This window comes from Pan paniscus, chromosome 1 (genome assembly GCF_029289425.2).
Source record: "Pan paniscus chromosome 1, NHGRI_mPanPan1-v2.0_pri, whole genome shotgun sequence".
Taxonomy (NCBI): domain Eukaryota; kingdom Metazoa; phylum Chordata; class Mammalia; order Primates; family Hominidae; genus Pan; species Pan paniscus.
Window position 1 is genome coordinate 210,344,019 of NC_073249.2, and position 70,545 is coordinate 210,414,563.

The window sequence follows — 70,545 nt, forward strand, 5'->3', positions numbered from 1 at the left end:
GGACAAAGAGATAAAGGCGGTTTTCACAGAAAGCCTCTCGATGGATTTTCACGTTCACCTGGCAGCAGATGGACAACAGGCAGAAAGAGTCTCTTTTTGCTTGAAGACATTAAAATCAATCTCTCTCTCCCCCCCTTCCCTCTCTCTCTCTCTATGCCAAAAATTAGCTTCTTGGGAGGCCGAGGCAGGAGAATCGCTTGAACCCGGGAGGCAGAGGTCGCAGTGAGCCGAGATCGCGCCACTGCACTCCAGCCTGGACGACAGAGCAAGAGTGTCTCAAAAGTTTGGAGAAGAAGGTGCCATTTTCCCTAGTTGCTTTTCTTATTGCAGTGGTGACCGCATTGCCTTCAAACCTGAAGTCCGAGTGCTTCCACCCTGGGGAATATGCAGACCGCTGGGTCACTGGACGCCAGGCCGCAGTGCTGGCCTAGTTCTGCTTTTGGCTTTCAATGCAGTCGGCGGAGGCGACTGGACCTCACCAGAGACTGGTGGGATGTTACCCTCACCAGCGACTGGAGGGCCGAGCTCCCAAAGAGGCCTACTTCATGATAGCCTCGAATCAGGAAATTTCATGAAATCCCACCCCTCTACTGCCCCATTCCCATATTCTATCTCCTCCCCATATTCTATCTCCTCCCCTGCCCACTCTGAGAGGATTCGCCGCCTTTCTGTCGCGTCTGGACCCTTTGGAGTCCCACATGGACAAGACAAAAGGGGCACTGCCTTTTCCTACAGGAGCGGGAGGAGCCCTCACGGCGGAGGAAACACAGGCTCACAGAGCGCATCCCCACACATCTGAGCCCTGCCGGGTTCCAGAAAACCCAACAAAGCATTCTCTGAAGCTTCTCTTGGATATGTACCCAGAAATAGGGTTCCTGGATCATAGGGTAGATTCTATTTTTAGTTTTTTTAGGAAACTCCATACTGTTTTCCACACCAGCTGTACTAATTTACATACCTATTCACAATGTGTGTGTTCCCTTTTCTCTGCATTATGTCTAACACATCATTCACCTTTTTGATAAATGCCACTCTAACAGGTGTGAGATGATATTCATTATGGTTTTAATTTGCATTTCCCTAATGATTAATGATGCTGAGCATTTGAGAAAAGCTAATTTTTAATGCCTTAATGTTGAGAACTGACAACATTGTTGTGAAAGATAGGAAGCAATAAGGTAAAAACAAAACAATGTCATTCAAACAGAATATCAGATTTGCACATAGGCCTTTGTGGGGCAAATGGGAACCCAGCGCACAAAAAGTTGAATTATATGGAAGCAATATCACAAATGAGTTAGGAAATGTGAAAAAAATAACCAATAAGAGAGATATAATTAAAAATAGACCTAATGGATTCACACTATCACTACAAATACTGGAAGCCCGGGGGTTTCATTTGGGGGAAAGAAATATTTGCTTTCATACATGATCAAAACTAATGAAAAAGCTAGATCCTGAGTTACTTTTCAGGCCTTTACGTTTAAAACTTAAAGTTAGCCAAAGAAAGTCCACTTTGAGATGGAAATATGAAAACCCGAATTAGCCTGGGGAAAAATCAGACCCCTAGGCACTGTTTGATTTTCTCACTTTAAAGTGGGAAATTAGATGAGATGTACCTTAAGGTTTTTCTGGTGTTAACACTCATGGTTCATAATTTTTTCTTTTTAAAGAAAATAGGTATATTGAAACCAATAGAACAAGATAATATATATTCAGAAGGCACCTTAATAATGGGTAAACTTCATGAAAGTTAGACATTATTTTTAAGCAGAAGGAACCCTTAAGGCCTAGAAAAGAATAATGCTGTGCCCACGCTCAAGACTAATGGCAAAGTGTGTTTTAGTTAAGTTACTTGGAAAGAGTTTATATAGAATGACAACATCACATAGTTTAAATGAGGGGTGGGATCATAAGCTTTCAGAAGTAGCTTTATTGGGTCCCCTTCCTTTATTTTGTCACAAATGCTGGGGGGGCACATATGGAGATGGCCACCAGCCTGATTAAGCCTGCCAACAGAGTCTTAGAGACAGACATTCCCAAGAGCCTGTCAAATCTCAGGTTCACAAAGCCCAAGGAAGATTGGGTGCCTGGGAATTGAGCAGCTTTGTCTAAGGATCTTTCTTCTTTGACCTGGGTGCACATGTCTTCACAACCTCAACTGCTATGCTACTGAACGCCATTGCACATGTATACTGTGAATCAACCCTACCACAAACCTGTGACCTAGATTTGAACATACTTTGTTATGGGGAATAGCAAAAGTCAGTGGCTTTGCAGCAACCCCATCAGCTCTGTCAGTCGTTGATCCATATAAGCTGTTCAGGGCCCTGCTCTGTTTAATGTATTGGTGACCTGAATGGAGATCTAAAGCACATAATTAATTCTACAAATCATCCCCTATCAGGGGGCCACTACATGATTTGTGGAAATGCGCATCGAATATTTGGATGACTTGGATAATTGGGGAATGATTCAGTATAGCCAGAATGAATTTATAAGTGGCAATTACAAGTCACAATATTTATAGAGATAAAAGAAAACAGCATGACCCAGCAACAGCTGTGGGGGAGGGGTGGAAAATTCAGAGGTCGAAATTGACCCTAAGTTAAGTAAAAGCTCCAAATGCTGCCACTGAGAAGGAAAAGAAGCCAATGGGACATTGGGACGTAGTAAGATTAATATTGGACAGACAGGCAGGAACTCCTTGTACTGAAGTAATTAGTCATATGATAAGTGGGTTATCATACTCAGATTTTTATTTGCACCCTTTTAAGAGCACAGGAAAAGACCAAAGATAAGCCCAAAATGAACAATAACAAAGTCTAAAAGTGAACAAGTTCCCATTTAAGGAAAAGCGATAAGATCTGCTTTAATTAAAACATTGATGAATAACTTCAAGAGTGTCCTCGAGAAATAGAAAGGTGCTGGGCAATTGTTCCTGCCTCTGTTTCTTCCACATGCTGAGATTTGTAGAGAGAGTTTGTCTGGCAGCATCGGCACAAGGATAATAACCAAAAAGTGAGGTTGGCTGCTCGGCAGGGTGGCTTCACCTCCACCTCTCAGTAGCTGCAGAGTGTGATTCTTCTACTGCCAATGAAATAGTTGGTGTTGGCAGGGTGCGGTGGCTCACGCCTGTGATCTCAGCACTTTGGGAGGCTGAGGCGGGCAGATCATGAGGTCAGGAGATCGAGACCATCCTGGCTAACATGGTGAAACCCCGTCTCTACTAAAAATACAAAAAAAAAAAAAAAATTATCCGGGCGCGGTGGCAGGTGCCTGTAGTCCCAGCTACTCGGGAGGCTGAGGCAGGAGAAAGGCGTGAACCCAGGAGGTGGAGCTTGCAGTGAGCCGAGATCGCACCACTTCACTCCAGCCTGGGTGACAGAGCGAGACTCCGTCTCAAAATAAATAAATAAATAAAATAAAATAAAATAAAATAAAATAAGAAAAAGGAAATAGTTGGTGTTGTCTTCCCTGCGTAGCTCCACCTTATTCTAATTCTGTGACTGGGTCTGCTGACTTTCCCCAGTGCCCTGAGTCCTCCCTCTCAGCTGCCCTTGAGGGAGTTGGAGTGACAGGCAGGGCCTCAGGCTTTGCGCCCAGCTATCTTAAGCCATCATCTCCCGCCATCCAGGGCTCAGGTGTTGCAGAGCTGATGAAGCTTCCTGACTTGTGATAAAACTCGCAGGACCCTGTCTCCTCAGGAAGAGAAGAATCACCACATTCACACCCTCCAGCCCTGTTTCAACCTCATTTGTTTGCATTTGTTTTTAATTTCTTATGTGCTTTTCTCCCTCACCATCTCTGGATTCTCTTCGCCTCTATGGGGAAATTCCTCCTGCTCATTTGGTGTGTCCTTCCCACCCAAACCAGTCCCCAGGGCCCTTATTGCCTGACTAAGGCACTGAGGTTGGGTTGCTGGAGGCGCACCAAGGTGGAGGTCTCTGTTCCCACGTGACACCTAGGAAGGGTGGAGAGAGAGGGGGCAAGTGTTGGATGCAGGGGCTGCCCCCCAATCCTGATGCTAGCTTGGTACAGCCCCACAGCCCCCCTTCCTGGCCCTGCTCAGCCCAGTAACCCTGTGTCACTCCTTCAGGCATTCCCTGAGCCCCTGGGAGTCAGGGCTGTGGCCCTGGGCCTGGAGCCAGTCTCCTGCCATGACAACCAGGTGCCTGTCGTGTAGGCAGCTCGCAGTCAGGACCTGCAGCCTCTGAAAACCCTGCATGGTGCTGCCTATTGGCTACGTACGGTTCAGAGAGGGCCAATTAGTTGCCCAAGGACAGAAGCAGGACTCAAACCCAGGATCCGCTTGACCCAAAAAACCATTGCTGAGTGAGGCCTGGCCAATTCTTCCAGGGAAGACAGAGAGCACAGAGCTACCTTCCAGGCCTGTGGGAGTCTGGGAGCGGCCCAAGCCAGGGGCGGGGCAGCAACAGGCTTTAGGACTTGAACCCGCTCTCCTCCCACAGGACAAAGACAATTCTGGTCCCACAGTCTTGCATCTGACTGCCCGCTTCGGCCACCTCGAGGTGGTGAACTGGCTCTTGCATCATGGCAGTGGGGATCCCACTGCGGCCACAGACATGGGCGCCCTGCCTATCCACTATGCTGCAGCCAAAGGAGACTTCCCCTCCCTGAGGCTTCTCGTCGGGCACTATACTGAGTAAGATCACTCCTCTTAAGGGGTCCTCTGGGTGGGCCGGGCCAGGGCTTTGGGGGATGCCTGGGATTTTCCACACTTCTCTGGCACTCCAGGGCAATGATCCCTCCAGTAGCCATCCTGGGGCCAGAGGGCCAGGCCAGAGAAATGGCTCCCACTCAACATGAAATTTTCCCCTCCTGGAAAACCCCTTCTGGGGCTGCCCCCAGAGCCCTGCAAGCAGGTGCTCCCAACATCCTCAGCTGCCCGGCCGCACACAGCTGGACCTGGGAGGCTGGGCACACAGGCCAAGGTCACCTGTTCCCCTTGGGCTGCTTCCACCGCAGGGGCTCTCTCTGGCGTAGGCTGTGCTCATTTGCAAGACTGTTCAGAATGGAGTTGGGGGCAGCAAGGGCAGGAGCCCCTCCTAGGCCCTAGTCAAACAGGCAGAAAGGGAACCCCATTAGTTACCAAGCAGTTAAGGGAGAAAGGCCCCTCCCCAACCCCCACCCCACCTCCTGACCCCAGAGCCCCTGGCTGGAGGCCATCCAGAAAGCAACTTGTTATCTCCTGTGGACCCTCAGCCCATTCCCACAATCAAGGGAAGCATGGGGATCCCAAACCTCCTGGGGAGTGGTCTGGGAGCTCCCCCGGGTGGGGTGGGGGGTCGTACAGAGCAGGTGGCATGTGTGAGTCTTGGGGAGGGAGGAAGAGACTCAGGTCTTAGGAGCGCCTGGGGAGGCAGGGATCCTGGGAAAAGCCGCCCAGGCCCTGTCTGAGAGGGTAGGGTGCCAGATGCCACAGGGGTCTGAGCGGGGAGTGGGTTACTCTGATGGGTGACCCTCGTTAGTCTAAGTGGGAGCCTGAGATGGAAATGTGAATGTGGACCCAGCCTCAGGACGAGAGCAGCTATGAGGTGAGAGGGTCTGGCCTGTCACCACCACTGGTCAGTTTCTGGGTGTGCCTGCAGGGCCCCTGGCCACCAGGGAGCAAGCTGGAGGCCAGTTCTGGCCATATGGCCATATGGCAAGGTAGCCACAGCTGCAGCCTCTTGGGCCCAGGCACACTGGCGTGGATGTAGGGTGGCCCTAGGACCCACCAGGCCGGGCTCCAGTGGTCCTCTCGGCCCAGGACAAGGGAGCTGGGCCTGGTTCCATCCTTGCTAAGAAGGGGCTCCCTGGTTTGGTTAGTGGGAGACCCAACAGGCAGCACCCAGGGGAAGGGGTGCTTCACAACCAGCCCTGCCAGGCCTTCTTGGTGGCTGCTTTGGTATGAATTCACTGCTTCCAAACAAACTAGGGTTTGGATCATGTCAAAGTCAGTGGGATTTAGACTAGGAGGGACCCAGGGACCCTTGAGTAGAGGGTTCCAACTGGCTCCTGTCAACACCTCTTGGAGGCTGTCCCAGATTCCTGAGTTAGACTCTCCAGGTTGGGGCCTGGGAGCCACACCTGGGACATGTCCCCATCCTCATGGTGATGATTCTGATGCACCTGTCTCACCCCCTCACTTCAAGCAGAGGAGAAGGACAGGTCTTGAGAGGGGCAGGTGCCCCTGATGGCGGGACCAATATGGCCCAAGTGTGAATTGGAAGACACTGAGCCCACCTTATGCAAGTGCTGGTGGGGACCGCCAGCCCCTAAGCCTTCCTCACTGAGAAGCCACGATCCCTCCGTGGGCTGGATCCCAGGTGTTAGGAAGACTGGCTGTGCTGTGGAACGCCCTCCAGGGCTCCGGGGCTGGGGGACCCTGACCCCCTCCCAGGCCATGCCAGGTGCTGTGTGTGATTGGGCGCTGGTGCCGACTCAGTGGCCAAATGGCCTGGACTGATGAGCTGCCAGCCCCCCAGGAGTCACCATGAATCTCAGGGAGGTGGACAGAGGGCTTGGGCTCCGTTCCCCACAGCAGCATGTGACTCGACTGATAAGAAGGCGTCTTTCTGTGGTTGCCAGGCTGGGCTCATGCAGGAAGGGCAGCTGGGAATTGGGGTTGGGGGCTGGGGTACCCACTTAACCTCCTATCTTGGGGGTAGGGATTCCTGCTCACCGAGGCTGTGGATATGAAGGCTGGGAGCTGGGTAGGGCAGAGGCTTGAGCTGCCCCAGGCCACAGGGCTCAATCAGGGCACCCAGGTGGCCCAGCTTCATGCTCTTGCGAGCCTCTGGGGCCTGCTGTGAATTATTCACAAGGCTCAGCTCTCTCGCTGGCGTGTGGGTGAGTGCTGAGGGAGGAAGGGCTCCCGGACCTGCGGGTGGGAAACTCGATCCTGCCCAGGGAGGCTGTGGGTGGCCACGGGACATGGAAGTGACACGCCGCAGAGGAGCTGGGAGGCTGTGGGTGGCCACGGGACATGGAAGTGACACGCCGCAGAGGAGCTGGGAGGCTGTGGGTGGCCACGGGACATGGAAGTGACACGCCGCAGAGGAGCTGGGAGGCTGTGGGTGGCCACGGGACAAGGAAGTGACATGCCGCAGAGGAGCTGGGAGGCTGTGGGTGGCCACGGGACATGGAAGTGACACGCCGCAGAGGAGCTGGGAGGCTGTGGGTGGCCACGGGACAAGGAAGTGACACGCCGCAGAGGAGCTGGGAGGCTGTGGGTGGCCACGGGACATGGAAGTGACACGCCGCAGAGGAGCTGGGAGGCTGTGGGTGGCCACGGGACATGGAAGTGACACGCCGCAGAGGAGCTGGGAGGCTGTGGGTGGCCACGGGACATGGAAGTGACACGCCGCAGAGGAGCTGGGAGGCTGTGGGTGGCCACGGGACATGGAAGTGACACGCCGCAGAGGAGCTGGGAGGCTGTGGGTGGCCACGGGACATGGAAGTGACACGCTGCAGAGGAGCTGGGAGGCTGTGGGTGGCCACGGGACATGGAAGTGACACGCTGCAGAGGAGCTGGAAGGCTGGACAGCCTCGGGGAGGCTCAGCTAATTCCAGGGCTACACCTTGGGGTGTTATAATAGAAAGTGCTTGAGATTGCAGGAATGTCCTGCACGTCCCCCACACCTCCCCGTCTATCCCGTTCATGGGGCCAAGTCTTCCCAGAAGCAGAGGACTTGTCACAGTGACCTCGGGGCTGCTGCCACGTGGGACCCTCCCCCTCTGAGCCCTTGTAGAAAAGGGATCTCTCATACAAAATTAGCCGGGCGTGGTGGCGCGTGCCTGTAATCCCAGCCACTCAAGAGGCTGAGGCAGGAGAATCGCTTGAACCCGGCAGACGGAGGTTGCAGTGAGCCAAGATCGCGCCATTGCACTCCAACCTGGGCAACAAGAGTGAAACTCCATCTCAAGATGGGGAAAAAAAGTAAAAAGAAAAAGGACCTCTCAGTTGGGAGGTACGGGGCTGGCAGGAGCTGGGCTGGGCAAGTCCCAGGCTCTGGGTCTCAGGGAGATTGAGTTGGGAGGGTTGGCCCTCCCAGCAGGAGCTCCAGTGGCTGATGGAGGGGAACAAGGGGTCCAGACCCCCATTCAGGGCAGAGTGAGGAGGGGCGAAGAGCAGGTGGCCCCAAGGCCAGTGGCCACCCTCCCAGGAGGGTCCTGGAGCCCAGGAGCTCACTCTGCCCCCCTCACACCTGCTTCTGGCTGCGTCAGGGCCTGAGCAGCTGGGCAGGGCTGTGGGGGTCGGGGAGCTGGGGATCAGCTGGGACCCTGAGGCTTGAGCTTCCAGGCTGGGGAGTGAGGAGGCTCCAGTCTCTTCCCCTGGGCTTGTGGGTGCTGCCAGTCACAGCAAGCTGGAAAACCAGTTAGCCCAGAGATGTTATCAACTTCAGCAGGTGCCTCCTTCCCCCAAAGCCTCCCCTACCCCTGACCAGACTAGACTGGAATGGGATTGGAAAGTACCTGGGGCTGGGTATGGTGGCTCACGCCTGTAATCCCAGCACTTTGGGAGGCTGAGGCAGAATGATCACCTGAGGTCAGGAGTTCGAGACCAGCCTGACCAACATGGTGAAACCCCGTCTCTACTAAAAATACAAAAATTAGCTGGGCATGGTGGCACGCTCCTATAATCCCAGCTACTCAGAAGGCTGAGGCAGGAAAATCACTTGAACCTGGGAGGCAGAGGTTGCAGTGAGCCGAGATTGTGCCACTGCACTCCAGCCTGGGTGACAGAGCGAGACTCCATCTCGATAAAAAAAAAAAAAAATTAGCTGGGTGTAGTGGCACACACCTGTGGTTCCAGCTACTTGGGAGGCTGAGGTGGGAGGATTACGTGAGCCCAGGAGGTTGTGGCTGCAGTGAGCCATGATCTCACCACTGCGCTCCACCCTGGCAACAGAGCGAGACCCTGTCTCAAATAATAATAATAATAATAATAAAACTTAGTCTTGAGATCTTATTGCTCTTATTGCCTGACTAAGGAGGTTCTGGGTAGGGAGTTCATTTTAGATCTGCTTTTTTTGTTTGTTTTTGTTCTCATCAAAAACTACCTTTGCAATCTCATGTTTCTCTTGGGCCCTCTTTAATGGCCTAACTTCTTCAAAGCATGATTTTCTTTTAGTTCCTCAAGGTGGCTTTGGAGAAAAGTCTGGCAACTGTGGAGACCCAGAACCCATCTTTGCCTTGAGAATGCAGAGCTGAAAGAGCAGATGGGAGAAGAAATGTCTGAGGGATGGGAGATTGAGGAAGACAAGGAGAAGGGCAAGGTGGTGGTTGAGACTGTGGTTGCCAAAGAGGGTCTGAGCTAGAGTAGTCTTCAGGCTGAGTTCAGAAAGCTCCAGGGAAAACTGAAGAATGCCCACAATATCATCAGCCTTCTCAAGAACAACTTGTGCTGAGTAGCAAAGAAGGGAATAGTAAACTTACTCCAGAGCTCCTTGTGCATCTGACCAGCACCATCAACAGAATAAACACAGAACTGGTTGGTTCTCCTGGGAAGCACCAACACCAAGAGGAGGGGAATGTGACTGTGAGGCCTTGCCCCAGACCCCAGAGCCTTGACCTTGGGGCTACCTTCACAGTGGATACCCACCAAGTCAATGTGGGCCTAGATGGAATGAAAAACCACTGGAGAAGGGCTCGAGATGACAGTGTTTACTTTAAAACGTTCTCCCATGTGAATCAGGAGGTACCAAGAGAAAGGTCTCTTTGTACCACAAACAACAGTAATAATATTCTGCCTACATTCAGCCTTTAGAAAGCCTTTTACAACATAAATATTTCTTGAGTACTTAATTTTTCAGATAACACACTAGGCATTGGCATGGGGCAATAAAACCAATGGCTGCCCTTGAGATACTTAATATGGTAAGGAAAGATGGCACACAAACAGGTAATTTTAATAGGAGGGGGTAACTGCTGTAACATAGGGATGCATCAGGTTATGAGGCAGCCCAGACAAGTAGTATGTAATGACATCCCTTCCTTATCAATGCCATTTTTTTTTTTTTTTTTGGTCACAGCTCATCACAGGTGTCTGTTCCTGGACCTCAGATGGGTTATTGGGATCCTGTTTAGGGGAGGAGCCATGCTGAAGATTCAGTAAAATGGGGAATACAGGGGATTCTGAGAGAATCAATGGCACAGAATGTGAGGGGAGATGAGTGGAGGGTTCCACCCCTTCTCTTTTTGACCACTGAGAAAACGTTTCCTAAGAGCTCCTCTGTAGACTTGATTGGCGCTGTGCTGTGTGCTGTGGATACAGATATGAAGAAAACATTATCCCAGCACTCCAGGAGCTCCATCTGGAAAGCAAGTCACTGCCAAATGGCATGAGAAGTGCTGTGACAGACTTGAGTAAAGTCCACAGGGTTCAGAACGGGCCATGGTCATCACTGCATGGGGGTGGCCTCGGACTGTCCTGATCCTTGTCTTGGCCCCTTTCACAGTTGGAGAACCAGTCCCAGCCTCGTGACACTGGGCCCAATCAGCGTTTAGCCCACCAGGGTCCACCCAGCACCTGCGCTCCCAGCTGTCACAATGCAAACAACGCTATCAAGATCTCCAGGAGAAGCTGCTGCTATCAGAAGCCACTGTCTTTGCTCAGGCGAACGAGCTGGAGAAATACAGAGTTATACTTAGTAGGTAACTATGACTTACTAGTAAAGAACTAGCCTGTACGTCTTATAAGTTCTGTATGTTCTATACAGACATAACGTGGTTATTGAGCACATGAAGCGTGGCTAGTGCAACTTGGACATTTGGTTTTATTTAATTTTAGTTAATTTAGTATAAAGTGGCCATATGTGGCTACTAACTACCTTATTGGACAGTACAGGTCTAGGTGTCTTGGGACTCTAAATTAGTTCAGCTCCATTCAACATTTATTGAACCCTTGCTGATAAAGCACTTGCCAGCTTCAATGGGGCTGCTAGAGATGAGAGTACACAATCCCTGACTTACAGATACCATGTCCCAACTAAGGCCTAGGTTATCTCAAGGGGAGATTATCAACGGCAAATGCAGGCTCCTCCTGTGGAAAGAAATTCTGCTTCCTGGAGCTGGTGGTCTCTTCTCCCACCAGTTCAAAGAAGCTTCTCTCGCACTGTGGATCTGCCCTCCCTGCCCCACAAGGTTAGGGCATGCGCCATTGAGGCTGAGGGCATATGTGGGAAATTCAGACATTCTGTAACACCTGCTGTCTCTTCCCACGCAGGTGAACCCTTGCTGAAGCAGGACAGTAAACAGGTCCAGGTGGACCTCCAGGACCTGGGCTATGAGACTTGTGGTCAAAGCAAGAATGAGGCTGAACAGGAGGAAACCACCAGTCCCGGTAAGAGCACAGGGTGTGGGGCTCACCTTCCCTCCCTGGAGTCAGCTGTCACATTTGGGTGCTGTTGGCCAATTCCACACCTGACAAGTAGTGGGGAAGAGGAGGACAGGAGGTTAATAGGAGAACTCTTACCCAAAATGAGGCTGAGTATAAGTTTGAATTTCTACAATTAGTTTGTGGCACACTGCTAATAATAATAATAATCATATAAAGTTCTAGCCAACTGATTATTATATAAATACTAAGGCCTACTTAGAGACCACATGAGGTTTTGGAAACATGCAAACCATAAGTTAAAAATAATTTTGGTTTGCATTATAAAAGGACTACAACTATAGGGCCACCCACCACATTGAAAACCAGAAGAGAAGAAAAACACAGTCTGTCTCATTCTTGAGGAAGTATAGTGTGGCAGTTAAGAGAAAAGATCCTGGGGCCAGACTTGTTGCTTCAAATCCCAATTTGTAAACTTTCCTATGCCCCAGTTTCTTCAAATGTTAAAATAGTAATAAAGGAACTACCTACCCCATCAGGTACTAATGTCAATTAAATGAGTAAATTCTTATAAAATGCTTTAGAACAGTGTCTGGCATCAGGTAAAATGCTGTGGATTAGTTCTCATTCTGACTACCACTGCCCCAATACACTGATGTTAACATGCTGATATATTTATTCGAAGTCTTATTTTCCTATGCCTATTTTTCACACAGTGGTAACCCAATAAACTTTTAAATTACAGTAAAATTTAGAGAGCATTAAACTTGCAGCATGCAGAAATAGCTTGTCCTACATTCTTGTGGCTATCCTAACTAGATAAGGGCATGTTAATGCCTTGAGAAACATCAGTGTGTGTGGAATGAACACAGGACATTGGAGGATTTGAATTCAGGCTCTGCCATGTGCTAGTTTGAGTGATCTAGAACAAGCTGGTTTACCACCTCTCTTTAAGTTTTGGTTTCCCCAGTCAGTAAAATAGAGAGTGGTGAAACCTAACTTATGGGTATAAGGAGGATATGAAATACTGTAATTGAATGCCTAGCACAGTGCCAGGGTTGAATAAAGTACGACTTCACCTTTTTCCCTAGTAATTATTGTCCTCATGACCAAACCTGCCTCCTCTCAAAGGCAGTGGCCACAACAGCACATCCAACTTTTATTTAGGAAGACATCTTTGTGTTTTTTCAGAGCGTGAGGAGCACAGCAGCCCCAAGGAAATGGTCCTGGTGGAGGGGCTGTGCTCTGAGCAGGGGCGCCGGGGCTGAACGCTGGCTAGTTCCTCTGAGAGGAAGCCCTTGGAGAATGAGCTCGGGAAGCAGGAAGAGTTCTGGGTATATGGAAAGTCAGAAAACATCTGGGTCCTATGAAAGGACATTAAAGATCTGAAGGCCCAGCTGCAGAATGCCAACAAGGTCATTCAAAACTTCAAGAGCCAGGTCCAGTCCCTCTCAGTTACAAGTGATTATTCATCTAGTCTGGAAAGACCCTGGAAGCTGAGAGCTCTTGACACCCTGGAGGGGTCTTCACCTCATAGTGTCACTGATGAGGATGAGGTGTGGCTATCTGATGGCACTGGGGCTTTCTACTCTCCAGGACTTCAGGCCAAAAAGGACCTGAAGAGTCTCCTCCAGAGAGTATCCCAGCTGGAGGCCCAGCTCCCAAAAAATGTATTTAGGGACATGTAATTAACATATATATAACAGTTGAAGAACAGTGGCATGGTAAATTTTTGTTTTGTTTTGTTTTGATACAGAGTCTCACTCTGTCACCCAGGCTGGAGTGCAGTGGTGCCATCTCGGCTCACTGCAACCTCTCCCTCCCAGGTTCAAGCAATTCTCCTGCCTCAGCCTCCCAAGTAGCTGGGATTACAGGCATGCACCACCATGCCCAGCTAATTTTTGTGTGTGTTTTTACTAGAGGAGGGGTTTCACCATATTGGCCAAGCTTGTCTCGAACTCTTGACCTTGTGATCTGCCTGCCTCAGCCTCCCAAAGTGCTGGGATTACAGGCATGAGCCACCACGCCCGGCCCATACTAAATTTTTTAGTGCAATACTTTATCAGGGTAGAATTTACTGTTAAATGCCTCCTATGGCTTATGTGCCAGAATTCAGTTTGGGGGAGTTCCTTAGAGATGTTCTCATAGAAATCTCTACAGAAGCCCCATAACTTATCATCCACCCTTTCCTCTTCTGTCCTGCATTAGGAAATAGGATTTCCTGATTCAGGATCAGGCCCGGGAACTGTCTTACCTACGGCAAAAAATACGAGAAGGGAGAGGTGTTTGTTATCTTCTCACCCAGCGTGCAAAAGATACAGTAAAATCTTTTGAGGATCTCCTAAGGAGCAATGACATTGACTACTACCTGGGACAGAGCTTCCGGGAGCAACTGGCCCAGGGAAGCCAGCTGACAGAGAGGCTCACCAGCACACTCAGCACCAGTAAGTTGGCCACAGGGCTTTGGAATACTCTCAGTCACCCCACAGTTCCAGCCCCTGGTGGCCACCACATCTCCACTGCAACTTTTTAACGTAGGGTCCTGTTTCTATTTCATTTCCTGGGGCTAATACAGGATCAAGACGGCTCAATGGGGAGCATGGAGAGGAACACACAGGGCTGGAGCTGCCATGGTTACAACTCTAGAAACTTCACCACTCATGGAATGTGACCTGTGGGGCAGGGGAGACATCTCTCTGGTGCTAAGAGGGAGTAGGGGACATGAGATGGAACGGCCTTGTTATAGGAGGAAGAGCCGTGCACTAAGAATTGCAAGACGTCAAGGCGCTGAGGCCAAAGGATCCCTGAGGAAACAGGCGCAGCTCAACGCCCCTCGGCCTACGGAAGGGAGGGCAAGGAGGGTTCTACGGTTCCTGGGAGGACGCGAAGAGCCAAGAGCCCCGACGGCCGGCGCCGGGGAAAAGGCCCCGAGGCGGGGTCCGCATCCCTGGAAGGGCGGCGTCCACACTCCTGAGAGGCACGGGGCGCCCAGGGCTCGGACGCTCAAAGCCCGCCGGCTCCTGCAGCTTCTGGCAGCCGAAGAGTGTCAGCCGGGAGGATCCCGCACACGGCGCTTAGTTCTGGAACTGCATACCCAGGGGAGGATGCGGGAGCCCGAAGCCCGGGTATGTGTCCCCGAAGCCCGTGTGTGGGTCCCCATGGTTTTCGTGTTGGGGGTAGGCGCGGAACGCTAAGCCTGGGCCTATTGGGAGCCATAGTCTTCTTGATGGCTGGTGCTTATTGGGCTTTTTTCAGTCGAATTTCGAAATGCAGTTGAATTTCTTACTTTGGAAACGATAATAGAAATGGCTGATCTAAGATTTTCATGATGATATTTTGCCTTTTTTGGTGCATGTGCAGTTTCTGTGGTGTAGTGGTTATCATGTTCGCCTCACACGAGAAAAGTTCCTGGTTCGAGACTGGGTGGGAACGTCGTGGTTTTTTTTTTTTTTTTTTTTTTGGTCCCTAAATTTAGTGAGTTTAATCGAGGTTGGGAAACAAACAGAAAAGTAGTTGAACCTGTGGCTACATTTTAGACCTCCTCAATCTAGACAGATTGTTGACCAGGCTACAGTTTTCCACTGGTCTGCCAGCAAGAGGCCTGCTTAATATTAGCTTTGGTTCCAGAAATTCCTTAAGATTCTCTTTATTCTCTTCTGTCGCCTGAATTTTCACAGGCTGACACTGAAAGTGGATGACATCTTAGCGCATTTCCTAAGGGTCCTGCTTGGCTTCGCTTTACTCTGGTAAGTTGCAGATCTGGCTGATTTGCAAGACAACAAAAACAAAATATTTTTTAAAAAGGTTCTAAATCTGCATCTGGAAGTCATAGAGTCAATATTCCTAAATCACATGAATTATGTATATACATTTGCATGCATACCCCTTCCTCAGATAATCCTCAGAAAACCTGTTAAGTTTTAGCATCTGTGACTCAGATGCATATGAGGCCTTGGTAGATTTAGAAGTTGAGAGTAGAAAGTACAGGTTTGTATTTTAGAAGGAGATTTGGGAATACTAAATGTAGCTTTGGTTGATATAGATCATATGTTAAGGTTTGTTGGCCAGAGCTGGTGTGTGTCTTGGGTGTTGGGCAAAGAACAGAGAACAGCCAAAGCTCTGCGAGGTCAACGTGAAGAATGATTTCCCTGGTGGGCTCAAGTTTATGACTCAGCCTGGACCTAGCTTGGCTTCTCAGCTAGAGAAGAAGCATGATTCCATGTCACAGCTCCTGTCTTTGAAAAAGTCATAATGACTCCCAGACCCAACATGTGGAGAAAACTCTGGATTTGTCTCTTCAGTTGAATGTCTCCATTGAAAATTGAGGGAAGAAATCTCTCTAATATTTGAACTTCATCAAAAGACTAATATGTTAATATTTGACCGTCAATATTTCCTTAAACTAGTCTACTCCTTACATAGCTAACACATCAAAGCATATTAACCTAGGAAATGGGATTCTCCCAAACAATGAAACATTGAAGGCAAGCGTTCTTCATCTTTTCACATCACATTTCCTTCAAATGCTTTATACATCTTCAAGCAGACAAATAATAGTATTATAATGATTACGAGACCGATCATTACTCTTTTGCCAAAAAAAACCAACGACAAAAGACTAACTTAGTGGACCAACCTTTGTTTCTTCATTATCTCTACCTTGGTTCTGTCCTTTTATTTCCTCTTTCTTCTAATTCTGCTTCTGCTTCTTATTTCCTCCCTGGATTTGAACTTTACTTACCTAAACTACCAGTTAAGTTGCCTTCTCAGAACCTCTAAGGCAGCAGTTTGAGGTTGACGATGGAAGATTTAGGATTAGAAAAAAGAAATATGAATGAATTTCTGATGTTTTATTATAGGGGTTTGTAATGCAGGTAGAAAGACCTTTTTCAGAGTTAAGAGTTTGATCCGACAAATGAGCTATTTTGATATTTATAACGTTGTCTAATAAAAGTTTCCTATAAAAACACATTTGGTTTGGATGTCTTTGTTAGCTTTTAGTCGACACTTGAAAAAACCGCTTGGAAGTTTCTAAATCTTTGTGGATACTCTTTTCTGTTATCCTCCAGGCGGTGGCTGCAGAGAGGTATTGGTGGTTCAGTGGTAGAATTCTCACCTCCCACACGGGAGACTTGGGTTCAATTCCCGGCTAATGCAACAGGGTCTTTTTCACTTCGCTATGGCTCTTTACTTGTCTTTTACGCTGAAAATTATACTGCATAACCCAAGAGTGCATTTAGAGGCTTGGCCACCACAAGGTAAAGTGACAACAACACTCACCAAAGTAGCGGCAGGAGACTAACCCAGGACCCCATGCAGTTGTTGGACTCAAACAGCTTAGCAAGCTGGCAAGCATGAAGTGTCTCTGGTGAGTCACTGCAGTTTTGATACTGGTACCTGTTACTTTCATCTATTCACTGGAAGGATCCCTGCAAACCCTAAGAACCATCAGTTTCCTGATTCGCGTGCTGGACCTTGGGCTTACCGTTGAGCCACTATGGAGAGGATCAAGAAATGATGCTCTTGGAAGGAGAGAAGCTGCGGGCAGGACAGTCACCTCAGAGGTCCAAGAGGCGTCATCGGCCCAAAGAAAGGGGTGGTGTGTGGGCAAGAATCTGCGTGGAGATGAGGGGAGCGGCGGAGACTGGTCCTTGCGCAGAGGTGGCCAGTGAACCCTCAGGGCTGTATCCCAGACACCGTGAACCGAATTTGCTCACATCAGCGACCGCGGCCTCCGCGTGTTTTGTGGGCCCATCGGTGTTCCGCGAGGGATTCCGTGTGTGTGGCAATGTGTGTCAACAGGTGTTGGCCTGAAATTTGGCCGGGCACGGTGGCTCACGCCTGTAATCCCAGCACTGTGTGAGGCCGAGGCGGATGGATCGCTTGAGGTCAAGAGTTCAAGACCAGCCTGGCTAACATGGAGAAATCCCGTCTCTACTAAAAATACAAAAATTAGCCAAATGTGGTGGCATGCACCTGCTATTCGGGCTACTTGGGAGGCTGAGGCAGGAGAATCGCTTGAACTCAGGAGGCGGAGGTTGCAGTGAGCCAAGATCGCGCTACTGCACTCCAGCCTGGGCGACAGAGCGAGACTCCGTCAAAAAAAAAAAAAAAGAAAAAGAAAAAGAAAAAAAAGAAGAAAAAAAAGGAGCGAAAGAAGGCAGAGATGTCAGTGTGACAAAGAGACCTCCCAGGAGGCTTGTTGTAGAGGCAGTGGCTGGATCCTGAGAGATGAGATTTTTTAAAAATTATGTAGCAGAATGGGGAGAGAAAGGGAGAAGCGCATGAAAGACAGAAAAGCACGAAAATCTGCGGACGTCCTAGAATAAACCAGATAAAATAGTGTGAGTGTTTTTACGTTAAAAAAAATAGAAGAAGTGCAATGGTTGTCAGCAGACTTTGTGGTCGTGTAGTGGTTAATACTTGCAGTTGTGGCTGCCACAACCTCTGTTCTAATCTGAGTCACAGTAGTGTTTTCTATCCTGCAACTGTGGCTAATAGACCTGTCGTTTGCTTTGCCTTTAATCCTAGCAGCCTACAGAGAGCACAGGAAACCTCTGGCCCTGAAAGGCGCCAGCTTCTGGAGTTTAGCCCATAGCGCAGAAACTAGGGGGCGGCCTGGCCGATAGGAAAACTTGGACATGCTCTTTGTCTCACAATTGAGCAGGAAACATTCCCGTAGGTGAAGATGCCGCCTCTCAAGGGCCCTTTGTCTGTAGCTTCCACTGATGAAATAATGCGGTTATAGTCTTTTTCGGTAGAGAAAACGGCTGTATCAGTGGAATTTTTTAAAAACACAAAATGAGAACGAGTTTTTAATGAGTTGACAATAAAATCTAAACTAGTTGTCATGGTTTGCACCGGCTTGCCTCCATTCCCCATCCGCTAATTTTTATGAGAACAGTAAATTATTACTATTATTATTTTTTTTGAGATGTAGTGTCGTTCTGTCATCCAGGCTGGAGTGCCATGGCTCAATCTCGGCTCACTGCAACCTGTGTCTCCCAGGTGCAAGCAATGAGAACAGGGATCCAGTTTCAGCTTTCAACATATGGCTAGCCAGTTTTCCCAGCACCATTTATTAAATAAGGAATCCTTTCCCCATTTCTTGTTTTTGTCAGGTTTGTCAAAGATCAGATAGTTGTAGATGTGTGGCATTATTTCTGAGGGCTCTGTTCTCCTCCATTGGTCTATATCTCTGTTTTGGTACCAGTACCATGCTGTTTTGGTTACTGTAGCCTTGTAGTATCATTTGAAGTCAGGTAGCGTGATGCCTCCAGCTTTGTTCTTTTGGCTTAGGATTGACATGGCGATGCAGGCTCTCTTTTGGTTCCATATGAACTTTAAAGTAGTTTTTTCCAATTCTGTGAAGAAAGTCATTGGTAGCTTGATGGGGATGGCATGGAATCTATAAATTACCTTGGGCAGTATGACCATTTTCACGATAGTGATTCTTCCTACCCATGAGCGTGGAATGTTCTTCCATTTGTTTGTATCCTCTTTTATTTTGTTGAGCAGTGTTTTGTAGTTCTCCTTGAAGAGGTCCTTCACATCCCTTGTAAGTTGGATTCCTAGGTATTTTATTCTCTTTGAAGCAATTGTGAATGGGAGTTCACTCATGATTTGGCTCTCTGTTTGTCTGTTATTGGTGTATAAGAATGCTTGTGATTTTTGCACAAGAATTTTGTATCCTGAGGAGTCATTTTTAAAATAAATATATTGCAAATGACTTTTCCCAGTCAGTGAAAAGTCTGACTGAAAGCTGTCAACTGAAAAATCACACAATTTATAAATTTAGAAGGGAGATTTTATTTTTTATAAAGGGTTACAGCCTGCAAGGTGGCCACTCCCACAGACTGGGAGGCATACCCTCCTGCTGAAACCGAAAAGTAGGTTTCCAGGGAGGGGAGGGGGGAACAGGGATTTATGTTGATCTGGTGGGCCACATATGCATATTCAACAGGGAATAGGAGGAGCTCTGAATATTCATGAAGGGATCCTGCTGCATGCATGCTGAGTAAACATGCCTGTTACATGCAACCCATGTTCACTTTGGGGTGGAGACAACATTTAAATACATTATAATTAGGCCCTATGCTTCAAAAGGGGAAGCAGGGACACAAAGGAAGTCAAATGCACAGCCTCGGTAAACTGTCTAGAACAAGTCCACAGCCAGTGCTCTCTTATCAAGGGAAAGTTACTGAAATCAGTCTCTTGTCCAATCAAAGCTGTAGTTATGGCTTGTATAGGGAGGGCTCAGTCCGTTTATGGTAATGGGTGAGCTGCAAGTGCTTCAGCATTGCTTATCTCAAGGCCAGTGCTTGTTTAGCTAGAGAAAAAAAGGAAGAAGAAAAAAACCTGTGGCAATTAGAACATAGTTTATTCTTTAAGTTGAGGGGCGCATGACTCCACCTTGCCTGGCGTGGCCTTAGGTCTCGTTTATCATACCGTATCTTACTACTGCAAGGAGTCTGTTCTGTCAGTCTTAGGATCTCTATTTTAACAATAATGCTGGTCAGTTGTGTCTAAACCACAAAGGGAGAGAGTATAAGGAGAGGTGTCTGAGATTCCAAATACGGGGCAGGAACTCAGCATTTAAGACTTCTCTGGGGTCTCCTTGGCCAAGAAGCAGTCTGTCCAGTTGGTTGGTGGCTTTGGATTTTAATTTTAGTTCTCAAAGCATTTAATTTGATGAAATTTTGCCCGATTTTTTCTTTATTTTTAAAGCCTGTTATGTTCTATAAGAAATCTTTCTACTCAGGATAGTTAATGTATTCTCTTAATTTTATCTCTCTATGAGTTCCAGCGTTTTAGTTTTAATTTTTAAATTGATGACATCTAAAATTCTACTCCTAACCAAAACATTCCTGGGGGTGACCAAGGACAACTCCAAAAATCTTCCATAAATGGAAGTAAGACTTACTCCTTAAAGAACTTACTGGGATCCGGGCCTGCAGAGCACAATGGCTTTAGTGCACCTCTGCTCTTAAGACTATTCAGAAATTGTCTTTGTGAACCCATCAGGCTGTTTCAAAATCAGCAATTTAGGGCTTGCTTGCAACATGCAGTTATGCAGCAGCTGTTTTGTGGATCTGGTGAGTGCCTGCATGCATAGTTCCCCGGGAATTTTCTAAATTTGAATTCTCATGGTATTTCAAGTGGCTCAGTTGTCTCTTTCTTTTCTTTTCTTTTCTTTTCTTTTTTTTTTTTTTTTCTTTTTTTTGAGTCAGAGTCTTGCTCTGTCACCCAGGCTGGAGTGCAGTGGCTGGAGTGCAGTGGCGCGATCTCAGATCACTGCAAGCTCCGCCTCCCGGGTTCACGCCATTCTCCTGCCTCTGCCTCCCCAGTAGCTGGGACTACAGGCACCCGCCATCACGCCCGGCTACTTTTTTGTATTTTTAGTAGAAACGGGGTTTTACCGTGGTCTTCATCTGACCTCGTGATCCGCCCGCCTCTGTCTCCCAAAGTGTTGGGATTACAGGCGTGAGCCACCGCGCCCGGCCAGTTGTCTCTTTCTTTTGCCTACTGCCACACACGTACCACCAAATCCTGCACTCCAAGCTGCTTCTACACCCTGGACTCCCAACCTCCAGTTAGACAATCCACATCTTCCCACACCTGCCTCAGGCTCCATCAGGCTACTGTGCCTCCTGCAGCAACCAGGCCAGGGGGAATCTGGATTCCTATTACACTTCTGAGGAAGGTGGTCAGGGAGTGTGGAGGATGTGGGTGGGAGGGGGTGAGGTTGAGGGCAGGAGTACACCGTGGTCTTCTGTCTTCTACCTCATTGGCCCAGGTGCTGCTCTCCCTCCGGTTGTCTGCTTTCAGCCCTGCCTGGGAAATCAGGCCTGCGCCCTGATCTTCCTGACTCTCATTTTGTGAGGAACCTGAACGGATGAGCCATCGCTCTTGTCCCACACGTTCTGTCCAAAAGGTGCCCTCCTCTCTGCTTGCTCGGGAGCCTGCCCTCTGAGCTCTGGCACTCAGGCTGGGATGCTGCCCAGTACAGAGGCTCTGCAGCCCTGCAGGGGTCTGACTGTTCCACACCAGCAGGATAAAGGCCACAGGGCATGCTGTGGTGGAAAAGCATTCAGAGGTGTGGGCTGAACGCCTCTCTTTCCACAGTCCCTTTGAAGACACCATGGAAGTAGGCACCCCCCTTGACAGACAAGGTGGCCCAAGGCCTGGCTTCGCATGCAGGCTCTTGGGTCCCAGCGGGTCCTCTCTGTGCCTGGTATAGCCAACTGCTTCACGCATCTTACCCGGTTTCCTCTCCTCCACAACCCAAGCTCCTCCTCGACCCCCATGCTCAGCTGTCCTCAGGACAGCCAAATCCCCAGCCCTTGGAAAAGCCCATCTCTAGTGCTTGGGGAGGGAGTTGGGTTCAGGTGGTCTAACCACAGAAGAACAGAGAACCTGGGGCAGGAGGAAATCCCTTCCCTTGCTGGGTCTCTTGGCACAGCCCATCCAGGGGTCTGGGTCAGGGTCCAGGTATACTCTACCCTCCTTGAGGAATTGGGTTTTCAGGCCCCCGAGGATGGTCAATGTGGAGTCTTTCCCACTGTTCATCTGGGAACTGAAGGAATATCCCATGGGGCCCTCTCTTACTCATTAGAGACACCCAGAAAATACTCCATCCAGCAGAAACTGGGTGCAGTGTACCAGACCACTATAATTATAACTGCAGGGTGTGGAGGTCAGATACGTTTTGTGGGTATTTTCTCTCTGTCTGTGGCTTGCTTGCCTTTTCGCTTTCTTAGTGGTATCTTTTCATGAGAAGGTGTGGCTAATGTTGATGAAGTCTCATTTATCATGTCTTTCTTCTATATGTATTTTTTCTGTGTCCTGCTTGTTGGTAGGCTAATCTTTGCCTGCCAACAAGTCACAAAGTATCCTTGAAATGCTTTATATCTTTAACTTTTAAGTTTTGGTGTGTAATGCGGCTGAAATTACTTTTGTGTGTAGTGTGAGGGAGAATAACATTGTTGGTCTCCCCACATCCATATAGAAGTTCGTTAATTGAAATGATTTATTTTCTTTTATTGAACTGCTTTTATTGAAAACCCATTTATTGACCGTATAGCTGTGGATCAATTTCAGGTCTTCTAACTCAGGCTGTTTATCCGTTTGTCACTCCTGATGCCTTGTGTCTAATAGCTTATAGTAAACCTTAAAGTCAGATAGTACAAGTCCTTGTTCTTTTTCACACATTGCAATAAGTTTTGAAATAGATAATAACTCATGAAACCATCACACCCATCAGGATATGCTGTCACTTCATCCCTTTCTGATATGGTTTGGCCGTGCCCTCACCCAAATCTCAACTTGAATTGTATCTCCCAGAATTCCCATGTGTTGTGGGAGGGACTTAGGAGGAGGTAATTGAATCATGGGGGCGGGTCTTTCCTGTGCTATTCTCCTGATAGTGAGTAAGTCTCACTATCTGCTGGGTTTCTCAGGGGTTTCTGCTTTGGCTTCTTCCTCATTTTCTCTTGCTGCTGCCTTGTAAGAAGTGCCTTTTGCCTCCCGCCATGATTCTGAGGCCTCCCCAGTCATATGGAAATGTAAGTCCAATTAAACCTCTTTTTGGTCCTGGACTCTGTGATGTATTTGTCAGCAGCATGAAAACGGACTAATACACTCTCATTTCTGAGTGGGACACATGCTGTCACTCACATATGCTGGTTGCTGACTTGTGACGGAAGATTCTCTATTGTACCCTCTGGGGACAATACATCTCCAGTTGCCTGCGGGGAGGATGAACATGCAAAAAATCCACAACACTCAGCACAGAGTCTGGATTTGGTCCCATTAGTCTGAATGGGACTAATGCCCTTATAAAAGGGACCCTGGGGAGCTCTCTCGCCCTCTTTCTGCCCCCTGAGGATACAATGAGAAGGTGGCAGTCTACAACCAGAACAAAAGGCCCTCACCATAACCCTACCACGTCGGCACCTTGATCTCGGACTTCCAACCTCCAGAACTGTGAGAAATCAATTTCTGTTGTGAATCAGCCACCCAGTTTATGGTACATTGTTATAGAAGCCCGAACTAAGACAGAGATGAAGTCCCGTGCAGGGTCTCTAATTTGCTAAGCTGGTCATCAGGCGGCATATTGCCAGTCAGAAACAGGAAGGGCTGACATTTTGTGTATATGAAAGAAGATAGTGGACAGGCCCATTGTGTCGGCTTTGTCCGCCTTGGCAAACTGGAGACGGAAACTCGATTCACCATCGCCAGCCACGGGAGGACTGGGAGGACCTCCAGAGGAGGTTAGGTCGACTTCATGGTAACCTTAGATCCGGAAACCTCCCAGGATTTTTCTTCTCTTCCCTTTGATCTCTCTTCCACCTACCCAACAGGACAGGACTCGCCGCCTTTCTTTCCCGGCAGAAAGGGGTCCGTTGCGGACAAGACCAAAGTGAGCAGCTGGTTTCCCCTACGTGTCCTTCCGGGCCTGGGCGTCTCAGGAACTCAGGCTGACCCGACACCTAACTCTCGGCGAGTGGGACCAGCAGGAGCCTGGAAGAGCGCGCGCACCGAGGTGGAGGTTGGGCGCCGGGGGTCGAGAACCGCGGTCAAACCCTCTTCTTCCAGGGGCACCGCGCACCTGCCCCCGGGGATGCCGAAGGAAGTGGCCCATAAAGCTTCTCTGCAACCGAAAGAGGCCTGAAGCTCCAGGAGGGCCAAGAGGAGCCTCGTTGAGCGAACCCAGCCCTCTGCCTGGCTGGCCCTGGTCAACAGGCTCGGAAGAGGCCGATTTGGAGGACAGAACGGAAGAAAAGACCTAAAGGTTTCGAATCTCATGACGTAGAGATGTTAAAAACCTCCAATCCTAAGGTCCGACTGTGCGGGGGAGCGAGGGGGTCTCAAGCTGGATCGACCCCTCAGCCTTCATCTGGAGAGTCCTCTGCACAAGCTCAGAGCAGGACAACGCGCATCAATGGTTCTCAAGAGGGGGCAACTTCACCCTTACACGCCTCTCCCATCCCCGCTGGGACACTAGGTCACGAATGGGGGAAGCGGGGAGGGAGAATGTTAACCCCCTGGCATGTATCTAGTCAGCGGAGGCGACGGCTGCTGCTAAACACCTTACAATCCACTGGAGGGCCCCTCCCCTACCCCGAAGTAGCCATTCCGCAGAGGTGGAGAGACTCGCGTGTAGCTCAATGCCCACGCACTTAGCCGATGGGAAATCACGAATTGATGACCAGTTGGCTCTTGGATCTGAGGAAAAATCTCCAGCGTCAGAGGGAACTCTCAGAGTTTTGCCCGAAGCAAACGGAAGGGTGGCATTGCCATCGCCTAAGATGGGAAAATGGCAGGTGTCACAGGTTGCAGGGGAAGGTCGGAGACCAGCTGAGGGCCCCGGAGCCTTCCTGGAAAGAGTTTCCCATCCAGCCCGTCTCGGTTTCCGCATCCGCCGGATTCCTTATGACGTTGAGGGTGCTGGCGTCTGGGTCCTTTATGATGCAGAGGGTGCCCCCGTCTCACCCCGGGCGCCTCCGCGCTCCCGCCTCCTCCTGGCAACCTGGTGCGCGGCTCCGGACCTGGCGACCCACGACCGGCTGGTCACTTGCTGCCGCCTCGCAAAGGCGCATCTCTAGTCCAGTGGTGAGCTGCGGCCGGGTCGCTGCAACTCGCTCCAGGACTCGGGACTCGTGGCCTCGGTGTCCCTCGCGGAGCCCTCGGTGTGTCGCCTGCAGGCTCTTTTTTTGAAGAAAGCAGGGAGGGAATGGCCTTGTGAGAGACTCCAGGAGCAAAGAGCGACCCTCACAAGGCCCAAGTCCTCCCAGAGCTCAGGGAAGCTGTCCCTTCTGACGGAAGAAGGGAGAGAAAGCTCCCTCCTGTGTGTCCCTGGTGGTCTAGTGGCTAGGATTCGGCGCTTTCACCGCCGCGGCCCGGATTCGATTCCCGGTCAGGGAATTGTTTTACACTGGCCGCCCTCCCGCAGGAATCTTCCTTCACTACGCTGTCAGCTGGCCTGCTCCAAGGGCCAGAGGCAGAACAGTCTCCGCAGCGAGGGGCAAAGCCGGGCGAAGGAGGGCAAGTCCTAGTGGACCACCTCTCACGACACACCGCTCCTATTTATCTCCGTGTCCGTCATCCGCGGGAGCAGCTTTAGAGAGCGACTGAGTGTCTCGCTCAGGTGTACACAGCCGGGCAGAGATGCCAGCCCCCATGGAGCTGCACCCAATAAGCCCACACTCTTTCCCGTCGCCACCCCGGAGGCGCCTATCGCGCTGAGCTGCGAATAACTAAGAGAGAGGCCAAGCCAAGTCGTGGCGTTTGTGGCAGCCCCGGACACGGGCACCAGCCAGTCAGCGGAGCCTCCTCACCTCCGTTGCCAGCGAAGGCGCTCCTTAGGCCTTGGGAAGAGGCGACCGGAGGCGATGCCCGCGAATTTGTTAGGGGGGTAAGCGGCGGGTGAGGTCCTCGAGGGCGGTCCCGTTTGCTGATTGAGCGGTAGACGGAGGCGATGTTCGCTGACCCAACAAGGACAGCAGGTGGAGTAGGCACAGATGGAAAACTGCTGCCGGTGCCCTAAGCAGAAGGCAGGTGGAAAAATCAGCACTAGGACGTCGAAGCGATGGTACCACAGTCAAATCCCACGATGTCTTCACTCTACCAAGCACTTGCGCACGCTCCCCCTTTTCCATTCAGTACTCCCAAGAGGGGTTCGGAAGAACCCCGAGTCCACTGTAAGCTCAGGGGAGAGCGGGAGCCAGGGAGGTGAAGTGCACAGACTCGGCAGAGGCGGCGTGCAGAACCGTGGGGGTGAGAGGGCGCGGTGGCTGCGGGGCGGGAGCCGCTGCTGAGAGGCGGCCTGGGTTGTCTTGTGGGGTGACTGTCGTTGGAATCTTTGGTGGAGAGTGGTTTGGAAGACTGGCGAGGGGCGGCAGTGGGGAGGGTGGTGACCCTGAGAGACCGGCCAGGGCGAGGAGGGTGTGCTGTCCCTGCAGGCCATGTGCTCATTTCCACTTTACCTGGCAGGGGAGAGACCGTGGTCACGAAGGGGGTTCTCCCAGAGTGAAGCTTCTTCATCGCACTCTAGAGTTGCTGATCCCTGTGATTTCCTCCATGTGGGAAACGGTGTTTGTGCTAGAAGAGGCTGCGCTCTTTACCTGACATAACGGGGTTCAAGACTGACATCGCCTTACGCCCACCCGAAAACGTTTACATGGCTTGTCTCTTTTTTTTTCTGTCCTAAAGTCGCCTCATCTTCACATCCCCTCATTTTTTCTTCCACACACGAGAGTGTCTCTCTCTCTCATTAAAAGCTCCACCAAATATTTGAAATATCTCAACCAGAAAGACTGCAATAAATACATTATTTCATTCGTGGAAGCTACAGACCAGCTAGGTTGAGAGTTGCTTGATATTTTCTGCTAAACGGTGAGGCATAGAGCACTTCGAAGGTTTCTCTTTGGGCCGTTGTTTGTGTACTCTTGGGTTTCCTTCTTTTCCCCAGACAGTATGGCGCTGTGGGGCCAGCGGTAAACCCTGCTTTCCGGCTTTCTGGCTGCAGATAAAAGCCGCAGCTGCTGCGGGAATCAAAAGCAAACCAAAAGACACGTGGGTTCGCCCCAGTGGGTCCAAGATAGAGTCTGACTGTACCAGGATTCGGATTAGAACAGAGGTTGCTGCAGGCACAATGCAGACTACTAACCACTAGAGAATCCCAAGGCGCCCCACACCTACTGCCCATCGTTTTGCTTCCCCAACCCTCTATTATTTATTTATATATATTTTTGAGAGACAGAATTTCGCTTTGTCGCCCAGGCTGGAGGGCAGCGGCACGATCTCGGCTCACTGCTACCTCCGCCTCTTAGGTTCAAGCGATTCTCCTGCCTCAGCCTCCTGAGTAGCTGAGACTACAGGCGTGCGGCACCACGCCCAGCTAATTTTTGTTTTTGTAGTAGAGACGGGCTTTCACCATGTTGGCCGGGCTGGTCTCGAACTCCTGACTTCAAGTGAGTGATCCACCCACCTCGGCCTCCCAAAGTGCTGGGATTACAGGCGTGAGCCACCGCCCCTGGTCCCCCGATTTTTTTTGTTAATGTGAAAACATTATGCGATTTTTACTTCTTTATTCTTGGGCAGCTACAGGTTCTTGTGATTTTCTCTCACATCTTCTCCCCATTTCCCCCTCTCCATTCTGATACATGTCCCATCTTCTCTGCATCCAACCGGTGCCCTCTGCACGGGCATCCTGGGCTGTCCCATTGTCTAGTCCTGGTCTCCCCTGCTTCTCCCTCCTCCTTTTCACGTTTTCCCTTTTGACTCCCCTGCCCCTTTCCGCTCCCGCCCCACCGACCCCATCTACTGAAGCCGAGTTGAGTGAAGGGAGAGCAAGCGGAACAGATGATTGCCTGAAGGCGGCGCAAAAAAACAGAAAGAGCTACCGTGAGAGCCGTCGGGGAGTTCAGCTTCCCTTGGGCCCCACTTGGCTCAGGCTGGGGTCGCAGATCCAGGTATTTCCAGAGGCACTGGCTTCTGAAGCAGGCGAGGGTGAACGCAGGGTGAAGGCCATTCGGCCGCCCTTCTGGCTTCAGAGTCACGCAATGCACGCGTTTCTAACGTGCAGCAAGACGATTAGTCGACTCAGCCTCTCCGGTTTTCCGAAGCTTTGTAGTCTGCACAGTTGTCCCGCAGAAAGCAAATGGCAACACCTAGGGTTTAGTGATTGCTTAATGTATATAGAGATGAAAGTAAGCAATTGAGGTCTCTGTGGCGCAGTCGGTTAGCGCGTTTGGCTGTTAACCGGAAGGGTGGTGGTTTGAGACCACCCAGGGACGTGATTTTAAATGTTGGTGGTTGTGGCCGGGTGCAGTACCTCACGCCTGTTAATCCCAACGCTTTGATAGGCCGACGTAGGGGAAGCCTCCACTGAGCTCAGAAGTTCAAGACCAGTGAGAATCCCATCTCATTTAAAAAAAAAAAAATTGCAGCTGTATCTATCTCCTCAGACCTATCACTGTATTTAAAAGTGAAAGACTGTTCCCTTGTGTCTTGTGCATCCCATGAGGACAGACAGCAGAAGGTCCCCCTCCGAGCCTCCTAGAAAATAAGATCTCTGCAGCACAAACTAGCTTGTATGTATGGGAAACAAAGTATTTGAAGAAACAAACTTCAAAAATTCTGCCTTGCTTTCCACAAAAACTAACCCATCACAGTCTGCCTTCAAGTGGCACCATACCTCTTCACATGACTCCTCTCCCTGCCTTTATGCTATTGTCATGCTTTTTACTTTAAACCTGTTAGAAACCTTACAGTCCATCTCTATTACTTTTGTTTCAAGAGTCAGATGTGTTTTTGTTTGTTTGTTTTTGTTTTTTTTGTTGTTGGTGGTGGTGTTTTTAAGACGAGACTTACTCTATCGGACAGGCTGGAGTGCAGTGGCACAGTCTTGGCTTACCGCAACCTCTGCTTTCCGGATTCGAGTCATTCTTCTGACTCAGACTCCTGAGTAGCAGAGATTACAGGCTTGGGCCACCACATCTGACTAATTTTTGAATTTTTCGTAGAGAGGAAGGTTCACCATATTGGCCAGGCTGGTCTCGAACTCCTGACCTCAAGTGATCCGCCTTCCTCGGCCTCCCAAAGTGCCAGGATTCCAGGCGTGAGCCATCGTGCCCGGCTAAACAGTCAGATGTTAAAATTATATATTTGCCTTTGTAGATGTCATTTCTAGTGTCTTTTTTTTTTTTCATCCAGATTTTCATCCCGTGTCAGTTTCCTTCTGCCTGGAGGACTCCTTTAACTTGTCCATTAGGTGTCTTAAACTTGCACTATCATTCACTGATGCTCTGTTCATTAAAGAAAAAAAAAAATTGTTGGCCGGGTGCGGTGGCTCACGTCTGTAATCCCAGCAATTTGGGAGGCCGAGGCGGGTGGATCAGGAGGTCACGAGATCCAGACCATCCTGGCTAACACAGTGAAACCCTGTCTCTACTAAGAATACAAAAAATTAGCTGGCCGTGGTGGTGGGCGCCTGTAGTCCCAGCTACTCAGGAGGCTGAGGCGGGAGAATGGCGTGAACCCAGGAGGCGGAGCTTGGAACCTGTCAAAAGGCATTCTTAGCCTTAAAAGAAAAGCCAGGGACATCCCTTGCCTCAGGACTCTCGAACTTAGAAAAACCTTTCACCCTCTATGTGGATGAATAACAAGGGACAGCTTTGGATGTTCTAACTCAAAGGCTGAGGAATTACTTTGGACCAGTGGCTTATTTCTCTAAACAGCTAGACCAGGTGGCAGCTGGGTGACCAGGAAGCTTGAGATCTGTGGCTACCATCACTCTATCGTTAGAAGAAACCAGTAAGTTTACCTTGGGACAACAATTAGATGCCATACCACCCCACCCCCACCCCCTGCCACCCCATGAAGTACAGTACAGAGGGTCCTAGAGGCAAAAGTACACCAATGGCTAACAGGGGGCCAGTTACTTAAATATCAGACCCTTCTGCTTGACACCCCAGATGTTACCCTGAAAGTATGCTGATTTTTAAACCCTGCTACTCTGTTGCTGCACCTCACGTCTCAAGAAACAGATCCCCAACTCATTGACTCCTGTGTGGAAACCACGGAAGAGCTCTACTCTAGAAGGCCCAACCTTGAAGACAAGCTCTTGTCTAACCCAAGTGTTGAGTGGTTTAGAGATGGAAATAGCTATATTCATGAGGGAGTAAGAAAGGAAGCTTAGCCAACAAGAAGTCATTGAGGCCAAGGATTTACCTTCTCAGACTTCTGCTCAAAAAGCAGAATTAGCTGCTCTAATTAGGGCCTTCCAACCATGAAAAGACTTAAGCTGGACACGGTGGCTCACGCCTGTAATCCCAGCACTTTGGGAGGCCAAGGTGGTTGGATCACCTGAGGTTGGGAGTTCGAGACCAGCCTAGCCAACATGGCGAAACCCCGTCTCTACTAAAAATACAAAAATTAGCCGGGTGTGGTGGGGGGCGCCTGTAATCCCAGCTACTTGGGAGGCTGGGGCATGAGAATCCCTGAGTTTGCAATGAGCTGAGATTGCAGTGAGCTGAGATCATGCCACTGCACTCCAGCCTGGGTGACACAGCAAGACTCCATTTCAAAAAAAAAAAAAAAACCAAAACCTCAAGAGTCAATGTGTTGACTGACTCTAAATATGGGTTCCTGGTGCTCCATGCTCATGCAGCCATAGGGAAGGAAAGGGGACTATCAAGAGCCAAGGGATCCCCCATACAACTTTACTCAGATCTTGGAACTTTTAGATGCTGTCCAACTCCCAAAGAAATAACAATTACTCACTGCAGGGGACACCAGAAGGGAGACACTTTTATTATTAGAGGAAATTCCCTGGTGGAAAGAGCAGCTAAGGCCACAGCTAAGGAAACCCTGGTATTTCAGGCTGCTGCGCTACTACCAGGTACTGCATCCATGTCAGTGACACCATACTATACCCCTAAGGAAATTAAAGGGACTGAGTAAAAGGCTTCCAGGGAGACCCCTCTGGATGGTTGCTAGAAAAGAACAAACTCTATTCCTGAGGCTGACAGATGGGAAATAATTAAACATTTTCATGATTCCTCACATTTGGGACAGGATTTTCCATTAAATTAGTTTCCTAAATATTCTTGGGGAAGGGACTGTTCCAAACTATAAAAAGGGTTACCACTCAGGAAGCCACCCCATACCCCGATCCCTGCTTAAACCTGTACAACACCAAGGAACATATACCATGGTGAAGACTGGCAGACAGACTTAACACAGATGCCACCTTACAGGGGACTACAAGATTTGCTAGTATTTATAGACACTTTCACCAGGTGGATAGAAGCTTTCCCCACAAGGACAGGAAAAGTATTGGAAGTGTCTAAATTCTTAAAGAAATCATTCCAAGATTTGGATTACCAAAAGGTTTGCAAGGTGACAACTGACCTCACTTTACAGCTAAGGTGACCCAGTGAGGTCATGCCTCAGCCTTAGGCATTACCTATCTTCACTCCTCATGGAGATCTCAGTCTTCAAATAACATAGAAAGCCAATCGCGACATTAGCAAAACTCTTTCAGTCTGGGGGCTTGCCTGCCCTGCGTCACTATCATTGTTTCCTTGGGTTTCCCAGGAATGTACATGTGTCAGACTGCCGCCCTGCTTATAGATCTGTTTCCCTGCAAGGAAACAGGAATATGTTGCCTGTGGCTTCCAGAGTTGGAGATACATGTAGTTGCACCCCTGAGGGCTAACATTTAATTTTGGAATCAAGTGATGCATTCAGATTGGTTGTTATCATTCTGTGGTATATATTTAGTGAACACGTTCATGATTGAGTTTCCTGCTTTTAGCTGGAGCAAGAAAGTTTTATAATTGTGATTTGTATGAAAAAATCATAGGCAAGGGAATGGGTGTAAAATAAACTTTATTGTCAGAGGTTTCTACAGGCTCATCCTTCAAGGAAAACGGACGTATGCTGAAGAGCTGATAAACTGTCTACAGCAGTGTTATTCTAACCTAATCTTGATTCCAAGTTCTTGCCATTTTCCTCCAGCTGCTGTTGACTCCAGTTATATATAGGATGGGGGAAAGGGGATTATCTATGAATCTAGGCATCACTGTCTCTTGGGCCGTTATCACATTTGCAGGCTGAAGGGATGTGATTTCTACAATCAAACTATCCATTTGGAGTACAAATCTGGAGTGGCTGTAAAATTCGGTTCTCAGAGATGAGCTTGCAGATTTGGACTTTCAATTGTTCTGCTGTTTTAGTTTTTCTCATCAACTGGGGAACTGTTTGTGACTAAGCTTTGTTAAAAGTAGAGAAGAGCTTTTCATAGTTCCGACATTAGTTGTTACCCGAAACAAACAAAAACACACACACATACAATTAAACAATAATCTTTGGTGAGGTCTTGCTGATACCTGAGGCTGGAGTGAGAGCTGAGTGGTGATACAGGCCAGGTGCAAACTGAGTGCAACTAAGTGGATAATCTCCAGTAGTGAACTACAGTCTAGAAGAAGATACTAATAATAGATTGAAAAAAAAGTCTCCTGAAATGAACCAGCTGGCCTGTGGTGTAGGACACAGGACCCCACCCACCTTATGATTCTAAAAGCCTTGCTCAAAGCCACTGCAGATGAGTTCGCTAGGTCTCTACCACCTCCTCAGCATCAATTGACTCTCCATAATACTCCTCTGGAGAGAAATAAGGGTCTTTCAACCTCCCAGGAAGGGATTTGCTTAGCCTCAAATGTGCACATTCAGAAATAGCTTGTCATAAGAAAGAGAGGATAGTTTGCAGAGAAATAACCCTCCTAAGTCCACATCCTATTCCTTTTAAATAAGAGAGTGGTGCCAAGGGAAGAGCCCTAGAATGTCAAAGCCAACAGGGTGCTCAGATACCACCCAAGTACAGTTCCATCTTTGGCCATAAGGAGACAATGGTGTCAAGAGGCTAAGGCCGTATGATCTGTAGGTGAAAAACCTGGGATGAGAATCGAGGCCTCAAAACTTTTCCACTACATCACAGAGTTTAGGAGCAGTTAGAGGGAAGGCTTCAATCTGGAGAACACTAACAGGCTCTAGAGATTATTGGGTCATGGTGGCTGGGACAGAAATAAGGATTCACAGAAAGATGTTTATAGTAAATGTTCTTTTGGGATTTTGCTTGATAAAAAGGCAGAGCAAAAGTAAAAATTTATTTATTTTCTTTTTTTTTTTTTTAGACAGTTTCACTCTTGTTTCCCAGGCTGGAGTGCAATGGTGCAATCTCAGCTCACCACAACCTCCACCCCCTGGGGTTCAAGCAATTCTCCTGCCTCAGCCTCCCAAGTAGGTGTGATTACAGGCATGCACCACCACACCCAGATAATTTTTTTTTTTTTTTTTTTTTTTTTAGTAGAGACGGGGTTCCTCCATCTTGGTCAGGCTGGTCTCAAACTCCCGACCTCAAGTGATCCTCCCAAAGTGCTGGGATTACAGGCTCCAGCCACCACACCTGGCCAAAAGGAAAAATTTTCTAATTGCAATTCTGAACCACTTAGGGGTTGTGAAATCAATATAGTCGACTGCTTACTACTGCAGGCTTTATTTAAATTCTAGGTAGGGTGGATTACACATAGTAAAAGATGTTTTAAAACTGATCACAGGCCAGGCGCAGTGGCTCACTCCTGTAATCCCAGCACTTTGGGAGGCCAAGGCGGGTGGATCACGAGGTCAGGAGATTGAGACCATCCTGGCTAACACGGTGAAACCCCGTCTCTACTAAAAATACAAAAAAAAAAAAAAATTAGCTGGGCATGGTGTTGGGTGCCTGTAGTCCCAGCTACTCAGGACGCTAAGGCAGGAGAATGGTGTGAACCCAGGAGGGTGGGGCTTGCAGTGAGCCGAGATCATGCCAATGCACTCCAGCCTGGGCAACGGAGCAAGACTCCGTCTCAAAAAAAAAAAAAAAAAAAAAAAAACTGATCACAAAGAATTGTATATTTCTCACTGCATCTTGTGGTCAGAAAAGTTTGAGAAACTGCTCTACATAGGCAAATTACAGGTTCAATCTCTCCATCTACCTCTTTATCTCTTCTCTATTTTCCATGCTATGCAGACAAGACCATGGAGAGAGGAAGGGAAATTCCATCAAGGGGTGGTGTTAAGCCTTTTCTATGAGGTAGCTGCACATTTGGGTCACTTCAATAATGGTTACTTGAGATTCTAGTAGATAGATTGTCCTTTTCATCTGTAGCCACATGGTAAAATTACTTGGGAGCGTTTTAAGACTACTAGTGGCTTCCACCCACCTGGAAGCGTTTAAATCAGAATCTCTATGTGTAGAGTCCAGGCACTTGTGTTAGTTAAAACCTCACCGGGCTTTATAATATGACAGAGTGGTTTAAAGCTACTGAGTAGACCCACCCTATTTCCTACCTTTCTCTTTGTTTCTCTTTCACCATAGGCTTCTTTCCCATGAAAAAGTACAGATTTTAGTCTCTGTTTTCAGAGTCTCAAGTAAATCACTCTCTTTCTCAACTGGACTTCCAAGTCAAAGATTTATTTCTATTTATCTATCTGCATTTTTACAAAGTTGGCCTCTGGATTCCCTTTTGCCAAACCTAATTCACCACAAAGGTGCCCCTCAAGTCAAGGAGCTGGGCTTTCATACACCTGCACCTGTCAATCATGGGTAAATATTTTGCAGGCAGGGTTGCTGGGTGCTGTGGGATTGACATAAACTCCCAGGTATTGCCAGCTCTGAGCCTCAGGCAAGCTTGTGACTAAGTGCCTCCAGTAGTCTGAGGATAGTCCTTACTCAGAAGGGTCTTTGGAAGCAAAAGCAAACATAGGCATGAGAGGGTTAAAAAAAAAAAAATCTCATGTCATCTTGGGTTATACCTAACAGAACTTGTGCAAGAATGGATATTAAGGTGGGTATTGTACACCGCAGAGCTTAGTAAATACCAAGTCTGGAGTTTAAGGGATAGGCTGAAGAGATTTTGCAGGTTTGTAAACATTGTTGCCAACTTGAACACACTTTTGTTTGGGTTTGGTTTTTCTCCTCAGTGGTAAGAGCTACGCACAATAGGGTAGCTAAGATATAATTTGAATCAATACATTTGTATTTTGCCAAGGACCAAGATGAACTATGATGATTTCAATTTTTTAGTACTTTATTTTCATCAGTTTGAAAATTAGGACTTTTGCTCCTTTTTTGGCTTGTGGCACCTTTTTGGTTTTCACACTTTCTCAAAGACCAGTAACTTAGAATCTAAATTATGATTGCTTATTCTTTCAGTACTCTAGGGGAAAGTTGAGTTAATCTTGACAAAATGTATTCAATTAAAATAATTGTTCTCTTAAATCTTTTCTCTTTTTTTTTTTTTTTTTTTTTTTTTTTGAGATGGAGTCTTGCTCTGTCACCCAGGCTAGTGTGCAGTGGCACAATCTTGGCTCACTGCAACCTCCGCCTCCTGGGTTCAAATGACTCTCCTGCCTCAGCCTCCCGAGTAGCTGGGCCTGTAGGCGCATGCCATCACGCCTGGCTAATTTTTGTATTTTCAGTAGAGTAGACCACAGATGGGTAAGGATGATGTTTGCCTCCAGCAACCCACAAATTTATGGGGACTTCCAGTCACAGACCTGTGAATCCGTGATACCAGGTAGGCCCTCTTGGGATTGAGCTTTCCTAGAACTAACCAGGCAACAAGAATTGAGATGACAAAAGCCTCAAAGGGATGGGACTTCTTAAGACAAACCCCAAGAGCTTGACATGGTCAGAACAAAAAGTGTGCTGGGGTTCCCAGCCATTTTCAGACAGGCCACCTAGTATGACCTGAAAGTTACCGCCTCTTTCCAGATAGTGGAAACCAAGAGAAAGCGCTCCCACTTGCTCACAAGTCAAGCTCTCAAGGACATAAAATGAGAAGGAACCTCAACCAGTACCCCCTTTTATGACAGAATAACACATAGAGACAAAGACAAAGGAACAGACAATTTCTGGGAAGAAAGGGATTAAACAGTAGGAATTGGTACCACAAAGTACCAAAAAGCACACCAGAGTCACTACACCCAAGACTAGTCACACAAATCCTTTTCTCCAATTAAGCAAGATTTTGGAGAGGGAAAAGAAACAAACAGTGATTTTTACCATCCACTTGATGAGATTCCACACAGAGAAGGAGGCCAGGAGCCTGGCTGGTAAAAAAATTCTTACCCTTATGACAGCTGATCAGATCCTGGGTTCTTCACTGCAGCTTCCAGAAGAGCAGAGCTTTCCTATCCTGCTTACAGCTCCAAAACTGTAGGGGCCAATGGAAACCCTCCCTCTTAACTCTCTGAAGTTTCACTCAAAAATCAAGTCACAAAAGGCAGATTAATTGGAGAAAAGGCATAAAATGTACTAACATGTGCATGGGGAGAGTCACAGAGTGATTACCCTCCCCTACCCACAATGGGATGCAGAAGCTTATATACCATCTTGAGGTAACAGAATGAATGAGGGCTCAAAGCATGGCCAAAACCAGGTGCAATCAGAGTCAGAGGTATATCCATTTATTGTGGACAAGATAAGTGATGGCAGGGAGAGAAAATGAGGCTCGGCTAGCAAAGGTGGTCTTAATATGTAAATGAAACCTTAGAGGTAGCAGCTCTCAGAGAGAATAAACCCTAAAAGTTTCTTTCAGACCTTTACAGGTGTCAGACTCTCAGTTCATCTTTCCTAGATCTGGACAAGGAAAGACTTGGCTGTATCAATGCAGATTCCCTACAGATGCAAATCTCCCCAACAAAAGACAACTTTGCAGGGCTACTTCTGCAGCTGGCTTTCTGAACAGACATCTCAAAATATGTCAAAGAAATGTAGTTTGGGGTCAAATATTTTTAATTCCTTCACATCTACAGCCTGATGCACCTGCCGTTTCAACGCACCATTGTTGGTGGCAACTCCATTCCTCCCTACACTCAAGCCAAAAAACCAAGTTCTCCTTGAGGCTAGTCTTTTTCTCACAGCACATATTCAATTTGTCAGAAAACTTATGTTTCCTGTTTGGTTAATTACAGATTTTGATCTGCCCAATCTTTCTCTTTCTTGGTCTCTGAATTTTGGCAAAGGAGTCTCCTGATACAGGCAGGATCGATTCTACTGACGATTCTCAAAACCGTCAGACACTTAAGAGCCTTAATCTCGGGGTCGGGGTTTGGGCCGCCCTCAAACCTTTTCTTTGGGCCTACCCATCAAAATCAGCCTGGCCAGGCCTGTCTTCAAGGCCCAGGGGCAGGGCCAGGTCCTCCCGACGCTTCTTGAAGCTTCTCCCGCCGGGTCGGCAGCCACCCTCCCCTTCCCTCTGACCTGCAGAGAAGCTTCAGGGGGCATTTATTCAATTTGCTAGGAGCCCACGGGCGCAGGTGCACGGTGACTCTGTGGTTCCCACTGCACCCACCACCCTCCTTGGTCCTCTCACTGTCTGCAGCGGGCAGTAATGTTCTGGGTGAGCTTGGGCTCCGAAGACACCCAGTCAAGGAGGGACCGGTAGGGAAGGGCACTGGCCCCTTAGGTCCTTCGCACCCAGGGATCCGAAAAAGGTCTTGAAGAAACAGAAAGGGAGAGTTGGAAGTAGATCAAAGGGAAAGAAAGAAAATCCTAGATTTCCTATCTGAAGGCACCATGAAGGGAAACTCCGTCTCCTCTGGGCCGCGTCCTCATGTTGCTGGTGAACCGAGTTCCGTTCTCCATTGGAGACCAAATCAGTTGACTTTGGCTTGACTCCTAGTGAAGAAGCCCCGCTTTGTCCTCCCCTGTTTAGCTCTTGGTCCTGAAGCACTTGATTGTCTCTCCCGGGCTTTCGATGGATTTCAGGGATGCAACTGAGAAATTTGTTTTTAGTACACCTACTTGAAGTAAGAATATTTTAAAGTATTTTTGCAAGGAAAAACGTTTCCTTTTGCAATGAAGACATTCAGATGTGAGGAAAATCACTAGGCTGGGGAAAGCAAATGCTGTTGAGAATGTCTCACAAATTCCACATTAGCAGGTAGGTTTGACCCTCAGGTTGGGCACATTTTAAGTGCACTGTTGGAACTTAAGATGAATCTAGGACATTCATGATTAATATTTTTAGTGTTTCAGTACAATTTAATATTTTAAATTTAAATACACATTCTGAAAATTGTATAACCAGCACAAGAAACCGGCTTTACGCCCTATTTACAAACATAGGAAAGAAAGATGATATTTTAAATGACAATGCTTCATAAATGGCAACATTTTTAAAGTACCTAGAGAAAAAAAGTTAACCTAGAATTCTATGCAAAAATAAAATTTCAAAACTGTGAGTGAAATAAGGACATTGAAAAACATACGGAAGCTAAAAGAATTCACCAACCCACGCTACAAGAAATCTTGAGTCCTCCAGGCAGAAGCAAAAGGATACCAGATAAAAATGTGGACCTACACAAAGAAACGAATATTGGAAATGGCATTTCGAAAGCATGTACTACACGTTTTCTTATACTTTAAATCTTTCAAAAAATATTTGACGTAATAAATAAAAGTAATAATAATGAATCACAAAGGTTATAGTGCATAAAGTAAAAATACATAACATTAGGATAAAGGCCAGAAAGGGAGGCATAATGACACTAGAAAGCAGACTATGATAAATTAAAGATGTATCCCGGAAACCCTAAAGCAGCCTCTGAAATAAGAAAACGGTTATAGCTAATAAAGCAACAAAGGAAAGAAAACGGAATGAAATAAAAGCTATGTAAACACTATGCTGGAACAACTACTCTCCAGGCCTCCACCCTACAGAAATACACCAGTGGCCAATGAGAGTGTACAAGAATGATGACTGCAGCATTACTTGTAATCATAAAATAATAAAACCAACGTAATTTTAAAGATATAGGAAAAGGGTTTTATTTATTTAACAGACAGACAATTGAACAAGCAAACAATGGGAGCAAGTCCTTTGCCAAAAGGAACACAGAGGGTCATGATGATGCTACTCCTCCAAGGATTTCAGAGTTCCCAGACGCCTAGTTTTCTGTCTAGTTCTTCTGGAAGATGTTATTCTTGGGGAGCAATAGGTCCTCGAGTTTGGGGCTCTTTCAGGTTCTCTCTCCATTTCCCCATTCTACTACAATAAACAAACAAACAAACAAACAAAAACAATTCTCACTTCCAGAAGATCCCGCCTGTGCCCCTTCATGAGCCTTTCAGGAGGTCTGGATGTCTGGTCCACCGCTCCCCGGCTTCTTTCCCAGCTTTTGCTTTTTCCTTTCCCAGCTCTTGACCTACCACCCCACGGCCGGACCACCGCCCAGCTGAGCCCCCGCGGCTCCACCGCGCAGAAGGTGCCCCAGAGGCCCTGCCAGTTGCCCTCCCTGCCGGGTGCCGAGAAATCAACGCTTTGTAAAAAGAACTTCCCCGTGGAAAAAATCTCTTGATTTCCACTCTCAGGGCTCTTCAAAGGACTAAAAGCTAAAGGCGACGATGAATTCATTCCACAAGTCCTAGTCATGCGCCCTGGTGAGTACCAGACCCTGCTCCCCCCGAGGGGACCCACGAGCGACCCTCACCACCATCCCTGCCCTGGTGGAGCCCCCGTGCGGAACACAGGATCCGAAGATGGCAGCGGAAGCTCCTCAGCGGCCCGGAAAGCGACTGGGCAGGGTGGGCACAGGCTCCTTCAATGGGTGAAGGCGGCGCAAAGAACGGGAAGAACCATCCCGGGAGCCCACAGGGCGTTCAGCTTCCTTTGGGGCCCCAGGCAGCTCGGGCTGGGTCGCCCACCAGGGAGTTTCTGGAAGCTTCTGAAGCAGGCGAGGGGCAGGGCGAGCGAAGGCAATTCTGCTGTTCTTCTGGCTCCGGAATCTCCTAAAGCGCAGGCGTCCAACGTGACCGGCGCGACTCACCGCTCTAATCTCTCTGGTTTTCCAAGGCCTTGCTCGGTGGTCCTGCCCGGTGGGCCCTGAGAATAGACGGAACGGAGGACGTTCAGTGAATGCGCCCTTCCTATATGCCCAGTAGAGTTGGAAGCGCTTGTCTCTGTGGCGCAATCGGTTAGCGCGTTCGGCTGTTAACCGAAAGGTTGGTGGTTCGAGCCCACCCAGGGACGCTTATTGGACGTTTTGAAGCATTCACGCAATGTCAACCACTGGAGAAATGGGGAAGATTTTATCTTCCCGAAGTCTCAAGCCACTAATTTATGAGCCACTAATTTATGACTGATCCCTGTCAAGGGCCGCCCACCTCCCCGACCAGATTCTTAACCGGCTATCTCCTGAAATGCCGGGTTTACACCTGTGTCACTAAGGAATCCTGAAACAGAGACCTAGGAACCCACTTCTGATGTGATAAAATTCTAATTCAGTCCGTTATACGCTTAAACGAGTATTTACGTGTCTCCATTTTTTCATATGTTAGTAATAGGAGTCCAGTATTACCTCCAGGATGTGCCTGGGTTTCCCGATTGCTCTATCAATAATGTCACCAGTGGAATCATTCATCATGAAAGTGATTCTCTCCATCATTTTTGAAAATAGTATTTTTCCTCAGTTTATGCATGATTTATTTAACCCTTTTCAAAATGTTTTTGTTAGCCAGGCATGGTGGCATGCACCTGTAATCCCAGCTACTCGGGAGGCTGAGGCAGGAGAATCGTTTGAACTTGGGAGGTGGAGGCTGCAGTGAGCTGAGATCACACCGCTGCACTCCAGCCTGAGCATCAGAGCGAGACTCCATCTCAAAAAAAAAAAAATGTTTTTGAGATGACGTTAGTTTCATAGTTTTAGGATTACAAAGAATGCTGCAGTCACCAGTCCTGTACAGATATCTTTGGTCATTGTGGAAACGTTTACCCTGCAGACATTTCTATGGTGTAGAGAGCTGGATGTGCCATTGCTACATTATAGTGCTTGTATAATGCTTCTAATCTGAGTCAATTCTGCAAACGTATCTTTCACGGGAGCAGTACCAAATAATATTCCAATATGAATGTTTATAAGAGGAAAAATGTGCAGATGTGCAGTTGAGCTGCGTGCCTCTCCATGGGGCTCATGTTCATAAAATGGTGGCGTTAGCAATCATCTGAGAGTGGAGTTTGTGGCCCTCTGACGTCAAAATCTGAGGCAATGGACATGAAAACCCTCACTGTACATCCTCTGTAGTCTGGCCAGAATCATTCCTAGGTCGGTGGTCTCTTATCAGGAGGGAATGCTGCTTGCTTGTTTTGTCAAAACCACAAAAGGGAGGGAAAGCATCAGGCTGTTGGTTGATAACAGCAGTGAAGCAAGTCTCTCTAAAGGCTTGGATTGTTAACCCTTAGGAAAAACAATCCTAATTCTTGCCAGATGGTGCCATGCACTTCCAGGCTCTTGGTGTCCCAAACAAAGAACTGTACATGACACACACAAAGCAGCAAAGCAAAGCAAAATTTATTAAGCACAGTAACAGTCTCAGAGTGGGGAGAGTGGACTGACCTCTGGGATGTGAGATCAGTATTAGTTTGGTGTACTTTGGGTCTTTTTATGTGTGTTTTTTTTTCTTCTCTTCACAAGGATGCCTAATCGTTAGCCAGTGTTTGCCTTTTGATTGATAGGTGGGTTGCTTAGTTATTTTGGCCCTTGTGTGCTTGCACATTGCCTCCATCCCATAATTTTAAGTACATGCATGATATGCAGTCCATATGCATGAGTTTTAATGAGCTGATTATCATATGGAGTCATGTTAAGGATACTTTTTTTCTCTAATGCACATGCCTATCTCTGAGGAACTGCCCCTTTACTGGTTTGGATCTGGCCAGCCATGGGGTCCTGGCTTGCTTTTCTTTTTCTTTTTTTTTTTGAGACAGAGTCTCACTCTGTTGCCCAGTCTGGAGTGTAGTGGTGCAATCTCGGCTCACTGCAACCTCCGCCTCCCGGGTTCAAGTGATGCTTCTGTCTCAGCCTCCCAAGTAGCTGGGAGTACAGGAGTGCACCACCACGCCCAGCTAATTTTTTGTATTTTTAGTAGAGATGGGGTTTTGCCATGTTGGCCAGGCTGGTCTCAAACTCCTGACCTCAGGTGATCTGCCTGCCTTGGCCTCCCAAAGTGCTGGGATTACAGGCATGAGACACCGTGCCCAGCCTTGCTTGCTTTTTTAAATCTTACTTTTTGTTTTGGCTGCTCAACTTCTGCCTTATATCTTGCTTCTTGCTCTCTTACCCCATCACCTTGCTTCTTTCTCTGCTTTCACTCACTCTGCCTTTTATCCAACTTCCAATTCCCTCTGCTGTTCTCCTGCATCATAATGGCAGTTAGTGAGGGGAGGGTTTTGAGGTGGCATGTCCAACCTCCTAGCCTGCCACATCCAGAAACCGCTTTCGAGGTTTCTCTGTGGTCCTGTCAGCCAAGAGGGAGTCCATTCAGTTGGTTGTAGGGCCTAGGGCTTATTTTTATTTCTCAAACCTGACAAGATAAAGCTGGATTAATGCAGATTCTCTGCAGGTGTAAATTTCCCCTACAAAAGACAGTTTTGCAGAGTTCCTTCTGTTTGCTGGCTCTCTGACAGCCATCTTAAAATATGCCAAAGAAATATATTCTGGGGTAAAATACTTTGATTTTCTTCATCTATCAACAGCTTCACCATGCTGACAGCCTCCAATCCAAGCATACCTGAAGCTTTTGTTTGTTTGTTTGTTTGTTTGTTTGTTTGAGACACAGTCTCGCTCTGTCACCCAGGCTAGAGTGCAGTGGTGTAATCTCGGCTCACTGCAAGATTCGCCTCCCAGGTTCACGCCATTCTCCTGCCTCAGCCTCCAGAGTAGCTGGGACTACAGGTGCCTGCCACCACACCTGGCTAATTGTTTGTAAATTTTTTAGTAGAGATGGGGTTTCACCATGTTAGTCAGGATGGTCTTGATCTCCTGACCTCGTGACCACCCACCTGGGCCTCCCGAAGTGCTGAGATTACGTGTGTGAGCCACCGTGCCCGGCCCCTGAAGCCTTTCTTTTTAAAAAGCTTTCCCACCTTTATGACTGCCTTCAAGTCTCTGCCAAAACACAAATAACAGTGACTGACTCCCTGCTATAGCAAGCTCAGAATAAATAGCTTTTGCTTTTTTTCATTTGGTTGGTCTTTGTTTATTTGCAGAAGCTTCAATGTAGAGTTGACAAGGACTCCAGTCTTTGACCAAACCTTAGTAGTTTCCTCTGAGCCCTTTTCTCTGTTATTTCTTTCCCTGCCAAGTCCAGTTTTAGGAAAGAATACTGTTGAGTCTAGTTTAGCAAGAGTCCTCGCAACCACCTTTGATAGCTAATCAAGTTCCTCTTAGTAATTTTCCATCCACTGACTTTCTTATCTTGCCAATTGGCTATAATCTTCAACTCCTCCTGCTGTATTCGAGGTTGAGCCCAGTTCTCTGCTGGTCTCTCTTGCCTACTGTAGTACATACAATAACATCTGTCTCATGTTTTTAAGAAGTGTCCAGTGCAGCCCCTCAGAAACTACCTTTGCAAAATTATGACAACAAGAGAAAGCTGACATGGCTGACTCCATCTTGGTTCCAGCCTCACAGGCTTGCTGTCTTTGCTCATTCCTGTGCAATTTCTCCCAAGCTATCTTTGGGAAAAATTGAGTTTATAGTTTAAATCAGGGCTCCCCAATCCCCAGGGCCATAAGACAGGTACTGGTCCATGGCCTGTTAGGAACCCAGCTGAACAGCAGGAGGTGAGCTGCAGGCTTTCGAGCATTACCGCCTGAGCTCTGCCTCTTGTCAGATCAGCATGAGCATTAGCTGCTCGTCGGAGCTCGGACCCTATTGGGAACTGCTCATGTGAGTGATCCAGATTGCGCACTCCTTATGAGACTGTAACTGATGCCTGATGACCTGAGGTGGAACAGTTTCATCTGGAAAACATCCACCACCCCCTTCCATGGAAAAATTGTCTTCCATGAAACCAGTCCCTGGTGACAAAAAGGTTGAGGACAGCCAAAAAGGCTGCTTTAAATGATAACCTTCCCCAAAACTAAATTACCCCTGTAAAATGAATGAAAGGCCACCAAGTTAGAAGGATGAAAGGGGCCTGATTTCTACTAAGATGTATGCCTCGTTAAATAATTACCAGCCATTATTCCAGAAGTCACAAGATTGGGAGCTTCCCCAGTTACTGCTGTGAAGAACATCACTATTGTAGAACCTAAGATTGGCCTCTTGAGATGTCTTTTCAGGCTTTTGCATTTCTGACTGCTGGATGGCACCATCTGGCCCAAAAATCAACCAGTTCCTTAGCCCCCACCCAGAAGCTGACTCCATGCAGGAGGGCCATTTTCCATGCCCCTGTGATTTCATCCCCAACAATCAGCACCGCGCAAGCCCTAGCCCCCTCCCCACCAAACTATCTTTGAAAAACCCCTTACCTCCAAGCCTTCAGTGAGATTGGTTTGAGTAATAACTCTGTCTCCCACATGTCGTGGCTGGCCTATGTCAATGAAACTCTTTCCTGCAGTGCCATGGTCTCCATGAATTGAGTTTTTGTGTACATTGGTCAGGAAGAACCCATCAGGCGGTTACATCTGCAGGATGGTGCCAGTTCTTTCCACAAAGGCTGGTCAGATACCCAGAAAGCATTTCTCCACTACTACCTGGACAATGTGTCTCCCTGTCAATCTCCAGGGAATGGGGCCTGGATCAAGTATTTAGTATTCAGCAGTTACTACACTGTCACTTAATCCCTCATTTTCAATATTTTGCCATGCCTTCCAGTGGCCTAACTGGCCACCATGCCACAGAATCTTTACTTTATCATCTCCAAGGAGAACTCTCCACTTGATGTTTTGTGATTTGAGCAATGGAATAGAATCTGATACTGGTGGGCTGGGGTAGGTCCCTGGACACTGGTGGGATCTTGACCCCAGCCGTGGTGTCCAGGCTCTTGACACCATCGCGAGAACAAAGTCAAAGATGAGTCAGCAAATAGTGAAAGAAGAGCTTTATTGCAAAGCAAAAAGTACACACTCAAGAAAGGGGAGCTCGGGCATACCCAAGAGAGAATAATGGGTTCTGGGGTTTCATGTTAATGGGTTTCTTTAACCAAGAATTGGAATATTCATGAAAATTCCTGGGTAAAGGTGGAGATTTCTTGGAACTGTGGTGCCATTTTTACATCAAACACTGGTCTCAGAACTGTCATGGCACTGGCAGGTGTGTGATTTAGTATGTTAATGAGCATATAATGAGGGCCTAGGTAAAACCTCCATCAAATCCAGCACCACGTTGGGTCCACTCAGTCTTAGCCAGCTTGGTCCACACCCTGGTTTTTCAGCGTCTTAACAGCCCACAGCCTCAAGTCATGTAAATCTGCTGCCTAGAATTTGTTATCCTGTGACCACCCTGTAGTATTCCTGTCTGAAATCTACTTGTAAATATTCAAATGGTCTTTGACTTGGGCATTCCAACTTTGCTTACTTCACAGTGTTTCCTGCGTAATATATAAGAAAAGATGATCCAGACATTTGTTAAACATCTCAAATAAGATGTAGCCCAGGTATTTGTGTCAAATTTGGATTATTTTGGTTTCGTCTTTGCAGAATATAAAAAACTAACATGAGGTAAGCACTAAGGTGTGGAGATGGCTGTGCAAGAGATGACAAAGTCCAGCACCACGCTTGAGAGTGTCCAATCATCTCTTCTGGGACAGCATATTTTTCTACAATACGGATTTTTGAAAAAAAACAACAACATCAAAAAAAAAAAAACCTACAAGATTCATGAAACTGGACAACTGTCTTTATAACATTACCAGTGATAGAACCAGTAAGGAAGGCTGGTTTGCAGTCATCTGAGCAGCCTCTTTACTCTCATAAGTATGGTTTCTCTCTGATATTATACGGCTTCCAATTGCAAGCGGAATGCTGCATCACAAGGATAAGGATGTGAAGAGAACCGGTTTCTTTTGTAATCCGAAACATTCTAGTCTGCGAATTAAAAGCCATTATTTGAAGAAGGATGCCCCGGCTCCATCTGGCCACCGAAAGGTTGCTCCTTAACACAGGCTAAGGACCAGCTTCTTTAGGAGAGAACAGACGCAGGCGCGGGAGGGAAAAAGGGAGAGGCAGACGTCACTTCCCCTTGGCGGCTCTGGCAGCAGATTGGTCGGTTGAGTGGCAGAAAGGCAGACGGGGACTGGGCAAGGCACTGTCGGTGACATCACGGACAGGGCGACTTCTATGTAGATGAGGCAGCGCAGAGGCTGCTGCTTCGCCACTTGCTGCTTCGTCACGAAGGAGTTCCCGTGCCCTGAGAGCGGGTTCAGGACCGCTGATCGGAAGTGAGAATCCCAGCTGTGTGTCAGGGCTGGAAAGGGCTCGGGAGTGCGCGGGGCAAGTGACCGTGTGTGTAAAGAGAGAGGCGTATGCGGCTGTGTCGGGGCAGAGGCAGAAGATGTCATACTTACCTGGCAGGGGAGATACCATGATCACGAAGGTGGTTTTCCCAGGGCGAGGCTTATCCATTGCACTCCGGATGTGCTGACCCCTGCGATTTCCCCAAATGTGGGAAACTCGACTGCATAATTTGTGGTAGTGGGGGACTGCGTTCGCGCTTTCCCCTGACTTTTTGCAGTTTCAAAAATAGAATGTATGCCAAGGATGACATATTTTTTTGAATTGGTTTGTGTCTTGGTTGGCGTTTTAGCTCTCCTATAACGGAGAGCGGGGGATTAGGAAGTAACATGTCGCGTGCTCGCCACAGGAGAAAAAGCGAGCATCCGCCGTATCCGCTTTGTAACACAAGTTAACTATCGTGAAGTTCGCTTAGCTCTTTCCTTTGTACCCTGGCTGCTTTTTGCAGGGATTGGTCCGTGGTCTCCAGTCTCTTGGGTTCTCTTCTCACCCCGTGTGAAAATCTTCGTGTTTTTCCCTACCCCCCAGTCACCTCTTACACAGCCTCTGCTTCCAAGCGCAGCCCCCACAGGAGTTTGTAGGATTTCTGTGCTAGCGGGGAATGTGTTCTCACCTCATAGAGCCAGGTAGAAACTACGCAGATGGTCGCTGTTCTCCGGGAAGAAAGCAGGGCCTTTGGGGCTCTCAGTGTCCCCGTTGGGTTGTAGACATAACACGCTTACTTTGCGTAGGGGAACGGCTCTGCCAGCCCCCAGGTGCCCTCGCGCATGTTCATGGAGGCCCGCAGGTCAGAACCGCAGTCTCACCTGTCTTGGCGGAAATGCCCTGCGATCCTCCCTGAGATAGAAGGCGGGAAGTTTTATGAGGAGCCGGTCCAGTTTCCCTACTATCTCCTGCCGTTTATATATCTAGTCTTTCTTCAGACTTTAAGCGACTGCTTCATGTTTGATGTCTCACTCCCACATCCTACATCCACTGCCAGGCAACTTTCTAGATAGCACCCTGACCCATCCTTCCCACCCCCAAGAAGCCCTTTCCTATTTCTGGGGCCAGTGTCCTCCCCAGTCCCTCTTTCTTCAGGCCCTCGCTTATCACCTTCATGGACACAAAATACTTAGCTCTCTCTCCACCTGAGGTTTACACCTGACACGCATCAGTGCCCTGGCAAATTCCTTAATACCCCTTCTCAAATAGCACTGTAAATCATCTCTTTCTAACTCCCAGAACTATCTAATTGGTTTTGTCCCTGCACTACATGAATATTAGTATTCCACTACAGAGGAAAACCCCAGGCCTAGCGATGGCGGTTCTGGACATTGTGCCAGCCTCTCCCAGGGTATGTTTTCTGACCTCACCTACTTTTGATCAACTGAGGTCAGGAGTTCAAGACCAGCCTGACCAACATGGCAAAACTCCGTCTCTACTAAAAATACATACACACGCACAATAATAATAATGATAATAATAATAATAATAATAATAATAATAATAATAATAATTGCCGGGCGCAGTGGTGTGTGTCTGTAATCCCAACTACTCGGGAGGCTGAGGCAGGAGAATCACTTGAACCCGGGAGGTGGAGGTTACTGTGAGCCGAGATCGCGCCATTGCACCGCAGCCTGGGCAACAGAGTAAGACTCTGTCTCAAAAAAAGAAAAAAAAATTAGTGCATCTGAGACATATTATTGGAGACAGTAGAATCCTGCGTCCAACAGGCACTTGGTGCAGATCTGAACCCATTGAGCTATTGGCTCATGTTCCCTATGTTCTATTAAGTATCATGAGCAGAAATTGAGCTCTTTGGCTTTTACCCACTGAGTATGGCTATAGGACAGGTCTCTCTCTCTTTCTCTCTCTCTTTCTCTCTCATTCTTTGCATCATTATTTTTTGCCATCAGTGTGGGTTTTTGGTTTTGAGGTTATGAAGTGAATTTCTGGGGACAATCTCTGTTGGGTCGTGTTGACAAGGATCCAGTCCCTGTTTGGTGATACATGACAGCTAATCTGGTCTGTGAGTCTTCTTTATTGTCTATTTATTGTCCTGAGAATAATGGTATTTCCTGATATTTGAGACTGCAGCAATGATAAGTTGTTCAGATCTTGTCTTTCCAATGTTTGGTAAAAATTTTATAGGCCCAATTGTCAATATCTGCAAGAGTGGCATCTCTGTTACAAGAGTGATCTTACTACTCAGTGTCCCCCCTCCCACCCAACTTCGTTTCCTAGGGGCTCTTGGCTTTAACGAATTTACTGTATCTAAAAGACATCTTAGTACAGGAAGAAAACTAAATCTGTAGCATGTAAGGAGCAGTTTTCTTTGATTGGTATATTCAGGTTTCTAACCAGCTGAAAAATTCAACTACATGCCCTTTAAGGATTAAGTTTAAACCACACTACAAAAAGAGAAAAGATTTATATGATCACATATAAGCAATGGAATCAGCAATATGAGTCCTTTTCACAACTATACAAATCAAATTTAATAATCTCCAGAACATTAAGGAAGTTCAGCCCTTAATGGAAATGAATGAAAAGAAATTATTCACCCGCTGTTACATGCCCTGGAAAGAGAATGCCGTGCCGGACTCAAAAGAGTATCACAATATTACTCAGATTTTCAGCAATGAAGGCCCTCCAGAGATCTAATGATGTTCATCTTTTCAGTTTATTTCCTTCACTGATAAACATTGTTAATAGATACCATTGCCTCTGTTTTCACTTTAAGTGATGTTACTTAGCACAATTCGTTTCTTTAGAATGCACCCTAGTTTGGTGGAAGGAATTTTCCTGCTTTTTAAATATAGGATATTTTCTCATGAAACAAATTGGCATACTCTTTCAGTGAAGTGAATAGACAAATTAGATCTCTAAAATTGTAAAGGAGTCACTGCCCCAATTATCTTAGGAACAATAATAATCACTTATATAAAATTAAAATAAGAAAATTAAGCCAGGTATGGTGGCTCATAGCTACAGTCCCAGCACTTTAAGAGTTGGAGACCAGCCTGGGCAACATAGTGAAACCCCCGTCTCTACAAATTTTTAAGTATTAGCTAATTTTTTAAAGTTGGCCGGGCATGATAATGCATGACTGTAATCTCAGGCTGCAGTGAACTATGATTGTGCCACTGCCCTCCAGCCTGAGTGACAGAATGAGACTCCCAACTCAAAAAAAAAAAAAAAGAAAGAAAAAAAAGAAAATTAAGAATTTGTGGAAAATTGTTTTACTACAATGCTAGGCTGCATGTCTTGCACCTGTACTCCCAGCAACTCAACAGGCTGAGGCGGAAGGATTGCTTTAGGCCAGCAGTTGGAGACCAGCCTGGGGAACAGGGCAAGACCTCATCTCTAAAAAAATACAAGGCAAGCTGAGCCAGGAGGATTGCCTGAGCCCAGAAGTTCCAAGTTGGTCAGCTATGATTGCCCCACTGCACTCTAGCCTGGATAACAGAGCAAGACCCTGTGCCTTATTTTTTAATGTATGTTATTTTTTTTACTACTTATGCTTATTTATCTATTTATTTATTTTTGAGACAGAGTCTTGCTCTGTAGCCCAGGCTAGAGTGCAGTGGTGCCATCTCAGCTCACTGCAAGCTCTGCCTCCCACGTTGAAGCTATTTCCCTGCCTCAGCCTCCAGAGTAGCTGGGATTACAGGCACACGCCACCACGCCCAGCTAATTTTTATATTTTTAGTAGAGACAGGGTTTCATCATGTTTGCCAGGCTAGTCTCAAACTCCTGACCTCAAGTGATGCACCTGTCTCGGCCTCCCAAAGTGCTGGGATTACAGGTGTGAGCCACCTCGCCCAGGCTCCTTATGCTTGAAATGTGAGGTTTCATTAGGGAGAAATTTTCTTGTTGAATTTCTAACATGAAAAAATAATAGATTTAGCTGTAGATTAAATTAATGGTCCTGGTAGTTTGGTACAATAAAATAAATGAAGTTGATAGCAGAGAGGAATCTTTGATGCTTCTGAACAATTTAAATAATGTAATATTTATTATATAAAGACATGAAAAAGTTCATTACATTATTATTATATTTATTTATTTATTTATTTATTTATTTTGAGATGTAGTCTCACTCTGTCGCCTAAGCTAGAGTGCAGTGGTGCAATCTCGGCTCACTGCAACCTCTGCTTCCCGGGTTCAAGCAATTCTCCTGTCTCAGCCTCCTGAGTAGCTGGGATTACAGGCACACACCACCACACCTGGCTAATTTTTGTATTTTTAGTAGACACGGGGTTTCACTATGTTGGTCAGGCTGGTCTTGAACTCCTGGCCTCATGATCCTCCTGCTATGGCTTCCCAAAGTGCTGGGGTTACAGGCATGAGCCGCTGCACCTGGCCCATTACATTATTTTTTAAAAATCAGTGTGACTCTTTTGACAAATTAGAATGGTTTAATAATCTTGGTTAGGCTGGGCATGGTGGCTCATGCCTGTAGTCCCAGCACTTTGGGAGCCCGAGGTCAGGAGTTTGAGACCAGCCTGGCCAACATGGTGAAACCCTGTCTCTACTAAAAATACAAAAATTAGCGGGGCATGGTGGGGGGCTCCTGTAATCCCAGCTTCTCAGAAGGCTGAGGCAGGAGAATTGCTTGAACTCAGGAGGCAGAGGTTGCAGTGAGCCAAGATCACGCCATTGCACTCCAGCCTGCGGGGGCAACAGAGTGAGACTCTGTCTCAAAAAACTAATAAATAAATAAAAATAAAGTATAAAAAATTAAAATTATGTGTTCAAATACATTAAATATATGGCAATGAAAAGGAGGCCTAGCATGACTGTCTGCATTTTGCTCCTAACCCTTCCTACCCTGTGGTGACATCTTCCAGGCTAACTGCTTTTTCTTATTTCTGCACATAGGCCAAGCTATCTATGGGAGGGATTTAGCTTACAGTTTAACTTTAAAGCACAGATGATAATAATCCCTTCCCCAAACTAACTCCTGAGAAGATAGAGAGGTTGTATACACAAGTAACAGTGTTATGCTGAAGATTTATAAGAGCAGTGTGACCTGACAAAGGACGAAGAATTTTCACCATCCCCTTGGGCTCCCACTGCAGCCCATGTCTGTCATTGTCAGACCTCTTCACCTCAAGCGCCTCCTTCTTCCTCCCTTCCCTAACGTACAAGGAGCTGGAAAATCGTATTAATTTAAGACGGTTCTTCAGGATGTTAGTTCACCATCTGTTCAGTTTGGTGGCTCTCTGGAATAAAGTCACCTTCCCTGCCCCTACACCTCAACCCTCGACTTATTGGCTGTCATGCAGCAAGTGGTGAGTGCAGTAAGCGGAGATCACACCACTGCACTCCAGTCTGGGTGACCCTGTCTCAAAAAAAAAAAAAGAGAGAGAGAAATTTGGTTTTCGAACCAGACAAATTAAATAGGAGACTTAATTCCAATGAGACCTAGAAATGTCTAAATTTCTAAAATTTCTAAAAGAACTGAGAAAATTGCCTCCATTGAGGAAGTAAGCTGAAGGAGGTAAACTGTCATGTTTTCTGAATTGAGAAATATTGAGGAGGCTTTGTCTCTTTCACCTCCAACTGCTCCTTCTCCTCCTGCCCCTGCACCTGCATAGTCTTTCTTACCTGAGCCTTCCTGTCCTGCCTTGCCTCTTCTTCCATCACCATCACCTAAGGAAAGTCCCCAGGGATCTGGTGCCTTCCCTGAAACTTCTGTTCTGACAGACCCTTTCAAGGTAAAACCCAAACCCACAGGAAGAGGGGAGCCTACCGTTGTGTATACCACTTCACCAAAACGTGAATTAAGAATATTATAAAGGACTTCCCTGATCTAAACTTAAATACATTTCACTCTTGTGTTTCTAAAGCAGGCTCCAAGATCCTGTAGGCTTTGGCAGAAAATTTGACTTAACTGTTGAAACCTTTGAGCCCAAATATTCTGATCTTTATCAATTAATTCACATGCTGGTGAAGAAGGGAAGGCCACTAACTGGTTGCAAAAGGTAAATTGGAAGGATTTTCAAAAAGGGACTGAAACAGAACATGAAAGGTTCACATTTTCACCAAATATCTCCAAGTTGCCATTCCCCAGGTCCTTCCTAAAAATATAGATTGGAGGATAATTCAGCATTGTACTAAAAAGCCACACAAATCTGTCTTTGCTTAACTAAAATGGTTTGAGAGCCAGGTGTGGTAGTTCATGCCTGTAATCCCAGCACTTTGGGAGGCTGAGGCGGGTGAATCACTTGAGGTCAGGAGATCGAGACCAGCCTGCCAACATGGTGAAACCCTGTCTCCACTAAAAATACAAAAATTAGCCAGGTGGCTACTCAGGAGGCTGAAGCAAAAGAATTGCTTGAACCCAGGAGGTGGAGGTTGCAGTGAGCTGAGATCCTGCCACTGCAATACAGCCTGGGAGACAGAGCGAGACTCTATCTCACAAAGAAAAAAATAAAAAGAAAAAAGAAAAATAGAAAAAAAAATAGCAGGGTAGTAGAAATATAATGCACACAAGAATGATAATCATGAAGACAATCTGATTCTAGAAGAGTAAGGGAACCTATTCCATTAGAGAGCCAACTGAAAACATCAAATCCCAGTTCACACCCCAGGGTGTAGGGTCACGTGCCTGTAGTCCCAGCTACTCGGGAGGATTAGTAAGGAGGTTTGCTTGAATTCATGAGGTCAAGGCAAGAGTAAACCCTGATCATGCCACTGCACTCCAGCCTGGGTGACAGTGAGACCTTGTCTCAAAAACAAACAAACAAACAAACAAAAACCCACAAAACCAAACAACAACAAATTGCCACCTCACTCTGAAATGACAGTGGCAAACATCACTTTGCTATTGGCAAATTAAAAGAAAAACACTCCCTCTTGCTATCAACCTGGCCTCTTGCTCTAACATGTCTGGCCCATGGTTTAAAATGCCCAAAAGCTGATGTACTCAAATTATAATGCACTTACCTATTCTGCACCAGCATTTATTTTTGTCTGGAGGAGATCACCATCCATGGTCCTGTAAATGTCTAACAGCATGGAATGATGAAGGGCAGTGTCTTTTAGGATATTTGGTTATATCTATATATATGGCTCTGAAGAAACCCAACATTGGGCGAGTTCCCTCAAACTTTTCACTAGGCATGACCACTGCTCTACTTTAGATAGAGATTCTGTGGGGCAAAACCTGAGAGTTATCTGCCTGGCTATCAAGAAGATAGCTCCTTGCATTTTTGAGGGGAGAACACTTTTGCTTCAAGGGAGTGTTTCCTCCCAGGATTAGAAATCTTTCTGTAACCTCAGGAAACATTGCTGATGAAAACCAGGCATGGTGTGCTGCACAACTTGTAGTAATAAGGCAGAAGTTAAAAGGAAAAGACACGTTTTCCTGTACTTGGCTGACTCCAAGACCTGCCATAGATAGAGCCCTAGCAGATCCTCGGTAACACGATCTGAAAAGTCAGAGCCCCGAGGTATGAGTTCCGGAGATTCTCTCAACACAGTCAGCCCCTAGCAAAGATAAGAGGAAAAAACAACAAATGCCTTTACTACCTTCTCTTTCCCCCTTTCCATTTCTAATTATTCAAGTTTTGTTAAGTTCCTGATTTCCCTTCAGTGCAGCTGCAAGGTCACCAGCTATACTTGCATTGCAAGACCTGTGACAGTTTGATTAGCTGCCTTTGTTCTGCTTCTATAAGCCCTTTGCCTGCCCCCGAGTTTCATGCCATCAGATTCCCGCCACGCCCTTCAAACTAGCCAACCCCCTTTCAGAAGTGTCTATAAAGTCAAGCCCTGTCTTTGTTCGGGGCTCAGCCTTTGGATTTTAATCTGCTGGGCCTCAGTGCAGTCAATAAATCCTCCTGTTCCACCCATTGGTCTCTCTGTTCTCCTGATTCCCACAACAGTAGTGGGGGACTGCGTTCGCACTTTCCCTTGGTCTTTCATGGTATGAATAATGGACAGCATTTTTTTTTCGCCTATAGTCGCAGGCTTGGTCTCAGTGATTGTATGCTGTGGTCAGCTGTTTTTTGTTTTTGTGAGACCTTGTTTTCTTGTTTACTGTCCTGGGACAGATGTCTGTAGTCACTTGCTTCCTCGGGAGGCAAATTTCAGTGTCTGTGGGGGAGGTCTCCCATGTTAGCTGTGGTGGTACTTGGCAGGCAGAGCTCAGGGATCTAGGCTTCCGTGCTTTGTAGATTGCTCAATGGTCCCCAAGGCCTAGTGGCTTTTAACACCACTTGAAAACCTTAGTGTTTTTCCACTGTCCCCAGAGTCACCTCTTACACAGCCTCTTTTTTTGTTTGTTTGACTTATTCTCTGAGAGACAGTCTCACTGTATCTGGTGGCATCTTGGTTGAATCGATCCTCCCACCTCAGCCTCTGGAGTAGCAGAGGCACGAGTCACCGCAGCCGGCTAATTTCTGTTCTTGTTTTTGTTGTTGTGGTGGCTGTTTTGTTTTTTTAAGAGTTGAAGTTTCTCCATGTTGCCCAGGCGACGTGCTCCCGGCGAAGGAGGCCGCCTGCCTGGGGGCGGGCTGGAGCCACGTCCCAGGGCTCGGGGCGCTGTGGGCACTGTGGGTGCCGCACCCACCGCTGCCCGGCACCGGAGGCCAAGAGAGCGTTCCCGACGGGCTCCGCGGATGCCCTGCCGCGTCCTGCTGCCCATCCTGGCCGGGTTGTCGCGGGCCGGGGGCACGACAAGAGGCCGGGGCCTGCCCGGACGCAGCGGCCTGCAGGGCGCAGCTGTCCCTCCACCAGCCGGGGTCCCCTCGCTCAGCCCATGAGACAAATAAATGAATAAATAAATAAATAAATAAAAGATGGAGTCTTGCTCTGTCGCCCAGGGTGGAGTGCAGTGGTGCGATCTCGGCTCACTTCAACCTCTGCCTCCTAGGTTCAAGTGATTCTCCTGCCTCAGCCTCCTGAGTAACTGGGATTACAGGTGCATGCCAGCACACCCGGCTAATTTTTCGATTTTTAGTAGAGACGGGATTTCATCATGTTGGCCAGGCTGGTCTCGAACCCTTGACTTCAAGTGATCCACCCGCCTTGACCTCCCAAAGTGCTGGGATTACAGGCATGAGCCACTGCACCCAGCCAGAAGCGGGCATTAATATGCAGGCGCCGTATAGGGCAACATCTGTGTGCACCTCTTACAAATCTTAATGCTGTGTATATGAGGGGGTTCCTTCGTGTCCCCCTGGGGATGTTTGAGGTTGCCTGTATGTGTTATGTGTGTGCATATCTTTAAGCTCAGAAACGCATAGGCGGATTGACACCTCTGTTTGAATGTATTCCCATGAGCTCATGCCATTAATTCACCATCACAAGAAATATTTACTGAGCGTGAGCCATGCCATTCCACAGCCACCATTATAGTACTAAGGTACAATGAGGAACAAAAAATCCAGGCTTTCTGAGCTCACACTGGGGTGGGGGCATGGTGGGAAGACACAGGCATCCATGTAATAAACAGAAACCACGACAGGGCTAAGTGTTCTGGAGGAGAGGCACATGGTGTACTGAGGCCCCTGAGGTAGACCCCAGGTGCACCTTTGAGCTTTGCTTGCATGGTTTGGGTTTGTGGGCTCACCTGCATGTGTCCATGCATGCCCCATCTGCGTGCCTGTGCATGGCTGCATCACCCCATGCACACGTGCACTGCCCCTGGGCTTGCCCACATGTGCTGCTCCCCAGGGCGCCAGGCTATCAGCCTACAAGGCATTGTGGGTCTGGGCCCAGCCTGCCACCCCCTACAGAGGCCTGAGCCTGCCTTCCCAGGAGGCCCAGGACTCTCACCCAGGGCCCTTCCCTGCAGCTGGAGCAGGCTCTGTGGCTGGAATCTGGTGAGCTGGAGACGCAAGAGCCCAGGGGCCTGGTACCCCAGAGCGTGGAGTTGCGGAGGCAGCTGCAGGAGGAGCAGGCCTCCTAGTGGCGCAAGCTGCAGGCCTACCTGGAGGGCCAGCAGCGGCAGGCCCAGCTTGTGCAGCGGCTGCAGGGCAAGGTCAGGGCCACCCATTCCTGCTCTTTCCCTCCCACGTGTTCACTTTGCTCTGCCCCCACCCCTGGGGCTCACCATCAGCTCCCAATCCCCAGATTCTCCAGTACAAGAAGAGGTTCTCGGAGCTGGAGCAGCTGTTGGAGAGATCCGGAGAGCTGGAGCAGCAGCAGCTGAGGGTGGGTGCCACGGTGGGGCAGAGGCAGGCCCTGCCCTCCACCTGCCCAGCCTGATGCTTTAACCTCTCTGCCACCCAGGACACAGAGCACAGCCAAGACCTGGAGAGTGCCCTCATCTGGCTGGAGGAGGAGCAGCAGGGAGGGCCAGGGCTGGCAGCATGGTCCCCTGGGCGAGCGCCTACAGATCCCCTGTGCCCCATTCAGGAGTGCCAGCCTGGCCCAGGTGAATGCCATGCTCTGAGAACAGCTGGACCAGGCAGGTTTGGCCAACCAGGCTCTGAGTGAGGAGATACGAAAGGTGACCAGTGACTGGACTCGCAGCTGCAAGGAGCTGGAGCAGTGGGAAGCGGCATGGAGGCGCGAGGAGGAGGTGGGCATGGGGGTGCAGGGAGGCCAGCAATATAAGAGGAAGATAATGCACAATTATGCTAGTGAGACTCTCTTTTCCAATGTTTGCACTTCTCAATACTACATTTAAAAAGGAAATAGTAGCACTTGAACAGTTAAGTAAGAAGATGAACAAAATTGAACAGAGGAAAAATAACTGTCTGAAGACATGTTGAAAATACATTTAAAGACAGTCTGTCTGAGATAGGAGCTGAGCTGGCCAATCCATCTTTTAAATAATTGAACATCATTCAGGTGTCAAGTATTTGACCTGGAGACTGGAAGGGGAGGAGAGAGTCCAAAAAAAAGTCAAAATATAAAGAAAAAAAATTAAAGAACTTGTCCCACAAATCAGGCAACCAAGGTCTAAACTTATACCCTCTGCCTGGGTAAATTGTTGTTGCTTCTTTCTGTGACTCTTAAAAGATGTACCATATACCTCATTTAATGGCTTTGATTTATTCATGAAGACTCTATCCCCATGGGAAAAGCTGTTAAATGAAAAAAGATTTCTTTTAAGTAGAAAAATTATGAAAGGATTCCTTCCAACCCTCCATACCCAAAATATCTCAAATGAATTATATAGCTATCAATTATCTATATATATCAAAATATACCAATTAAAAATATCAGTTAAACCATACATCAATTGAATTATGAAAGCAAGCTTATTTAAGTAGCAAAGAATAATGTGAAGGTTAGTAAGTATAGCTTATACTTAAAATATAATGAATTGAAAGCTCATGGCACTTCATAGAGTAGGAAGAAGAAACTTAATAGAAAGTGGTAGTTGGGAGAGAAGGACTGCAAGGGAGTTATTTGGAAAATGCATTTTTTATTTCTGCATCATTTTATTCACAAATTATTCTTAATCTTTTGTGAATTTGTGGATTTCTTGAACTCAAACCAGACTTAAAAATACAGTTATAGCACAGAAAAAAATCTTTTATGGCAAAATAAAAGCTAAGCAAGAGAGCCTTTGAAAACACATGAAAATAGCACACACATAAAAAAAAAAGAAAGAATAAAGAGATGTACAAGCGACACCTCCTCAACCTTCTCACTTGGTGTACATACGCACAGCAAATTATTTTGGGCTCAGCCAAGCATGGGAGCAATTCAAATAGATCCATATGATATTCTCTGATTAGAAACTCTTGTGGAGTAAGTTAGTGAGTGTATCTTTGCCTAAAACAGTCATGTCAAAATATAGCTTCCTATAGCATATTTATTTAGTATCATTTTGGTGAAAAAGTGCTTATACAGAATAGAAAAGAGTTGTCCAAAACTAAGTGGTTGACCTTTCCAGAGCCATTACCTGCAGAATTGTTATGTAAGTCTGTTCCATACTCATAAAGGAATACTCAGCTGACCCAACTGATTTTCTCGTGTTTTTTTCTTCAAGGGCTAGTAGAAGTCTATATGTTGTGGTGGAAAACAACCTCAGCCCTATAGTCCAACATTTGCCTAACAAAACTTGTCCTGTGATTTACAAAACTAGAACCTCACTGGTAAGTCACATTCCTAGAGTCTCCCCTATCCCTAACCCCAGTCACGGAAAATAAATCAAATCATTGTCACTCTTTCTTAACAAAGAGTGTACATTTAAAACTTGAGTAAAATTACAGGTACCGTCTGGGGCCTTCAAGGGGGAACTTGAAGTCTCAATACCGCAGTTGTCCAATCAGAGGATCCAAGATGAATATACTCAAGGACTTCATGCTTGGCATCCTCTGGAGACAGTACATAACCACCAGCTTGGTTTAACTGGAGATTCATTTGGGTTAGGAGAAATTATGTAGGCAATGTACTTAGTCAATGGAGGCCTTATGCCTGAAGACTTACAAGAATCTGAATTCGTATGTTACTTTTCCTTTAATGGAGTGGAATTCCAAATGAAAATAATCAAACAGCATGTGCATAAACATTAGATATCATACCCACATTTACAAAGCCTTTATAGATATGCAAGTGTTACTGCGTCTGTCCTTAGCTTCTGTACAGAATTTAATGGGTAGCTGTTACTATTTTATTGTTGTATAAAAATGAGGAAACTGATAAGTTGTCTAAAGGTGCACAATCAAAACACATCAAAGCCATTGTGAAATACAGGTCCCCGGATTTCAAAAACAGATCTTCTGCTTATAAATTCAGTCTTTTTCATACTGCCATAAACTCCAGAATGGGAAAACAAAGTTACTATCAGAAAAGCTTCTTTCAGCTGGGCGTGGTGGCTCATGCCTGTAATCGCAGCACATTAGGAGGCTAAGACAGGCGGATCACTTGAGGTCGGGAGTTCGAGACCAGCCTGGCCAACATGGTGATCTCCACTAAAAATACACAAATTAGCTGGGCATGGTGGCGGACACCTGTAATTCCAGCTACTTGGGAGGCTGAGGCAGTAGAATCGCTTGAGCTGGGGAGGCCGAGATGGCTTAGTGATCCGAGATGGCGCCACTGCACTCCAGCCTGGGTGACAGAGTGAGACTCCATCTCAAAAGAAAAAAGAAAGCTTATTTTTTCCCCTAATCACCATAATATTCACTATGAAGTGATGGAAATAGAAATAATTTACTTAGCAAATCCTTTCTAGTTCAAATAATTTGTATACAGGCTGTGCAAACATAATAATGAGAGATTCTTTTTAGTCATCTTGCTTTATATCACTAATTACACTCTTATTTAATGATATTTTAAAGAAAAACGTGTTTATTTTCAAGTAGAAAAGTCATATATGTCCACCAAGGAAAGCTGTAACAAATGTAAAATACATAAAAAAGATAACAGCTAAATTTCTAAAGCATTCAAAGAAAAGACAAATAGAAGGGTGTCAGATTAGGAAAGTATGTCTTGTAAGGTGTAACGGACAGACTGATTAGCTTAGAGATGTGGATCTCAAAGTGGTTCTCAGAGCAACAGCATCAGCGTCACCTGGGAACGTGTTAGAAATGCAGATTCTCAGGTACCATCCCACATTTAATGAATCAGAAGCTCAGAGTAGAGACCAGCAATTTGTTTTAACAAGTCCTTCAGGGATTCTGATACAGCTGATGTTTGAGAAACACTAGATTTAGGTAAACGTAAGAGGGTCACGTTAGTATTTTTAAATCATTGGAAGTTGGTTTGTTTTGTTTTTTCTTAAGTGGGACTCATTTGTACTTCAATACACAGAATGGATATTTAGAGGAAGTCGTTTTTGACCTAACACAGATGAGCACTTCCAATTGAATAGCGCTTTCTGATAATGGGGCTGCCCCCTACAAGTGAATAACTGGGTTTCTCTAGGCCGGAGCTGCAGACAGGTCACTATGTGTATGGAGGATTGTATTAATATGATCGTGGCTCTTTATAGCTCTGCATTACTAATATTCTGTTTTAAAGTCTCTCCTCAATATCCAACGTCTCTGTGTTAATGATGGTAAGGAGTGGGTAACAGTAACAATCATCCTGTTGTTGACAACAGATGATAAGAGAAAGCCCAACTTTACACTCTGTATAATCTTACACCAATGCCCCATTCCTCGTCTAATTTTTTTTTACATGTTAACACATGACCTTGGCATTACTAAATAAGAAGCCCTCTCACTTAGAACCCGATGCAGTATGATAAAAATTATTTTGAGAACAATCAGGAGCTCTAGTTTTCAATTCTGCTTCTCTTCTCAAGTAGTTCTGTGCCTTAGTTTCTTCTGTGTAAATTTAAATGGTTGGAACAGAGGATCTGTTAAGTGTGATTCAAGCTGAAATTGTATGTACCCCACACTGAGTTTCTCTGCTATACCCCTAACCCATTCAACAGTCACACCACCAGTTTTCAGGACTCACAGTAGGATAGCCGTCTATCATTTGTTAATAGGTGTGCTCTTTCATCCAAACAAGAAACTCATGATTTCTGCAGTTTTTTATTCTAGCCAGGTTCTAGGTGCTGGCCTGGAACTATAAAACGAACATTTCACAAAAAGTTATGACAATATACAAAGGAAAGACAATTTCTTTGAATATCCATAATCTCAATATGGAGTCTGGCTGTGGATGGCCAAGAGATAGTTTCCTTAACTGGAAAAAGTTTTTAAATGAGGCTTGGTGGAGGATATATCTTTGCATCATTACAAAGAAGAAAAAAGAGAAATCTCACAACTGAAGAAAGTGAAATCCACTTTACTTAATGCGGACCTCTGTCTCTGGTGTGCAGGTCCTCTGTGTCCAAAGATAATTAGCACTTTATAATGCTAATTATTATAATTATGTCTGAGAAAAAAATCATTAGGGGGTAGGCCCGTTCACTGATTTTCAACTGCCCCCTCTATTTAAAAATAAGGTCATTTTTCTATGAAATAGCTTTAGGAGCTCAAAGCAGAAAGAGGGTTATAGAAAATCCTGTGTAGGTATAAGCCTGAGTTTTTAATATTCTTATAATTCTGTGATGTGTCTGGAAACTGAACCGGGAGGAAAACAGTGAACCTATTTAGTCCAGGAGACTAGAAATCAGGACTCAGAAGAGTAAACATTTCTGTAATAGTTAGTCCTCAAATAGTCATTCATTGACTTTCCACTGGGTGTCTGGCAATGTGCAAGCTGTTTCTAGATGCTACCTCATGTAACAACCATCACAGTTGCACAGAGCAAGTACTAGTACTCCACTTTCATAGATAAAGAAGTAAAATCTTAGAAATTAGCTGCCCAATGTCATGTATGTAGGAAAGGAAAGCTGGATTCTGATTCATATTTGCTGGCTCCAAAGCACTTGTTGTAAATACTTCACTATCCTGTGCTTACATGTAAATGCACCATTTCTCTTAGGGGTCTTGAAATACTGAACCAAAGAATGGTGTAGGGGAAGGGCAGTTTAGAAATACCTGGAAATTTGGTTGTTTGAAGGAAGCCCACTCTCAGATGGTAGGAGATCAAGCTAACAGAATAGCTGAGACCAGGCTAAGGACCAGCTTCTTTGGGAGAGAACAGACGCAGGGGCGGGAGGGAAAAAGGGAGAGGCAGACGTCACTTCCCCTTGGCGGCTCTGGCAGCAGATTGGTCGGTTGAGTGGCAGAAAGGCAGACGGGGACTGGGCAAGGCACTGTCGGTGACATCACGGACAGGGCGACTTCTATGTAGATGAGGCAGCGCAGAGGCTGCTGCTTCGCCACTTGCTGCTTCGTCACGAAGGAGTTCCCGTGCCCTGGGAGCGGGTTCAGGACCGCTGATCGGAAGTGAGAATCCCAGCTGTGTGTCAGGGCTGGAAAGGGCTCGGGAGTGCGCGGGGCAAGTGACCGTGTGTGCAAAGAGTGAGGCGTATGAGGCTGTGTCGGGGCAGAGGCAGAGAATCTCATACTTACCTGGCAGGGGAGATACCATGATCACGAAGGTGGTTTTCCCAGGGCGAGGCTTATCCATTGCACTCCGGATGTGCTGACCCCTGCGATTTCCCCAAATGTGGGAAACTCGACTGCATAATTTGTGGTAGTGGGGGACTGCGTTCGCGCTTTCCCCTGACTTTCTGTGGTTTCAACAATAGACTGTACGCCAAGGGTGTTATCTTTTCTTTGTATTGGTTGGCGTCTTAGGTGCTAATCCTCCAGTGGAGGGCTGGGGAATAGGAGATAACACATCGCCTGCACGCCATAGGAGAAAAGCCAGCATCCGCCGTATCGGCTTTGTAACACAAATTAGCTATGGTGAAGTCCGCTCAGCTCTTCCCTTTCTACCCTGGCTGCTTTTTGCAGGGATTGGTCCGTGGTCTCCAGTCTCTTGGGTTCTCACCCTGTGTGAAAATCTTCGTGTTTTTCCCTACCCCCCAGTCACCTCTTACACAGCCTCTGCTTCCAAGCGCAGCCCCCGCAGGAGTTTGTAGGATTTCTGTGCTAGCGGGGAATGTGTTCTCACCTCATAGAGCCAGGTAGAAACTACGCAGATGGGCGCTGTTCTCCGGGAAGAAAGCAGGGCCTTTGGGGCTCTCAGTGTCCCCGTTGGGTTGTAGACATAACACGCTTACTTTGCGTAGGGGAACGGCTCTGCCGGCCCCCAGGTGCCCTCGCGCATATTCATGGAGGCCCGCACGTCAGAACCGCAGTCTCACCTGTCTTGGCGGAAATGCCCTGCGATCCTCCCGGAGATAGAAGGCGGGAAGTTTTATGAGGAGCCGGTCCAGTTTCCCTACTATCTCCTGCCGTTTATATATCTAGTCTTTCTTCAGACTTTAAGCGACTGCTTCATGTTTGATGTCTCACTCCCACATCCTACATCCACTGCCAGGCAACTTTCTAGATAGCACCCTGACCCATCCTTCCCACCCCCAAGAAGCCCTTTCCTATTTCTGGGGCCAGTGTCCTCCCCAGTCCCTCTTTCTTCAGGCCCTCGCTTATCACCTTCATGGACACAAAATACTTAGCTCTCTCTCAACCTGAGGTTTACACCTGACACGCGTCAGTGCCCTGGCAAATTCCTTAATACCCCTTCTCAAATAGCACTGAAAATCATCTCTGTTTAACTCCCAGAACTATCTAATTGGTTTTGTCCCTGCACTACATGAATACTAGTATTCCACTACAGAGGAAAACCCCAGGCCTAGCGATGGCGGTTCTGGGCATTGTGCCAGCCTCTCCCAGGGTATGTTTTCTGACCTCACCTACTTTTGATCAACTGAGGTCAGGAGTTCAAGACCAGCCTGACCAACATGGCAAAACTCCGTCTCTACTAAAAATACATACACACGCACAATAATAATAATAATAATAATAATAATAATAATAATAATAATTGCCGGGCGCAGTGGTGTGTGTCTGTAATCCCAACTACTTGGGACGCTGAGGCAGGAGAATCACTTGAACCCGGGAGGTGGAGGTTACCGTGAGCCGAGATCGCGCCATTGCACCGCAGCCTGGGCAACAGAGTAAGACTCTGTCTCAAAAAAAGAAAAAAAATTAGTGCATCTGAGACATATTATTGGAGACAGTAGAATCCTGCGTCCAACAGGCACTTGGTGCAGATCTGAACCCATTGAGCTATTGGTTCATGTTCCCTATGTTCTATTAAGTATCATGAGCAGAAATTGAGCTCTTTGGCTTTTACCCACTGAGTATGGCTATAGGACAGGTCTCTCTCTCTCTCTCTCTCTCTTTCTCTCTCATTCTTTGCATCATTATTTTTTGCCATCAGTGTGGGTTTTTGGTTTTGAGGTTATGAAGTGAATTTCTGGGGACAATCTCTGTTGGGTCGTGTTGACAAGGATCCAGTCCCTGTTTGGTGATACATGACAGCTAATCTGGTCTGTGAGTCTTCTTTATTGTCTATTTATTGTCCTGAGAATAATGGTATTTCCTGATATTTGAGACTGCAGCAATGATAAGTTGTTCAGATCTTGTCTTTCCAATGTTTGGTAAAAATTTTATAGGCCCAATTGTCAATATCTGCAAGAGTGGCATCTCTGTTACAAGAGTGATCTTACTACTCAATGTCCCCCCTCCCACCCAACTTCGTTTCCTAGGGGCTCTTGGCTTTAACGAATTTACTGTATCTAAAAGACATCTTAGTACAGGAAGAAAACTAAATCTGTAGCATGTAAGGAGCAGTTTTCTTTGATTGGTATATTCAGGTTTCTAACCAGCTGAAAAATTCAACTACATGTCCTTTAAGGATTAAGTTTAAACCACACTACAAAAAGAGAAAAGATTTATATGATCACATATAAGCAATGGAATCAGCAATATGAGTACTTCTCACAACTATACAAATCAAATTTAATAATCTCCAGAACATTAAGGAAGTTCAGCCCTTAATGGAAATGAATGAAAAGAAATTATTCACCCGCTGTTACATGCCCTGGAAAGAGAATGTCCTGCCAGACTCAAAAGAGTATCACAATATTACTGAGATTTTCAGCAATGAAGGCCCTCCAAGGATCTAATGATGTTCATATTTTCAGTTTATTTCCTTCACTGATAAACATTGTTAATAGATACCATTGCCTCTGTTTTCACTTTAAGTGATGTTACTTAGCACAATTCGTTTCTTTAGAATGCACCCTAGCTTGGTGGAAGGAATTTTCCTGCTTTATAAATATAGGATATTTTCTCATGAAACAAATTGGCATACTCTTTCAGTGAAGTGAATAGACAAATTAGATCTCTACAGTTGTAAAGGATTCACTGCCCCAATTATCTTAGGAACAATAATAATCACTTATATAAAATTAAAATAAGAAAATTAAGCCAGGTATGGTGGCTCATAGCTACAGTCCCAGCACTTTAAGAGTTGGAGACCAGCCTGGGCAACACAGTGAAACCCCTGTCTCTACAAATTTTTAAGTATTAGCTAATTTTTTAAAGTTGGCCGGGCATGATAATGCATGACTGTAATCTCAGGCTGCAGTGAACTATGATTGTGCCACTGCCCTCCAGCCTGAGTGACAGAATGAGACTCCCAACTCAAAAAAAAAAAAAAAGAAAGAAAAAAAAGAAAATTAAGAATTTGTGGAAAATTGTTTTACTACAATGCTAGGCTGCATGTCTTGCACCTGTACTCCCAGCAACTCAACAGGCTGAGGCGGAAGGATTGCTTTAGGCCAGCAGTTGGAGACCAGCCTGGGGAACAGGGCAAGACCTCATCTCTAAAAAAATACAAGGCAAGCTGAGCCAGGAGGATTGCCTGAGCCCAGAAGTTCCAAGTTGGTCAGCTATGATTGCCCCACTGCACTCTAGCCTGGATAACAGAGCAAGACCCTGTGCCTTATTTTTTAATGTATGTTATTTTTTTTACTACTTATGCTTATTTATCTATTTATTTATTTTTGAGACAGAGTCTTGCTCTGTAGCCCAGGCTAGAGTGCAGTGGTGCCATCTCAGCTCACTGCAAGCTCTGCCTCCCACGTTGAAGCTATTTCCCTGCCTCAGCCTCCAGAGTAGCTGGGATTACAGGCACACGCCACCACGCCCAGCTAATTTTTATATGTTTAGTAGAGACAGGGTTTCATCATGTTTGCCAGGCTAGTCTCAAACTCCTGACCTCAAGTGATGCACCTGTCTCGGCCTCCCAAAGTGCTGGGATTACAGGTGTGAGCCACCTCGCCCAGGCTCCTTATGCTTGAAATGTGAGGTTTCATTAGGGAGAAATTTTCTTGTTGAATTTCTAACATGAAAAAATAATAGATTTAGCTGTAGATTAAATTAATGGTCCTGGTAGTTTGGTACAATAAAATAAATGAAGTTGATAGCAGAGAGGAATCTTTGATGCTTCTGAACAATTTAAATAATGTAATATTTATTATATAAAGACATGAAAAAGTTCATTACATTATTATTATATTTATTTATTTATTTATTTATTTTGAGATGTAGTCTCACTCTGTCGCCTAAGCTAGAGTGCAGTGGTGCAATCTCGGCTCACTGCAACCTCTGCTTCCCGGGTTCAAGCAATTCTCCTGTCTCAGCCTCCTGAGTAGCTGGGATTACAGGCACACACCACCACACCTGGCTAATTTTTGTATTTTTAGTAGACACGGGGTTTCACTATGTTGGTCAGGCTGGTCTTGAACTCCTGGCCTCATGATCCTCCTGCTATGGCTTCCCAAAGTGCTGGGGTTACAGGCATGAGCCGCTGCACCTGGCCCATTACATTATTTTTTAAAAATCAGTGTGACTCTTTTGACAAATTAGAATGGTTTAATAATCTTGGTTAGGCTGGGCATGGTGGCTCATGCCTGTAGTCCCAGCACTTTGGGAGCCCGAGGTCAGGAGTTTGAGACCAGCCTGGCCAACATGGTGAAACCCTGTCTCTACTAAAAATACAAAAATTAGCGGGGCATGGTGGGGGGCTCCTGTAATCCCAGCTTCTCAGAAGGCTGAGGCAGGAGAATTGCTTGAACTCAGGAGGCAGAGGTTGCAGTGAGCCAAGATCACGCCATTGCACTCCAGCCTGCGGGGGCAACAGAGTGAGACTCTGTCTCAAAAAACTAATAAATAAATAAAAATAAAGTATAAAAAATTAAAATTATGTGTTCAAATACATTAAATATATGGCAATGAAAAGGAGGCCTAGCATGACTGTCTGCATTTTGCTCCTAACCCTTCCTACCCTGTGGTGACATCTTCCAGGCTAACTGCTTTTTCTTATTTCTGCACATAGGCCAAGCTATCTATGGGAGGGATTTAGCTTACAGTTTAACTTTAAAGCACAGATGATAATAATCCCTTCCCCAAACTAACTCCTGAGAAGATAGAGAGGTTGTATACACAAGTAACAGTGTTATGCTGAAGATTTATAAGAGCAGTGTGACCTGACAAAGGACGAAGAATTTTCACCATCCCCTTGGGCTCCCACTGCAGCCCATGTCTGTCATTGTCAGACCTCTTCACCTCAAGCGCCTCCTTCTTCCTCCCTTCCCTAACGTACAAGGAGCTGGAAAATCGTATTAATTTAAGACGGTTCTTCAGGATGTTAGTTCACCATCTGTTCAGTTTGGTGGCTCTCTGGAATAAAGTCACCTTCCCTGCCCCTACACCTCAACCCTCGACTTATTGGCTGTCATGCAGCAAGTGGTGAGTGCAGTAAGCGGAGATCACACCACTGCACTCCAGTCTGGGTGACCCTGTCTCAAAAAAAAAAAAAAAAAAAAGAGAGAGAGAAATTTGGTTTTCGAACCAGACAAATTAAATAGGAGACTTAATTCCAATGAGACCTAGAAATGTCTAAATTTCTAAAATTTCTAAAAGAACTGAGAAAATTGCCTCCATTGAGGAAGTAAGCTGAAGGAGGTAAACTGTCATGTTTTCTGAATTGAGAAATATTGAGGAGGCTTTGTCTCTTTCACCTCCAACTGCTCCTTCTCCTCCTGCCCCTGCACCTGCATAGTCTTTCTTACCTGAGCCTTCCTGTCCTGCCTTGCCTCTTCTTCCATCACCATCACCTAAGGAAAGTCCCCAGGGATCTGGTGCCTTCCCTGAAACTTCTGTTCTGACAGACCCTTTCAAGGTAAAACCCAAACCCACAGGAAGAGGGGAGCCTACCGTTGTGTATACCACTTCACCAAAACGTGAATTAAGAATATTATAAAGGACTTCCCTGATCTAAACTTAAATACATTTCACTCTTGTGTTTCTAAAGCAGGCTCCAAGATCCTGTAGGCTTTGGCAGAAAATTTGACTTAACTGTTGAAACCTTTGAGCCCAAATATTCTGATCTTTATCAATTAATTCACATGCTGGTGAAGAAGGGAAGGCCACTAACTGGTTGCAAAAGGTAAATTGGAAGGATTTTCAAAAAGGGACTGAAACAGAACATGAAAGGTTCACATTTTCACCAAATATCTCCAAGTTGCCATTCCCCAGGTCCTTCCTAAAAATATAGATTGGAGGATAATTCAGCATTGTACTAAAAAGCCACACAAATCTGTCTTTGCTTAACTAAAATGGTTTGAGAGCCAGGTGTGGTAGTTCATGCCTGTAATCCCAGCACTTTGGGAGGCTGAGGCGGGTGAATCACTTGAGGTCAGGAGATCGAGACCAGCCTGCCAACATGGTGAAACCCTGTCTCCACTAAAAATACAAAAATTAGCCAGGTGGCTACTCAGGAGGCTGAAGCAAAAGAATTGCTTGAACCCAGGAGGTGGAGGTTGCAGTGAGCTGAGATCCTGCCACTGCAATACAGCCTGGGAGACAGAGCGAGACTCTATCTCACAAAGAAAAAAATAAAAAGAAAAAAGAAAAATAGAAAAAAAAATAGCAGGGTAGTAGAAATATAATGCACACAAGAATGATAATCATGAAGACAATCTGATTCTAGAAGAGTAAGGGAACCTATTCCATTAGAGAGCCAACTGAAAACATCAAATCCCAGTTCACACCCCAGGGTGTAGGGTCACGTGCCTGTAGTCCCAGCTACTCGGGAGGATTAGTAAGGAGGTTTGCTTGAATTCATGAGGTCAAGGCAAGAGTAAACCCTGATCATGCCACTGCACTCCAGCCTGGGTGACAGTGAGACCTTGTCTCAAAAACAAACAAACAAACAAACAAAAACCCACAAAACCAAACAACAACAAATTGCCACCTCACTCTGAAATGACAGTGGCAAACATCACTTTGCTATTGGCAAATTAAAAGAAAAACACTCCCTCTTGCTATCAACCTGGCCTCTTGCTCTAACATGTCTGGCCCATGGTTTAAAATGCCCAAAAGCTGATGTACTCAAATTATAATACACTTACCTGTTCTGCACCAGCATTTATTTTTGTCTGAAGGAGATCACCATCCATGGTCCTATAAATGTCTAACAGCATGGAAAGATGAAGGGCAGTGTCTTTTAGGATATTTGGTTATATCTATATATATGGCTCTGAAGAAACCCAACGTTGGGTGAGTTCCCTCAAACTTTTCACTAGGCATGACCAGTGCTCTATTTTAGATCGAGATTCTGTGGGGCAAAACCTGAGAATTATCTGCCTGGCTATCAAGAAGATAGCTCCTTGCATTTTTGAGGGGAGAACACTTTTGCTTCAAGGAAGTGTTTCCTCCCAGGATTAGAAATCTTTCTGTAACCTCAGGAAACATTGCTGATGAAAACCAGGCATGGTGTGCTGCACAACTTGTAGTAATAAGGCAGAAGTTAAAAGGAAAAGACACATTTTCCTGTACTTGGCTGACTCCAAGACCTGCCATAGATAGAGCCCTAGCAGATCCTTGGTAACACGATCTGAAAAGTCAGAGCCCCGAGGAATGAGTTCCGGAGACTCTCTCAACACAGTCAGCCCCTAGCAAAGATAAGAGGAAAAAACAACAAATGCCTTTACTACCTTCTCTTTCCCCCTTTCCATTTCGAATTATTCAAGTTTTGTTAAGTTCCTGATTTCCCTTCAGTGCAGCTGCAAGGTCACCAGCCATACTTGCATTGCAAGACCTGTCACAGTTTGATTAGCTGCCTTTCTTCTGCTTCTGTAAGCCCTCTTGCCTGCCCCACGAGTTTCGTGCCATCAAATTCCTGCCATGCCATTCAAACTAGCTGACCCCCTTTCAGAAGTGTGTATAAAGTCAAGCCCTGTCTTTGTTCAGGGCTCAGCTTTTGGATTTTAATCCACTGTGCCTGAGTGCAGTCAATAAATCCTCCTGTTCCACGTATTGGTCTCTCTGTTCTCCTGATTCCCACAACAGTAGTAGGGGACTGCGTTCACACTTTCCCCTGGTCTTTCATGGTATGAATAATAGACGGCATTTTTTTTTTTTTTTTTTGCCTATAGTCGCAGGCTCGGTCTCAGTGATTGTATGCTGTGGTCAGCTGTTTTTGTTTTTGTGAGACCTTGTTTTCTTGTTTACTGTCCTGGGACAGATGTCTGTAGTCACTTGTTTCCTTGGGAGGCAAATTTCAGTGTCTGTGGGGGAGGTCTCTCATGTTAGCTGTGGTGGTACTTGGCAGGCAGAGCTCAGGGATCTAGGCTTCCCTGCTTTGTAGATTGCTCAATGGTCCCCAAGGCCTACTGGCTTTTAACACCACTTGGAAACCTTAGTGTTTTTCTGCTGTCCCCAGAATCACCTCTTACACAGCCTCTTTTTTTGTTTGTTTGACTTTTTCCCTGAGACAGAGTCTCACTGTATCTGGTGGCATCTTGGTTCAAGTGATCCTCCTACCACAGCCCCTGGAGTAGCAGAGGCACGAGTCACCACAGCCAGCTAATTTCTGTTGTTTTTGTTGTTGTTGTGGTTGTTTTGTTTTTTAAGAGTTGAAGTTTCTCCATGTTGCCCAGGTTGGTCTCCAACTCCTGGACTCAAATGATCCGCCCTACCTTAGCCTTCTAAAGCACTGGGATTACAAGTGTGATCCATCATACCTGGCCAGCCCCTG

General features: G+C 46.6%; 2 protein-coding genes and 5 non-coding genes across 7 annotated transcripts; 6 read left to right on the forward strand and 1 right to left on the reverse strand.

Annotated features, from left to right (window-relative positions):
* Window positions 1-19,261: 19,261 nt before the first annotated feature.
* LOC129392903 (FAM231A/C-like protein) lies at window positions 19,262-21,622 on the reverse strand. Its single transcript, XM_063601738.1, has one exon. It carries the CDS (start codon window positions 21,599-21,601, stop codon window positions 20,978-20,980), a length of 624 nt encoding a protein of 207 aa, XP_063457808.1. The 5' UTR covers window positions 21,602-21,622; the 3' UTR covers window positions 19,262-20,977.
* Window positions 21,623-25,198: 3,576 nt separating this feature from the next.
* TRNAE-UUC (transfer RNA glutamic acid (anticodon UUC)) lies at window positions 25,199-25,270 on the forward strand. The gene has a single exon. It is a non-coding gene; the product is annotated as a tRNA-Glu (tRNA).
* A 2,799-nt stretch (window positions 25,271-28,069) lies between these two features.
* Window positions 28,070-28,143, forward strand: TRNAN-GUU (transfer RNA asparagine (anticodon GUU)). Its single transcript has one exon. It is a non-coding gene; the product is annotated as a tRNA-Asn (tRNA).
* A 7,253-nt stretch (window positions 28,144-35,396) lies between these two features.
* On the forward strand, window positions 35,397-41,993 carry LOC129398071 (uncharacterized). Its single transcript, XM_063606798.1, has 3 exons — window positions 35,397-35,469; window positions 39,096-39,200; window positions 39,270-41,993. Exons 1-3 carry the CDS (start codon window positions 35,397-35,399, stop codon window positions 39,782-39,784), a joined length of 693 nt encoding a protein of 230 aa, XP_063462868.1. The 3' UTR covers window positions 39,785-41,993.
* Window positions 39,854-39,927, forward strand: TRNAN-GUU (transfer RNA asparagine (anticodon GUU)). The gene has a single exon. It is a non-coding gene; the product is annotated as a tRNA-Asn (tRNA).
* Window positions 41,994-46,236: 4,243 nt separating the features above from the next.
* LOC129395132 (U1 spliceosomal RNA) lies at window positions 46,237-46,400 on the forward strand. Its single transcript, XR_008622622.1, has one exon. It is a non-coding gene; the product is annotated as a U1 spliceosomal RNA (small nuclear RNA).
* Window positions 46,401-62,049: 15,649 nt separating this feature from the next.
* On the forward strand, window positions 62,050-62,213 carry LOC117978829 (U1 spliceosomal RNA). The gene has a single exon (XR_004669514.1). It is a non-coding gene; the product is annotated as a U1 spliceosomal RNA (small nuclear RNA).
* The last annotated feature ends 8,332 nt before the right edge of the window (window positions 62,214-70,545 follow it).

What these genes read in the sequence shown, in the direction of transcription:
- LOC129398071 (XM_063606798.1), top strand. Translation starts at nt 35,397, where the DNA reads ATGATGTTTGCCTCCAGCAACCCACAAATTTATGGGGACTTCCAGTCA. An exon ending in CTGTGAATCCGTGATACCAG is followed by an intron (nt 35,470 to 39,095) that starts GTAGGCCCTCTT and finishes TTCCTTTCCCAG; the next exon opens with CTCTTGACCTACCACCCCAC. An exon ending in CCAGTTGCCCTCCCTGCCGG is followed by an intron (nt 39,201 to 39,269) that starts GTGCCGAGAAAT and finishes TTCCACTCTCAG; the next exon opens with GGCTCTTCAAAGGACTAAAA.
- LOC129392903 (XM_063601738.1), bottom strand. Translation starts at nt 21,601, where the DNA reads ATGCGTGAAGCAGTTGGCTATACCAGGCACAGAGAGGACCCGCTGGGA.